The sequence below is a fragment of the Ambystoma mexicanum genome, chromosome 9, assembly GCF_040938575.1.
Source record: "Ambystoma mexicanum isolate Mex_15411 chromosome 9, UKY_AmexF1_1, whole genome shotgun sequence".
Classification (NCBI taxonomy): Eukaryota; Metazoa; Chordata; class Amphibia; order Caudata; family Ambystomatidae; genus Ambystoma; species Ambystoma mexicanum.
Window position 1 is genome coordinate 89,727,699 of NC_090931.1, and position 72,089 is coordinate 89,799,787.

General features: G+C 44.5%; 1 protein-coding gene across 1 annotated transcript; it reads right to left on the reverse strand.

The window, feature by feature from the left end:
• Nucleotides 1–2,379: 2,379 nt before the first annotated feature.
• On the reverse strand, nt 2,380–55,164 carry LOC138487690 (nicotinamide N-methyltransferase-like). The gene is made up of 3 exons (XM_069614215.1): nt 54,981–55,164; nt 50,416–50,623; nt 2,380–5,226 (listed from the first exon to the last, which is right to left on the reverse strand). Exons 1-3 carry the CDS (start codon nt 55,126–55,128, stop codon nt 4,791–4,793), a joined length of 792 nt encoding a protein of 263 aa, XP_069470316.1. The 5' UTR covers nt 55,129–55,164; the 3' UTR covers nt 2,380–4,790.
• Between the last annotated feature and the right edge of the window lie 16,925 nt (nt 55,165–72,089).

The following is a 72,089-nucleotide window of genomic DNA, read 5'->3' on the forward strand; positions in this document are numbered from 1 at the left end:
GGGACATATCCCATGAGGGACATAATGGAAGAGGTGCTCAGGAACATTGGTGACCATTCATAAGACAGGGATATGCTACTGCCATGTTACACCAGGACCAAGTATATACCACTAGATCCCATGAGGGACATGATGGAAGAGGTGCCCAGGAACATTGGTGACCATGCATAAGACAGGGATATGCTGCAGCCGTGTTACCCGAGGACCAAGTATGCACCACTAGATCCCATGAGGGACATGATGGAAGAGGTGCCCAGGAACATTGGTGATCATTCATAAGACAGGGAATTGCTGCTGCCGTGTTACCTGAGGACCTTAATACCAAGTAAGCACCACTAGATCCCATGAGGGACATGATGGAAGAGGTGCCCAGGAACATTGGTGATCATTCATAAGACAGGGAATTGCTGCTGCCGTGTTACCTGAGGACCTTAATACCAAGTAAGCACCACTAGATCCCATGAGGGACATGATGGAAGAGGTGCTCAGGAACATTGGTGACCATTCAAAAGACAGGGATATGCTGCAGCCGTGTTACCTGGGGAGCTTAATACCAAGTATGCACCACTAGACCCCATGAGGGACATGTTATATTATGTTACGTTATTTTGCATTTATATAGCGCCTTATATACCATTGGTATGGTCTGAAGGCGCTGGTAGGTTGAACACCCTTGGGAACCGAAGTTCGGGTCAGAAGAGAGAGTCGAGAGAGTCGAAAGGTGCGTGTGCGCACCAGGTATGTGTGCTGCTGGTGCAGAATTCGTGTAGTAGCTGCTTCTTAGCGGTAGGTGTGGTGGTTGAGAGATCAGGAGCATGTGTTCGCTCTGGCAGGATTTATCCAGACTGAGTGTGGCTGCGTTAGGCCTGAGGCGAACGCCTGGATGGGGGGGTGTAACCAGCAGTGTTTACATAGAGTGATGGGGAGTGAGCGGGAGATGTTGATATGAGAACAGTTATACCGAATGGTGTCATAGTATCTCTGTGTTCTAGTTGAGTGGTGGTATAAAGAAGAGAGTAAGCGTGGGGTGTGGTATGATGGGATATATGCGGTTTCAAATGTTCCCTGCATTCCAAGGCATATTATGTATGTTACACAATTCTATGCGATCAAGTCCATTCTATGCACTTTTATTCATTTCAGGCGTTCGAGATCAGGAGTTTCACTCATCCACTCTGTACGCTCATCCGCTCTGTACGCTCATCCGCTCTGTACTCACATCCGCTCTGTGCACTCATCTAATCTACACACTCATCCAATCTACACACTCATCCTACCTATACACTCATCCTATCTATACTCTCATCCAATCTACACACTCATCTAGTCTACACACTCATCCGCTCTACTCACTCATCCGTTCCACACACTCATCTGCTCCACATACTCGTCCGCTCTATGTACTCATCTGCTCTACGTACTCATCCGTTCTACTTACTCATCCGCTCTACTTACTCTTCCGCTCTTCGTGCTCATCCGCTCCACGAGCTCATCAGCTCTATACACTCGTCTGCTCTACACACTCATCCGCTCCACACACTCATCCGCTCCACACACTCATCCCCTCTCACACACTCATCCCCTCTCACACGCTCATCCCCTCTCACGCGCTCACCCCCTCTCACACACTCATCCACTCTCACACACTCATCTCCTCCTCACACTCATTCCCTCCTCACACTCATCCCCTCCTCACACTCATCCGCTCTACACACTCATCCGGTCTACACACTCATCCAATCTACACATTCATCTGGTCCTCATACTCATTCTAATCTACACACTCATCCGGTCCTCCCACTCATCGGGGTCAACATACTACTTGTCCGCTTGATATACTACTCATGCGCTCTACATACTCATCCACTCCACACGCTCATCCGCTCCACACAGTCATCCGCTCCAGACATTCATCCGCTCCAGACACTCATCCGCTCCACACACTCATCCGCTCCACACACACATCCGCTCCACACATGATGGAAGAGGTGCCCAGGAACATTGGTGATCATTCATAAGACAGGGATATGCTGCAGCCGTGTTACCTGGGGACCTTAATACCAAATATGCACCATGAGGGACATTATGGGCTTGTTTAAAAAGGTGGGACATCTACAAAGGACATACCAAAACGCTTCAAAGGTGGCCTCCATGATGGAAGGTTCGGGCTCAGGGCAGCTAATGTTGGTGTTCCTGTTGATCCCCCGCTGAGGACAACATTTAGGAAATGATATTACAGCCATGCTGATTATAGCTTGTTAATTATGTACAGTTGGTGTCTGACCATGACCTGGTGACCTTGAAACATTGCCAAGCATTTGAAAATCATTTCTCGTAAAATCGCTTTCTGTGACACTTTACAGTCAATAACTGATAAGGTTCTGGTTATGGTAGTATGTTTATTTTGTTAATTGCTGGGGATGAACACACGGATTTGCATGTTATTTCTTATATTAAAGCACACTCCTTTTTGTATGCATCTGATTGAACTACTTCATTTATTTTTCTACAACACAGAAGCTGCATATTAGTGTTTTTTTTAAATCTAAACAGATTCTACATTGATATATGTCAGCAACTGGAAGATCTGTCACATTACATTAAGCAAACCTCCAGGTCATAAAGGGAATGTCTCGGGAGGATAACTCAGGGGCAACACAGAACAACACAGGTTCGATCCCTGGGTCCACACGATTAAGCATGTTATAAATAATCAATTAAAATAATAATTATAATGAAGTTGAGGGCATGTTCCAAGCAATACAATACCTTTCATCAGAGTTCTGTAGCATTATAAATGGACTTTGCCTTCGGCCTCATGCCTTTATTAGGTCACAGAACTCCTCAGTGGCTTGTGATATCCTTATGACTTGCGAAAGGGGGTAGTTTATACACTATATTATGGATGGGCCCAATTCGACCGACAAATGCACTTTCATTGTTTGCACCAGCGCAAATGTTCTCGTAGTGCTAACACCATTCCATGTTACACATTCCATACATGTACTATTGCTAATATACTTTGTCCTGGTAACATGCATTGAAAGTACATATTTTTTGCCCAAGGGAAATTGTTGCACGAGTGCTTACACCATGAAACATCACACTTGCCATGGTGCCTTTTTTTTTAATATGGCCCTAAAGTTTTTGCACTTGTGCAACTTTGCCTTGGAGCTAATACGGTGCAACTTTGCAATTGCACTGGTGCAAAGGTTTTGCAATTTGCCCCCTGGCGTGGGTTACAGAGTCCACCACCAGATGCTGGCTAACAAGATTTAGATTTGCAGTCCTTCCATTTGGACAAACTCTGGCTTTATGGGGAGGAAATAAAGATGAAATGTCCATTTGCCCATTTTGTCCGTTGTCAAAAGTAACAGAAATCAATTTTTTTCTCATATGCCCCAATTATGTACAAATTTGGACCATGACCCAGAGCTTTAAGTGGGCCAGAGCCAGCCGGGGCCGAGCCCTGGCAGGCTCCGAAATCTCCTTTTGAGGCGGGGCCCTGCGGAGCGTCAGTCTTCAGAAAAAAATGCCTTTCATCCATAAATGTGGCACCACACCTGTGAGGCATCCCTTCAAGCAAGAGATGCCTGTGGGCATTTGCAGGAATTTCAGTCTTTAGGGAAAAGGTCTATGCTTCCAGCGGTCTCACACTTTCAGCCTTAATGGTGACACTGCCCATCCCCAGCTGGCGAGGGGCAGCGCCACCATTAAGGCTGAATAGGCGAGGCGATGTCCCCTGCGATGCAAGCCTATAGAAAATAAATACAGAGATCAGCACCCTCTGCGTCACTAGGGAGAGGGTGCTGATCTCTACATACGGTTGTCTGGCAGAGGTGCCTGTAGCCCATTGAGTCAGGGCATCAAGGGGCGTGGCCTAATGAGCCAATAGGCGACCCCACCTTTAGGCCACGCCCCCTTGATGAGCCCTGGCTCATTTTGCAGTGCCACTTAAGGCACTGCTGCAACCCTTCTTCCATTACTGATGTGACACGGAATTGGACAGTGCATGATGGTGTTCACATATCATTGGACAGTGCATGATGGTGCTCACATATCATTGGACAGTGCATGATGGTGCTCACATATCGTAAACAAATAAAAACCCATCAGTGGCAAGGGCACTTGAATCTTATATGTTACATGAAGACAGCTCTCAGAATCAGAGCCAAAGAGAATTCTCTTTTTTAGCATTTCAAAATTTTGTATTTTCTGACTGAAGGTTTATTTTATTATATCGTTGTGGCATCGTTAATTCATTTTTATTGTGTGTTTATATATTTACCACTACTTAGACATTTCTCTTTTTGTTAAATTTGGTTGTTTTATTTACTTTTCTGGTGTTTTTTTGTGCCAAACAAAAGTATTTTCTTGTGCATTAACTACATGTTTGTACTAGCCTTTGTAATACGTTTTAGTAATAGCATGCGATGACTGTTGATTTATGCATACAATTATTTAGGCTTGTGTGAGTCTTGGGCCAGAGAATACACATTCAAAAGCAAACAAAACATAATCATACTTTTCAAGAATAGAAAGCAGTTATACATTACTAGCATTACTACACCACCAACACCCATTCATTGCAGGTGCAGGGTTTGCTTTGCTGCCATTTCAGGATCTATGAGGTTTCCTCGAATTTGTACAACTTTTCTGTATTTTACCACTTTTTGTACCACGACAAACATGCATCCATGGTTTGGTGGTACAACAAAATGGTAAACAAGATGGCCCAAAAAAACCTGCAAAGTTGTAGTAGGAAAAAGTGAGGAATACCTTGTTTCAGTTTAGCACACATCCCTTTCTTTAGAGGCAAAAATGAACATAATAGTATCAAAATCAATGTGAGATAACTTGCTGGTCTTTCGTTCATTCAACTCAGTATCATTTATAATGAAGCCTGAATCACTCAAAACCTTCTTAACAAACTCTGCGTCAGTGCAGAGGAGTGGAAACTTAAAGTCCTCATGCATGAAAAAGGTTGCGTTAATGAACACATGCATTAGCAGGTGACCCCCGACTTTCAACAGCAATGACATATTTCTCACACTGGCGATGAAGGCGTCATCTCCCTGGCACAGACGATTTAGGATATAGGGGCAGAACACGCAATCGGCCTGAGGCAGGGGCTTGGGTGCTTTTAGGCCTTTTTCAGTGACTTCGCCTTTTAGAACTTGCGTGATGAGTCCTCTTGATTTCTCCTCCTTCTCACTCCACTTTTTCCTAAAAAGAATACATGAAGCATTATTTGGAGTGTAGACATTTCCACTAAATGTATTCCTCTTGGTTCATGTTCTGCTTCTGCATAAACCCCCATCTATGCAGATCACGCTGTTATTTCCCTGCTAGTTTCTTGCTTTATAAATCCCATACATACATTCATATATACAGTGATAATTTGCCCACTAGCTTGTGATCGTTTCAGGTTAGTGCTGTTGATACGCATACTTTGTACATTTATCATATCAATACTATATATACTCAAATCTAAGGATATCTGTGCAATGGGGACTGCGCATGTGTACATGTGCGCGCACGCGCACACACACACACACACACACACACACACACACACACACACACACACACAGACACAGCCCCTCTGCACAGTTCGAAAGCCTTAATCACAATGCAGAGAAACATAAAGTGGGAATCAGTTGCAGTGTGTATCTCAGTAATGGATTCCTGAAGCTCCAGCCAGCCCCTCTTGGACATAGAGCCCCAACAGGAGAAAGAAAGTAAGACATATACAATTAGAGAGACAAGACACTGATACAGAGAGAGAGAACGAGAGAGGGTGGGAGAGAGAGAGAGAGAGAGAGAGAGATAGCCTGATACTGACAAATTCTATCCGAGACACTGACATAGAGAGAAACAGAGTGAAAGAGAATGACACTTGCACTAATCCTGACAGTGACTAGGACATTGAGACAGAGAGTGTCAGACGAACATGTTTCATTATGTAACTACTAGAAATAGCAATATTTCAAAATGGCAACAGATATATTATATGCAAAAATATAAGGAGATGAGAAAAGTGTACTCAAATGTGCCAGCTCAAAGTTGAGAGTATAAGTTGGTGACTCACATTAACTTCCAGTAAACAAATTTAGATTAAGTTCATTTTCAAAAAAGAGAAAACTTAATTCAATATAGATGATGCTCTCCAAATGTGTTTAATTTAGTTGTTAATTAAAAAAACAAAACACTATGTATATCTGGGTGTTATCATCACACCTAGTAGCTTTCAAGTTGGTCATTCTCAAGTCTTGAAATAGTCAAAATTCTGTGTTCTAAAAATACAATATAGAATACTTTCAATACTTGTGTTCCACTTAATTACATTCTCTTTTGTAAAGTTCTCGACACGTGTTTCCACATTGATTATATCAATAGTTCATCAGGAGAGGGAATGATATCTGACAGAATAGGATAGAAGAAGAGAGAGGGGTGCAAGGTTATTACAGTTTTCTTGAGTCTTAAGATCATGTTGTTGTCAAATTTGATTATAAGTATACAGTAGTGTCATTTTCATTATTCTGACTCACCCTGGATTGATTTGTAATTCAGATGAAGATACCTTAGGTTTTTCCAGTTACTTTTTATTTATAACTTCAATATTGCTTTCCAAATGTTAGTTTTTGTCTAATTCAAGGTTAGGACAACTGCTGGGAAGAGAAAACTATGCATGATTTCTATTGAAATGTTTAAAGAGTTAAGAGCTTGGAAAAAAGCATTATTTTTAGCAGAGCTACTGGATCAAATTCTTGTTTGCTTACCGTTTGTTTTCAAAAAGTCCTGGGTGAAGCTGAAAAGGTCCTTATCGCTGTGATAAGCAGTGGGACAAGTAGCCGGGCTGGTTGCGCGGCATTTGTGTCTTCAGATGGGCTTTTTATAGTCTAAGTGATGTGCGGTGACGTCATCACATAGTGCACAACGTTATCTAACACGACGTAGTGACGTCATCGCGTTTTCAATGGATTTGGCAGGCATTTTGGAGCAACCCGCTCAAAATTAAGTACTTCTGGTTTAGATGTATGTTTACCCTTTTGGAGATATTTAAGTGTATTTTTCTTACATAAACCCAACTTTTAAGGTCTTACTGATTTAAATTTAGGAATTAGTTTATAGTACTTGGATTCTCTTTTAGTTTACGATTTAACGCTCTGTTTCTAAATAAGCTTGCTATTTTGGTTTAAGGTCTTTCTGATCAAATTAAGCTAAGTTTAGAAAGGTTTGATTTGTAGATTAATTACTAACTTTCTGTAAGAGGTTACATTTGATGCATAGGTCATAGAGAAAGTATAGTGAGAAAAGTGGAAGAAAAGTCAATTTGTGACATAATAGAAAAACTGTCCAATATATGTGTACAAATAACATTTAGTTATTTCTGATAATAAACAAAAAAGGAAGATTTTTTTCATACAAACTAAGTCATTTTCATTCTTATACTACAAAGCAAACATTTATGTGCTAAAGATTGGTTGTGCTTACATCTGATGGTGCATTCCTATTTCAAGAATGAAAAATGACTACAACAAATTATACATTTCTGTATCACAATTCAGACCTGAAACGCATGTGTCCATGATACAAATCCATTTACATTTCTGTTTGCGTAACAGTTCCTCCTTCTTACGCCCTCTAGGGGGTAAAGAAACTTTCTCCAAGCCAAAGATTTTTAGGTTTGAACTTTCAAAAGTTGGGTGATCTTCAATGATATGAACCGATATGGGGGATCTGAGGTCCTTGTTTCAGATGGCTCTTATGTGTTCAAAGATTCTCACCTTTAGTTTTCTTGTGGTGCTACCAATATACAGTTTACCACAAATGCATTCCATTCCATAAACAACATATGTTGAATTGCAGTTTATTAGATGGTTGATTTGTTTTGTTTTGACATTTGGAAGGTGGATTTCCTTTTTTCCTTGATATAGGATAGGGCATAGTTTGCAGTGCCCACATTTAAAAGTGCCCTTGATAGAGGTATGAAAAAGGGTTTTTCTTGCACTTGGTATTGGGCTGAGAAAGCTTAGTCTAATCAGGTGTTTAATGGATGGTGCTCTCCGAAAACAAATACTTGGAGAGTTGTCCAAATGTTTCTGTAGGCTTGAGTCTGTGAGGAGAACATTCCAATGTTCGGATAATATCCATTTAATTTTCTTGGCTTCAGTGCTGTAGGTGGTAATGAACTGGGTTTTGTGTCTAGCGGTATACGTTTTCAGTTTATCAATGAGTACAGATTCTCTTGAAACTTGCTCTGCTTTATTGATAGCTGCTTTTATATTTCTTGAGTAAAACAAAAAGAGGCTGCCCAAAAGAGGGGAGGACTGGAGGGCGGGAGAAGCTATAACAAGGGGGTTGTCCTACCCTCTATGAATCAAAGGAGTGCACAAAATACATCAAGTGCACACTGGTTTTTAAACGCTTTTGGGTGCCCATGCAACTGTGGCAACCGTTGTTGAAAACAACATACTTGCTGCTGACAAACACATATCTCAAACTTGTAAGAAAGTATCAGCTTTTATTAGTTTTAGCTGATGCTTTTTCTTTTTTTGCAAAGTATTTACGTTTTTGTATATACATAACAGTACATAATGACCGTTGTGGTAAACAAATGCATAGTTATGTTGGAAATTCAGTGTAACATATTTACAGATGACATAAGGTGTAAAACATCCACTTATACATTTTAACAGTCAACTTGCTTGTAAGTAGAAAATCCCATGTGATTAGGTACAGAAAACACTGGATGAAAGTGTAAATGGAGGAGACATTGATAGTGGGTCTCCTATGCCGGGCTAAAGTCTGACATTATATTTCTTGATCCATAGCTTCTCTGTTTAAATTTTAGGAAAGTTTTCTGGAGATTGTTTTGCAAGGTGAGAGGTGTGCTGCAATTCCGTTTTATCCTGAGGATCTCCCCATATGGGATATTTTGAATGGTGTGTCTTGGATGATGTGATGTGGTAAAGAGACTATTGCCAGCCGATGGTTTTGTGAAGAGTTTCGTTTGAATTTGTGTATTTTCCACAAATAGTTCTAAATGCAAGAATTCTATATTAGTGACACTGACTGATTTTGTAATGGAAAGGTTGTATTCGTTATTGTTTAGATGAGTGACATAAGTATCCAGTTGTTGGGTGTCGCCTTCCCAAATTTTCAAAATGTCATCAATAAAACGACATAGCAAAAACAAAGAGGTGATGGCTGGAAGGTTTAGACTTAATCTTAACCACTGGCAATGCTCTGGGCAACCCTCCAGACCACCGTTCTTCGCCTGCCAAGCCATTACAGAAGGGAAAGACCATATGCAAATCAGGCTTGGCCCCACCCCAAAAGGGGCAGTCCAGCCCAAACTGCTAGGCCACATCCCTTCTGCACGAGACCACAAGCATCCCCAAACATGTTTCGCCCTTGTTGGGGCTCATCAGTGAGGAGTAGCTTGAGTCTCTAGGCCCAGCAGGCACGGGACCCACGTCTGGGCATACCCGTCCCACTCGGGGTGACATAGCAAAAACAAACAGGTGATGGCTGGAAGGTTTAGACTTAATCTTAACCACTGGCAATGCTCTGGGCAACCCTCCAGACTACCGTTCTTCGCCTGCCAAGCCATTACAGAAGGGAAAAACCATATGCAAATCAGGCTTGGCCCCACCCCAAAAGGGGCAGTCCAGCCCGAACTGCTAGGCCACATCCCTTCTGCACGAGACCACAAGCATCCCCAAACATGTTTCGCCCTTGTTGGGGCTCATCAGTGAGGAGTAGCTTGAGTCTCTAGGCCCAGCAGGCACGGGACCCACGTCTGGGCATACCCGTCCCACTCGGGGTGACATAGCAAAAACAAAGAGGTGATGGCTGGAAGGTTTAGACTTAATAAAATGACCCCAGAACTTGACATTATTACGGAAAAGTAGATGTTTCCAGGCATGCTGTAGTTCGAAGAAACCCATGAAAAGATGTGCATAGGATGGGTCAAAACCTTTATGAGACAATTTAGCTTGAAATTCAATGAAAACATATACGAGCTGGCGCCAAGTGAGAGCTTTGTTGGTTGCAACATCTTTTTTCTCTCAGATATATTATATGCCCCTGCATTGCCAAGATATATCGTGACAGGGTCAGGGGCTTGACCCTGTTAGAGGGGAACAGGGCTACTCTCAGCCTGGGGAAGAAGAACTACCAGGATTTTTACCAGTGCCAGTCTTGCCAGTCATGCCCCAGAAGTCAGGTGAGAGAGTCATGAAGGCCCCAGTCTCTGCTCCCCCACCATGTGCCTTGTTGAATGAATATGGTACCACTGTCACTGCTTCGATACTGGCCAAGTTCTTCTTCTCTCATTTTAGAACTATTGATACTGGCATCATGCCCAGTGGCCACCAGAAACTGTAGCAACCTGGAGAGATAAACTGGCAGTGCCAAAAACGTCCCTGAAGAACTGGTGTTCAAGGAGACGCGTTCTGTGCAGAATCAATTATGCTAATGACTGCATTTGAAGGCAAAGCAGAGTAAACACTGAATTCCCCTTACCCCAGTACCAGATTTGAATGCCATGCAAGAAAAGGGGTAGGGCCTAAAAGGTCTTATAAAGACTTACTGTGTGAAAACCCATTCCACTGGCACAGAGCAGACAGAGATTGGCCCCTATCGTCAGGTGCGGTGCCTGACCAATGGATTTGAGTGAGAAGGATAGAAACATGAAGGGAGTAGTATAAGAGCCTGGTGCAAAAACATTCCTCAATTCTGGAAAATATTGTAAAAAAATGTGTGAAGTTAGTAGTGATCATTTAATTACCCCTAAACCATTACACAATGCATCTCTGATTGCCAGTGCACCTACTCTATGCAATGAAATCCTGGAATCTACAAAAGTAGAAATACTATTGGGCAGTGATGATGACGAAGAGGCTGTGTTTCCATTTTCTAGGAGAGCAAGAAGAAAATGCAAAAAAGCTATGTCACTGAGAATCTCATCTAAAGTGGCATCTATAATTGTCAGAGATGATGCTGTTCCAAATGAGGACAAGAAAAAAAAATGCCAATTTATTTTTCAAAAAGCACAGAGAAAGGGTGCAAAGAAAGACAAGCAGGGATCTTTTTAAGAGGGGGCAATTTGACAAGTTGGCTACTGACTAATAGAGAGGAGAGGCGATGTGTGGATCAGCATCAAGCAGTGGCTTATGACGTATTGTACTCAACAAAAGAGAACAGTTCGCAGGAGGACACTGTATCCATGCTTTATCAAATAAAAGTGGTCAATGAACTGGTTAATGGGAAAATGCAGTGTTGGACTGCCACTCAAGTTCTTAATGCAACTATGCAGGTACTGGGCAAGTAATATATCAGGTTCAGAAAAAGGAAGTAAAAGTCTTATCCCCCACACAATTGGCCATATCAAGTCTCTTTGCTAGCCTTGATTTGGCCATTAATTGTAGTTGCTTGCTTTCTCATTTTTGGTAATTTGCCCACTTTGTGGGTAATAACAAACATTAGACTTTGAGTATGTGGAACAGGTTACGTCATGCGAAGCTAAAGTATCAAGAGTTCATTGTAATACTGAGTCTCTCTTACAGTGGGGCTGTGATCTAGATTGTGCCCGTCCCCAGAAAATATCTAATAACATGGAAAGTCGGGGTGTGTCTGGAAAGGTGATCATGAAAGAGGTTTGTGTGACAAATCCTCCATCTGTACTATCTGTACGAGATCCCTCAGTGAAATCCCTCTGGGAATGGCTTTGTTCAAACCATTATCTGATCTTATAATTACATCATGGAGTACTAGGGTTCATAACCATTTATTTAGTTAGGACAGCTCTTTTGGTCTCCTAATGCCTGCAGATATAATCTTGTTTCAGGAGTCTTGGATGCAGGAGGTACCCATATTGGATGGGTACTCCTGCTATATTAAATCAGCAAGAAAGGGAGAACAGGTTTGTCCATTTTGGGTCTTGATCACAATGGTATTAGTAGTGAATACACATGATCCTGCTGGCAGTATGTCTACACAAAATATTCAGTATTGTATTCCTGACATATTGTCTGATCGATTGTCACTGCATTCGAATGTTGATATTATCCTTTGCAGAGATCTAAACAACATTGCTTGCTGTCAGGGTTCGATCCTCAGGTGGGCTTAAAGAAAGGATCATTTGTACATAATTCACTGAATTATGAAAAAGTCACTTGAATAGACCGAGTTTTTAAAAGATCTAGAGGTCTATAGGTTGAATGGGCGCATCAGAGGGGATGTGCCAGCTGCATTTACATGGCGTAATGGTGCGGTATTCTCTACCATCGACTATATCTATGTGAGTGAAAGCATAATTCAGTTGGTAATAGACCTCAATTTGGTGATCATGAATACCTATAGTGATCATGCTATATTATCCCTTTATTGCAATCTCTTTGAGGTGAGGTGTAAAAGATATGATTAAGTTGCTGCCATTGAGGTGCATTTAGTGGGAATCGACTAGGTTGGACAGATTGGAATTTGAAAAGGATTAAGACTTTCATGTGGCAAGTTAAAGTTGACTATAAAGATCGATCCACTGCCAATGATATTGTAGAATGTAGAACATCCATTGTCTATGAAATGCTACCTATGGGAAATGGTATATGTCTGAATACAAATCTTTGCCCTGGAAGAGTGTATGATAAAAACGTAGCTATTGTTAAAAGAGATATGAGATGAGAAATCAGAGGTATTGAGAGGGATAATTACATAAAAGAAGAACAAATAATTAATATCCAAATTGGCTGAAGTGCTATAAAGCATCATCTGTTAATGTGGCTCGGCAAGCGATGGTTAAGGTTTTAGTGGCAGGTGACAGTAAAAAACTGTGGACATCCTACAAATCCATCACACAAAAAAGCCAAATTGATTTGGTGTGATATATCAGTGGACCTATTTGGTTGGATTTTTTTTATGAAGAAGTTTGCAGGTAATGATGAAATTGTTATAAAACAAGGCAGCATTGGGTTTGTATTCAATTGTTCCTCTATTGTGGAGATAATGACACATTTGAAACACTAAAGAGCTTCGGACCCAGAGGTGATATGTAATATAATCCTGAAGTCGAATGCCTTGTTGTGGACAGATATTTTGTGTGACCTATTTAACAAGGCAGCGGCTCATGGTTTGGTCGAGGACTCTTGAAGGATGTCCCATCGGGTCCCAGTTTACAAAAAAGCTAATCCAAACAATCCTGTAAATTACAGGTTGTTGGCTTTTACTGATGTGGCATGTAAGATTGTTTCAATGTTTATACTGAAAGAAATTAATAGGTGGTGTAGAAAAATCACAATTTGAATTGTTGCTAGACTGGCTTTTGGAAGGGGCTCTCCACTGGTGTAAACATTTGTGATATCAACTCCTTGATGGAGCAAAGTAAAGTAAAAGATGCCTTACCTCTATATGTTTTATTTGTGGACTTTACATCTGCTGTTACTATAGATCGGAGTATGTTACGGTTCAATTTGGAGACAATTGGAGACAATGGAGACAATGGGCCTGCCACATGACCTATTGTATGCATGTCAACTGTTGTACTGTGACAATAAGGAATTGTTTAATGCAGTTCCTATCAGGAGAGGAGTCAGACAAGGATGTGCTCTGGCTCCCCTCCTATTTAATCTTTATGTAACAGACCATGGTAGTGCTTTGACATTAGTTAAGAATGCTCCTCCAAGCTTGGGTATTAGGAAAGTTGGTTGGCTAGGTTACGCTGATAACTCTGCGATCCTAGACAGTACCTACATTGGTTAATTTGAATAAAACCCAGTATATGTTATTTGGCAAAAAATGCTGTAGAGACATAAGAATTGGTCTTAAGTTGGGTATTATTTGGAGGAAGAGCCTGGGCCTAATGGGATCAACAACAATAGAAGCAGTTGAGTTGGGGTTCATTTCCCCATAACCACCCTGATAAAGATAAATTGGGGAAAGCAATATATAAAGATAATGTATGCCCCAATGGTTCCCTGTTAAATATGTTATGTTACTTGGCATTCATATAGCGCTTTATATATCATTGGTATGATGTGAAAGCGCTGATAGGTTAAACGCCCTTGTCACTTCAGTTCTGGTCAGTAGAGCAGAGAGATGGTGTCATAGGATGCGTGGGTGCAGATGTAAATGCCGGAAGATAGCTGCATCCTAGCATTAGGTGAGGTGTTGAGGATATCGGTTGGATGTGTGCAGTCTGGTGGGTGGACATCCAGGCTGGGTTTGGCCATGTTAGGCCTGAGGGACGCTTATGTGAGCAGCTTAGACGGAATGGCAGTGGAGAGCTGCGTGTTATTAAGGTGATGAGGTGTTCATGGGGTAGTGTTTGTATGTGAACAGCAATGCCGAATTTCTCAGGGGTATAGCTGTGTTCTAGTTGAGTGATGGTGTATAGTAGAGAGTAGGCGTAGTGATGTGATATGATATGTTGGCACTTCCTTAGAGCGTCAAGACCATGCACGTGAACAGGAGGGCAGGGAGCATGTCAACACACAGTTAAACAGTGACAGGGCAGAGTTTACGATGACAGGAGGGGGCATATGGATATACAGCGTGTGGATCAAGAAAGCAGGTTATGCAGAGACACATGGGCATGGTGGGAACATATAGTGATGAGACGGTTGGGTAATGCTGGTTGGGTAAAGCCTATTACAGGAACCGGATGGTATTGGTATAGGGCATACATACATACAGTGACAGGGTCTTGGCTTATAACGGTAGGAGGGGACAGGACATATGGATATACAACAATCACATGGGAACATGAAAGCAGGGTACACAGAGGCACATACTAGAGGGTAGGTTAATTCCATCCATTCCTTCGGTCTATCCAGCTATTACATCAGTGAATCTGACCACATCTTCATCCATTCATTCCGTCCATCCACACCATTGACACATGCAGCCAATTTCTTCATTTCTTCTTTCTCTCCATCCATCAATCCCACTAATCTATCCATCCATTTCATCCATTTTTTCGTCCATGCATTCAGTCCATCCATCCCATCCATGAATCCATTTGTTTCTTCTATTCCTTCATCCATTCATTCCATCCGTTTGTTCCGTCAGTCCGAAGTCCTCCTTCATTCCCCTTCCATCGATTCCAGCCATCCACTCCATCAATTTCTGTCGGTCCGATGTCCTCGATCACTTCCATTCCATCCACTCCATTCACCCCATCCACTCCATCCATCCCATCCACTCCATCCATCGCTCCACTCCATTCACCTCATCCACTCCATCATCTCATCCACTCCATCCATGCATCCACTGCATCCATCCATGTGTTTCTTCCATTTCTTCACCCATTCATTCCAGCTGTTCGTTCCATCAGTCAGATGCCCTCCATCACTTCAATTCCATCGATTCCAGCCATTCACTCCATCAAATTCCACCCACTCCATTCACCTCATCCACTCCATCCGTCCCATCCAATCCGTTGTTCCAACCATGCATCTATCTGTTTCTTCAATTTCTTCATCCAATCATTCTTTCCCTTCGGTCAATCAGTCCAATGTCCTCCATCACTTCGATTCCAGCCATCCACTCTACCAGATTCCGCCCACTCCATCCACTCCATTCAACCTATTCACTGCGTCAACTCCATCCATCCCATCCTTGCATCCATTTGTTTCTTCCATTACTTCATCCATTCATTCCATCCGTTCATTCCATCAGTCCGATATCCTCCATCACGTCCATTCCAGCCATCCACTCCATCAAATTCCACCCACTCAATTTACTTTATTCACCCCGTCCACTAAATCCATACCATCCACTCTATCCATCCCATCCGTGCATCCATTTGTTTCTTCCATTTCTTCATCCATTCATATTGTGAGGCTTGCCATTATTAATCATAAAAGTGATGCCCTATGAAAATTGAAATAACTTAATGAGGATTTTTATGTGATAATTGGGTCAGTGGGTCAATGATTGGCTGGGGTTTTGGTCATCTTGGCCTATCGGAGAGCCGTCAGGCTTGGCCGGCTCTCCTCCCAAGGCCCACTCCTGGCCCCTGCCCGCTCCCTGTCCGCTGCCGGTTTGGTGTACCCTTCCTATGCACCCTGAGGACAGTGCTCTAACTTTTTCCTTGGAACCCTGTACTTTTGACACTATCACCTCTTCAACCATGGGTTAGTCACCCCTGCCTCGTCATTCTAGACCCCTGACTTTTCCAGCTTCACCCCATCTCACACTTTCCCCACGCTCACAGCTTGTGACTGATGGCATTTAGTAACATTTGATTTTGTTTTGAACCTAGATGTTATTAAAATTTGCTTCTGTTTTGAACTTAGCTGTTAGTAAACTTTGCTGCTGTTTTGAACTTAACTGTGCCCAGTGGGTGCCCTGTGCTACCCCTTCTTACTTTTCCCCACATCCTGTCTACCTCCCGCCCTCCATCCACTACTCTCTCTTTTCTTCCGCCTCCTCCACAACACTGATGGCACTCTCTGTCTCTCCAATTTTTTCTAACTGTTTCTCCATTGACTATCCTACCCTTCTCACTAGGTCTGGGAGGAAGAAGTTCAAAAAGCATATCTTTGCCTCTAAGCCTGGCCTCCCTATCGCTGACACTTACTCCAGCGCTTCCTCCAGACAGACCCTCATCGAAATACTCTTTGTTGTTCTTTTGCCTGACCTTTGGACTCCTCATATGGTCTCTGTGCTCTCTCCTTTCTCTTCCTCACCCATTAATGGTGGTACCCATTGGGAGGCACTCCAGGACCCTTCCATTCCTCTAAGGTCATAATTCATATCTACTTTAATGGCACTGTCATTGTCCGAGGTCCTCAGGTCAACCTTCTCCTCTTTGACAGATGCTAACCAAGCCTCATCAATATCCTTTCTTCCCTGCTGTCCCGTCTTGCCCTTCTTCAGCTTCCTTGCCCCCCCTTAGCTACCTTGCCCTCTCCTCCTTCCTCTTCTGCCCCCCTCTGGCTCCTTCTACACCTCCGCAGGGCATACCTCTGTTTGTACCCCTCTCCGGAAGACCTTCAAGGATGGCAACCTTCTTCATATTGCCACTCTCAATTCTGGATCAGCTGTCAAACACTCCTCTGACATCTGCCACCTCCTGGAAGCACTTGACCTCAATGTCCTCGGTCTCACAGAGACATGGTTCACAGCCAGCTTTGTCGGAAGATTTGACATTCTTCTCTCTGATGGCTCCAAGGTCATCTCCATTCCCAGAACTAACCGTTCTGGTGTTGGTGTAGCCCTGATCTTTCCGGAGTGGATTCCTGCCTCTGTCATTCCTATGCAAGCCTACTCCTCTTTTGAATGCCTTGTCTGCAGGCTTTCTCTCTCTCCTGGCCACTATCTTACTGTGGCCTCTATCTATCGGCCACCTGGCCAGATCTCCACCTTCCTCTCTGAGTGGGTGGACCTCTCCTCCTCTCTTCTGGCCTTGACCACTCAACTCCACCTTCTTGGAGATTTCAACATCCAGCTGGATGCTTCCTGTCCATCTTTCACGACCTGTGTGACTCTCTCTCTCTTTCTATTCTCCCCCCTGGCCTGACTCACTCTGCAGGCCACACTCTGGATGTTCTGATATCATCTGACCACCCCCTCTCTATCCCTTTGACCACTCCTATCTCCTGGAGTGATGACTCTCTCCTTTCCACTCATCTCTCCCTCGTATCCCTCAGGCAAACCCAACTACAATATTGCCACCTACCTTCTTGGTCATCCGACCCATGAAGCGTGTGTCTGCTGAGGCTTTCGATATCACTTTCTCTACCCCTCCTCCTCCTCCTCATGCTGACTCAAATCCTGACACAGCCCTTTCCACACTCTATTCCTCTATCTCCGATACTCTTGATATCCTTGCCCCTGTCATGAGAATCCGCTTGAAGTCCAAAGCCAAGTGCAACTCTGGTTATGACTCTGACCGAGCCACCCTTAAACGCAAGTGTAGGGTGGCTGGGAGGAAATGGCGGGTTTCTTGTGCTTCCTCTGACAAATGGCCTTCCGCCTGCTCCAAAGGCAATACTGGCTCCTTGTCCGCACAAAAAAGAGAGCCCATATCCAAGCCTGCATCTCTACGACAACTCGGGCAAACTCTTTAAAATCTGCAAGGAGCTGGCCAACTCCACTGCAGTCTCTACCTCTTCTGTCGCCTCACAGACCATTTGCATGGCATGGCCTCTCATTTCATCTCAAAAACCCAGGACAACCTGTACATCATCTCATCCTTTCCTCCTCCCCCCTTCTTTCTCTGATACCTCTGGTCACCCTGCAGCTGCCTCTCCCCCCTCCTTCTCCTCTTTTCCTCTGTTCTCCCCCGACGAGATTTCCAGACAAGTCCAATCTATGAAGGCCTCATCAAAACAGGTTCTCCCCTGTTCGTCCAAAACCATCAAGGACCACATTGACACCCTTGCTCCAGCTCTGGCTGACTTCTGTAACCATTTCTTTGTCTCTGGAGCCTTCCTCTCTTCCCTGAAGCACTGTCTTGTGCGCCCTCTTCTCAAAACACCCACAGCCAACCCCTCTTGCCCGGCTAACTATTGCCTCATTTCTATCACTCCTTTCCTAGGCAAACTCTTGGAAAAGCTGGCCATCTCCCAGATTAATTTTCACACTGACTCTGTAGGTTGTCTCCATGAGCACCAGTCTGGCTTCAGAGCTGTCAGAAGCATGGAAACTGCTCTCCTGAACATCCGTGAAGGCCTTTTCCCCAACCTTGACCCTAACGTCCCTTCTGTCTTCATCTTACTCGATCTCTCTTCTGCCTTTGACATGGTCAGCCATGCATCCTGCTCAACCGTCTCAGTGATAACCTGGGTATCACTGCTCAGGTCCTAGCCTGGCTGACCTCTTTCCTCTCTGATCGGCCCTCCCAGGTCCAACTTGGGTCCTTCCATTCCTCCATTTCATTCTCTACTTGTGGTTTTCCCCAGGGGTCTAACCCCTCTCCATGGCTGTTCAACTAATATCTGCCACCCGTTTCCCACCAAATTGCCACTCTCTGCTTCAACTTTCAGTGCTATGCGGATGACACTCAGCTTGTTTTCAGGCTTCCCTCTGTCAACTCTTCTCTCTCCCTCATCTCTGACTGTCTGCCACCCAGGAGTAGTGTGCCATCAATGATCTCTGCCTTAATGCCAGTAAGACAGAGATTCTCCTCATTGGCACACCTGCACCCTCCTTTCCTGTCACTCTCTGGCTGGCCTCCCTTGAACCACTCCCTGCTCCCACCTGTGATGCTAAGAACCTCGTAGTCATCTTCGACTCCACACTCTCCTTTTCTCCTCACATCTCTGACGTCTCTAGGAAGTCAAACTACTACTGCACATCCTCTGACATATACTTCCTTTCCTCTCCCTTTTCCCAGAAGCTCACTGTCTCTAGTGTTTTGGTTCTCTGTAGGCTAGACTACTTTAACAGCCTCTTTCTAAATCTGCCTGCTTCTACTCTCTGCCATCTGCAACTTATCCAGAACAGGACTGCAAGACTTCTCCTAGGCCTCAAGCCCTGGGATTGTATCTCTCCAGCCCTGAAATCTCTTCATTGGCTCACACTGGCTGCAAGGGTTGAATTCAAGACCCTCTGCTTTGTCCACAAGGCTTTGTGGGCCTGGGTCCATAATACCTTCAACTTTCCCTTTGTAAATATTTTCCCACTCGAGCTGTTCACTTCTCCACTTTCAACTCCCTCAGGGTCAGTCGCTTCTCCAAGCAACGAGTTGAGGGTCGATCACCTTTCCGTGGCCTGGGCCTTCCTTTGGAACAGCCTCCCTAGCACTCTGAAACTTGAGGAGAACCATCTCCGGTTCCGGAAGCACCTCAAAACCTTCCGCTTTGCTTCTACCTTTTCACTTCCTCTAACCTGCTGATCTGTCTGCTTGGCACCCTGCACCTGGCTAACCTCTGATTTCAGGCCCAGGTCCCCGCCCACCCAGCCACACAACCGCACTGCCTCCTGGCAACCCTTGCACTTGGGTCTGTATCTGTAACCCAACAGTCCCTTACCTGCACTTATCAGACACCCCTTGTCTGTGCTTTAAACTTCACACTTTCCAGACTGCTGGCTGCTCTGCCTGTTGTTGTTGCTTTATCTCTTGCTGAGCACTTTCCACCTCTCCCTTCTCCCTCGCATTATCCTCCTTCCCTCTCCCCTGCATTTGCACGTTCTCAATGTCACTGGGCCTAGTAAGATCCTTGTTTTGTCCTCCCCTGTTACCCTCCCTTCCCTCGTTGCGCTCTGAAACACGTGTGTGAGCATGATCAATAATTGGGTGGACCCCAGAGGGGAGGATGGCATTGGATATGTAGTGAAATATTTTACTGTATGTTCTGAAAGATGGGACTGGGTAAAAAGTAATGACAAAGTTGGTAAAATGAAATCATATACGATGTTTACCCAGATGTGTTTTTTTTATAAAAGGCCTCAGGGCTACATAAGGATTTCTCCCTCAACAAACTTAAGAAGAACATTTATGTTCCTAAGATTAAATAAGCTTGAGGTACTGGATGTTAAAAGGTGCTTAGCATTCCAAAGGATGAACGCATCTGTCGATTATGTCTTGATAGCCAACAGATTGAAACAACAAAGCATATATTGACTTCATGCAGTGCTGTAACAAAGACATATGTGCAATATTATAGTAAACATGTGGAAGAATTTGGAAGTATCCAGAACTGTCAATTTTGGTTGCAATGTCAATCTGGATATAGTATAGGCTAAATAATTTCGTTACACAGGTGTGGAAAATTGCTAAGAAACTTGCTGCTATGTAATTTGAGGTTGTGATTAATTTGAGTATTGGGAGAATGTTTGTGTTGAATGTTTTTATACAATACTTGTTATGTATTTGTGTATGTATAGGTAAATAGATGGTTTTAGAATGAAATAATATTTGATAACACTATGTAGTTGATATATATATATATACATATATATATATATATATATTACATGGACACGTTAGCGTCCATGCAGTTATGGTTAAGTTGGTGATTCCATAGGAAGAGCATTTTTTGGGTGGCTTATAACTTCGCTCTCTCTGGACGAATCCTCACCAAACTTTGCATAAAAAAGTATAGGCCCACTCTGAATGTTTTTGCAAAGTTTGGAGAGGTTTGCTCCAGGGGGGGCAAAGTTATAGGGGGGTCCCAAAACTTGTGTTTTTTCCCATAGACATAATGGGAAAAAACTTTGTGCACGCCTACAGGCCAAACCGCTGGACGGATTTACACCAAATTTGCGGCAGGAGCGGTGTAAATCAGTCCAGTAGTTTTTTTTTTAAATTACCAAAATGTAAGGCAAAAAAATTTGTGATATCTCCGTTCGCTTCACGGACGGACTTCCGGTTCGCTCCGCGGACAGTGCCCTGATTGGCCGAGCGGCTTGCGTGATGTCCGCGGACATTCCGACGTGTTCACTGATTGGACGACGTGGAGCGTGTCAGATTTTTGATGGCGCCCGACATCTTGCATTCGCGGACGACCACGGACAGCAAGGTGAAACTTGGTTTAAAAATTGTATTTAGTGGAGTGTGTTGGTGTGTAAGAGTGTTTGGGGAGGGTGGGGGAGTATGAGATAGGTGCAATGTTGTATTTTTTTATGTGCTAGACGCTTTTGTTGTGTTCGATTTGTCTGCGGACAACACGGCTGTTCTGAAATGTTCGTAAATAAACAGAATGGATTCGGTGTCAAGTTGAAAGTGTTCTAAGAAGACGCGTGGGATCCTGGAATGTTCGCAGGGGGTGTCCTGAAGACGTTGTCTGTATTGTTCATTGTCAAGCTGAAAGTGTTCTAAGAACACTCGCGGTGTCCTGAAATGTTCGTATCGTCCTCTGGCAAGTTGAATGTGTTCTTGGAACTTCCTTGTGTCCACGGACATTAAAATGGTTGAAATGCTTGAATCTATGGGTGTGATATGCTGCGGTGGTTGTGGCCAGAATATAGAATGTTGGGTGCATGGCCATTTGGCAATGCACCGAAGACTCTATGCCCTGGCCACAACCACCGCAGCATATCACACTCATATGCCATGCACCCAAGAGTCTATTCCCTGGCCATAAGCACCGCAGCATATCACACTCATAGTGGCTTATAACTTTGGGTCAAAAACAAATTTATAAGGAACAATGTTATAAGCCAGTATTGGTGTAATATGCTGCAATGGTTGTATTTATCATGTTATACTTACTATTTGGTTTAGTAACGGGAGTCCATGTTTTTCTTGTTCATTTCTGTGATAAAAGAAAATAGAATGTTATTATTAGTATTTTATAAAGACTTATTACATTGTACAATCACAATTTTTTTCTTTTTTTGTAACCCTCATGTTTAGTAGATGACAAACCAGAGTACTGTGCAATTTGCTCAGTTTCTGTGTTTGTTGCTAAAATCATTGGGTCTGTCTTTTCGGTTATGCTACAGTTTATTTGTTTTCAGTGTTTACTTGTTGTTTCTGGCTAATGCTTTATACATTGGATTGTTCCAGTTTGGATATTGTAACATTTTGGAGCAGTAAGATACCAGTAGGCGTATTCTAAATGTTTATTTTTTTATATAATTTCGTGGTATTGCTTTATCTATTTGGATATTTCTAAATTTTGGGACAGTTAGATACCAATTGACGTATTCTAACTGTCTATTTTTTGCTCTATTTGAGTGGTATTAATTTATCTGATTAGTTGTTGTAGCATCTTTGGGCAGTTAGATAGCTTTTGGAATATTGTGACAGTTTATATTTTTTTACTACAAGTGTACTTAAGGTTTAAGTACAGTTTAGTTATCCAATTTTGGTTTTAAGAACATTAAATAAGCATTTGTAAGATTTGCTGGTAATCTCTGCTTTAGAGTAACGGTACTATCATTACATTCAAACCATCCACATTTCTTTTTTATAAATGCAGTGTAGTGCCCTGAGTTGGTTGTGGCTCCTGAGTGGTAGATTATACCTATTGTTGTGAAGGTTTTCCTACCAAGTGATATTTGACCATGTGTGAATCCAGTCAGCTTGCAGTTCTTTTTGATACCATCTGCATTGTAACGTAGAAGCATTAGTATTACGTATTTACTATGTGTTTGTATCACTAACGTGGAGCGATTATCTGAATTGCAGGTCGAACATAATCTACCGTGGTTTGCATTTTGTACAAGTTGCTGAAATGGAATGGATTCACAATTAGTTATTGACATATACACAAAGCGCTCATTGGGGATTTGTTCTTGTGACACATTGTTGCAGAGAGTGCATGTATGTTTCCACATGTATGAAATCTGGAAGATTTCATTTATAGGTATGTTTTTGTTTTCCAGTACTAATAGTAAGTACATTAGAAATTCTTGCGGATCTTCCTGTGAGTTTATAGTGAATTTCACCATTCCAGCACAGTAGTCCAATTGTTGTCTTATTCCATAAACACTATACGTGTTGTCAGGATTGTTTGCTGCATTTCTGTGAAGTACTAACATTTGCAAATACAATGGGTCTGTACTGTGTAAGTAAATGTTCTCAACAATTTGCTGGTAATTGAAATAGAATATTCATTGCTACATTTGCGTAGCAACTTACACCAACTATATTTCAGAGTTTAAATGGACCAGGTTGTTCTGTATCTGACTGATTTTTTTGGAGTTTGTCTTCCTTCTTTGAAGAAGTACCTGGTTTACTTTCCCTAATTGATTCTTTTTTGCTTGTGGTACTTGATGAAGTATTACTTTCTTTTACTCTCTTTGGAGGTTTGATTTATTTTTCTTTTATAATATTTTACTTTTTGTGGAACATAATATGTGTTTAGATGGTGAGTGTAAAGTGAACAAAGTCTATTGTATTCTAAAATGCAAGGAATATCAGCGTTTATTTTACTTGCATCAAAGTTGATTAGAAATAGACCGTCAAGTGTACGTAAGCGTGATAGTGCTATGTAGCTCATGCCTTCTTTAAAGACTGTGTTACCAATGTCTATCATTGCTTTTTCTAGGTTAAGACCTTGTGACTTATGAATGGTGACTGCGTATGCAAGAGTTAGAGAAAATTGTAATCTGCGTACATACATGTCTTTGAAGAGAAGGAATCGAGCTTTTGAGCGTCCTATTCTTTTTACTTCTGAAAGTTTGTCAAAGAGAATATTGACAAACTGAATTTTGTTGTCACGTGGGAATGTTTGAAAGCCAACAACTGTACCCAGTGCTCCATTAACTAGTCCTTGGACCACGTCAAGGTTACATTTCAGCATTACTCTGCAATTTAAGGATAATTTTAATATCTTTTCCAAGCCTGCTGTGTTTGAGATTGATTTTTCTAAACTATTCAGTCTTGTTGTGGCTTGGTCACACATGGGCAGTGTCATTCCATGTACATCTAGTTTGTCTGTGGCGCTAATTTCCATTATTGGTTGCAATTCTTTACTTAACATTATTTCATTAAATTTGAAACAGCTTGCAAGAGTTGGCATTAAGGCCATACAATTGACATTTTTGTGGGCTAATTGTTCCATAACATCTGTAGCACATGCATTATCACCATAAAGTACATGAATGTGCCGGGTTTTCAATATTGCTTCTGCTTCTTTAGAAAGTATACCAACTCTGATACTTTTTAAGATGTTGACATAAGTGAGATCTGCAGATTGGCGCATGTTTTCTGTTAATTCTCTGTATTGGAAATGTTGCCAAAGGTTGACATTTTCAATGCTGCCAACAGTTTTATGGCAGAGTTTGTGTCCTAATGTTTTAAAAATAGGCTCACCTTTTACTGGTGTCAATTGAAGAAGATCTCCGAAAACAATAATGTGCTTTCCTGCAAAGAGCTCTCCATAGTTTGTTTTGAGTACTTCTTGTAATCTGAGGTGAATCAAAGCCAACATTAATTTGGACACCATGCTCACTTCATCTATTAGTAGCATTTTCATTTGTTTCAATACTCTGTGTAGTTCCATTAAAGCTTCTACAGAAAATTTGTAATAATCTAATTTGTTTTGGTGTTCTACTGGCAGGAGTAGTAATCGGTGTAAAGTGACACCACCTATGTTGTAGGCAGCTAAACCTGTGGGGGCAGTGACAACAGCTGACAGTTTGTTGTTTGTCAATTGTTGAAGGAACTTACTGATGATTTTGATTAGGAATGTTTTGCCAGAACCATCTTCACCACTGACATACAATAGTATAGGTTTGTAATTTTGACAGGTGCATTCTTTGTTTTCATGTTGTACACCATGTGCAATTTCGTTGTTACTTCTTGAAAAATGCTACGTTGCTCATTGTTTAGCTTTGATTGTAGCATAGTTAAGTCTTCTTTTTCTTCATACTGACACATGGTGTTTTCTACTTCTATCATAGCTAATTCTGCCTCATTTGTTATTGGTGGGTCTCCCAGTGGTTCTTGGCTTCCTGTGACAGAAGGTTGACTACTGTCAGGAGTGTCCTTATCTAGTTGGGCCTGGAGTTCTTCTTCGTGTTGCTGTTCATTTTGCAACATTCTTTTGTACTGTGCAAAGTTTACATCAGTTATACTGCTTTCATTTGCTTTGAAAGCGTCTTCATATGAGTCATAGTTATCTAGTATTTCTTCTTCTTTTCTCCATGGTTTAAAGAGTTGTAGCAGGGACATGTAATATACTTCTTTATGTTGAGGAGTCTTTAATGACAATTTGATATGATTAATTAAATTTGGTTTGGTGAGTTTTATTAAGCTGCCTTCACAGTTTGTCACTTTGTATTTACGGTTTTGTTCATCAGGTTTTATATTATTTTTGTATGTGTAGTTTTGGGCTATGTGGTACAGACTCATGGTTTCCAAAGTGGTACTCCTGTTTGGGTAGTATGTGTCCAATAAATTGTTTTTTAAAATGTCTTGGCTGTTGGGATCATGTTTGGCTATTGTTTCTATATCTTCGTATGAATTTAGAACTCTTTTTCTAGATTTAGCTGGACCAAGACTTAGCCATACTATATTTGCAGATTTACCATACAATACAGTACCAGTTAATCGATCAGCTGCTTCATAGGATCCACATTCTCTATGGGACAGCATTTTTATGCCCAAGCTGTATAATTTCTGAGACACTGTTTTATCTGATGACAGGTCATTCCAGAGGTCTTGGAGCTCTGTCTTTTCTGATTTGGTTAAGTATGCTGTGACATATCGTGCAACTGCAGTAGAATTGTCTGCAATGTACTGCACGTCTATGTTTGCATTCCATAAGTGGGCAATGATTGCATTGTAATCATTGATATATTTTTCTTCTTCTTTTCTTTTTATGCAATATGTATTTTTAGGTGACTTACCTTTAACACTATGTCTAACTGAAGACATGAGGTTGTTCACTTGACCTGTATTTGTGACTGGTCCAGGGAAACCAAATCGGCATTTGGTGTAGTATTTCCCTTTGTTTTTGTATTTGCGACGACAATATTTGCCACATTTGTGTCTTTGGAATTGTAAAGTTTTTGCATGAAGATCACTATTTGCGGATTCTGATGGAATTTCACAAGTGACATATTTTTCAATAAATTGTAAAACAGTGGCATCACTGTCTTGACCAAATTTAGGAGCATCTTTAATCCATAAAAGCATGTGGATATGTGGTGCTCCTCTGGCTTGGTATTCTTTTCTCCAAAAGAAGTGTTGCACTTCTCCAAGGAGAGGAACAGTTTTGTTACAAATAAAATGTAGCATAGCAATGAGGCGATGGTGAAAATATCTTGAAACATTAACAGGATCCTGTTAACAAAGTTCTCCAGGTGTTAGTATATCTATGTTTGTTTTGTTTTCGTTTGATATGCGTAGGAAAGCATGTAAATCTTCGCATGCATATTCTGCACAACTTAATGTAACAAACCAAGTGGGTGGGCCAAGGTTTCCGATCATACAACGTACATCTCCATGACGTCAAAACCAGTACTCTTTAGTACCACGCATATTTGCTAATAGATTTGTAAGATTTGCTTGTAAAACCTCATCTTTTTGTTGAACTTTTTGTAATAATTGTGTAGCTGTCATATTTTGAAAGTGTGATCCTGATTTTAATATGTGTGCAACTCCGTAACATAAAGTTGCTAGTTCACTTTCAAAGAGTAGGTGGAATATGTATTCCACATTTTGTCGAAATCTGGTATCTTCAGAATACATTCGTAATGAGCGATATTCTGATGCTGATATTTGAATAGGTCTATCATCGTATCTTCCTCCTTTGCCAGTAGGAAAGAGTAGAGGAAAAGCATGTGCTTCTATACTTTTTTCCCATATGCTGATTGGTGATCCTTTTGTTTCACACATTTGGTACGTTTCCAGTGCATCTTCTATGGTGTCATTAGAGTGCAATGGATGAATTGTATAATGGTCTAAAGTGTTTGATATTGTTGCAGGATCTAGGAGCTCAAATTGACCAGCTTCTTGTGTCTCTTCAATTATTTCAGTTGTATCTTTCAAGTTTTCTTCAATATTCATTTCTTTTTAATATTCATTATACTCTTTAAGATATTGCAGGGCTTCTCTAACTTTATGTAAATCTACCAGTTGTTGCCAAATGTTTTTGTCTTTTGTAGGTACTCCATTTACCAAGATAATTAAAGATTGCTGCATTGGACGTTGCACTCCTAGAGTGTGCCCATTTTCTTTTAGATCTAATGGTAAATACACTACATTTCCATGAATACCTTTTACTAATTCAGAGGGAGGTAATTTTGCAGTTTTTGGTTGAAGGCGTATTATTGCTTGAAATGGGTGCACTGTTTGAATTATGATGCTCTCATATGAATTAAGTTGTTATAGGGGTTTTGGTAGTGGATATAATTCCAAGTTATTTGTGATAGCACGTGAAGGAGTTTGGTTGTTGTCAGGTTTTGTAGTGCAGTAACTGCAAAGTATTATGGGGTCAGTTATTTCGTATTTGTTTTCTGCTATAAGGTAGAGAGCTAATTCAAACCATTCAGAATCTTCATTGTCTTCTATTTTGTATGATAAATCTACAGTTTTTGTGTTACTTTTATAAAAAGTTCTGCGGCAACATACACACACGTGGTTTGGTACTTCAGCTGAAGTACTTTTAAATTTTAGTATTTCTTTTTTGTATGTGTGCAGTAAACGGTTGCCATGCGTAGAATTGTTGCTAATTTGGTTTATAGCTATTTCATTCTGTAAGTGGCTTTCACTTCCAAAATATTTTTTCTGGATATAGTCGATTTCTTCTAGTAGGTCATCTGCTGTACCATGTAGAAGAATGTTATTTAAATTGGCTAGTGCTAAAGCAGGACTTTTAGTATAGTACTAGATTTCTTATACCTGCATGATGCGTTGATATCCTTTTGATATCATGGAAGGGTGTTTTGCAAGTAGGTCCTGTAATGCAGGCCAATGAATGTCCTTGTAGTCCTGTGTATTTGCATACTGGACAAGCATCCATATTTTGCAGTAGTTTAATTTTGATTTTGTCTTTGCTTTTCACATATTGATTGAGGAATTGGCGTAAAGACTTGAGCATGGCCACTTGTACACTAGATGTTCTGATTCAGTTGAATGGAGGGGTAAATCTACGTTTTCAGGGCATATTTTTGTAAGGAGTGCTTCTTGTTCCATTATGGTATTATTAACTTTTTCATAACCTCGACCACTGCTATGTATGGCAATTGTATTTGTTTGCTTTTGTTTGTAGGCTTCTTCATTAAAGTATGGTTCTGTGCTTGTAGTGTGACTCCATTCACCTCCACAGATATTTAAGAAGTTATTTCTGTTGACATTTCGTTTATTGAGAAGTCAATTTGGTAATTTAGTTATTAGTTTTGTTAGTGGTTTCAATCTGTTTAACACTAAAATAAATAACTTTCTTTTGAGAAGAAGTGCACTGTCTATCAACGCTTCTAAGATTACTTTCCTACGATAGGTTTGAAGTGTCGAAACTGGTTTCTCTCCTGTTTTTATAAGATTTTGAAGGACTTTGTGACGGAACATTTTGGCTAAAATACTGGCTAAAATACTTGGCTAAAATACTTTTCTTGGTAGCCTTACTTTGTACTATATCAAGATTTATAGAAATAGTGATTTTCTGTTAATTGTTTTTTGGGTTGTTTTACTTTTTGATAGAGGAGTCAAAGTTTTTGTACTAGAAACTTCTTCTGTTTCACTACATTACTGTATTAGCTGTTGTGTTTCAAGTTTTTTTACAAATTCTGTTATAGATGGATGTTTATGTTGGAGACTTTTCTTTTCATTTGCTCTACTTCTGCGTTCCTTTCTACGGAGTTGCTTTTTGTTAGGCATGCTTTAGGGTCTGTTGAAAAAAATACAGAAGGTATGGGTTGGGGTGTTCTGCAATGCACGTGTGTTGTGTGCATGAGTGTTTGAGTGAGATGATAAATATGTATGTAATGGTGTGTGATTGTGCATTGGGAAGTAGAACTACTAGGGATGGATATTCTTGAATTAATGTGTTACTAAACTGGGGTTCAGAGGACAGATAAAAGTAAGCCAGTGGTGTGGAGAAGTATAAATATTATATCTAAAGCTATACAATTAAAACAGTTGTTTCTTCTACAACATCTAAATTCTAGTGGCTGAGTTGGGTAATTTGTGTGGTGAAAAATAGGAATTTGTGGGCCATTCTGCCAGTAAATCATTGTTTAAGACGGGGGGATTTTTGGTCAGAATGGTGCAGAATCTCTATTTTTAGGCACAGAAGTAGCATGAATTAACCTTAGAGTGTGTTTGAGTAATAATTCAAATATTATGGTAACAATCTACTTACTTTTTTTTCTAATATGAGCAGTTTGCTTCTTAGTTGTTCTTTGTAATTCAAATTTGGCTGCTTATTTTCAGGAGAATGGTCTTCATTGCAATTGTAAAAGAAAGAAATTAGTAATTCGGTTTGTATATAGCACTGTTTTTAATTTAGACATAGATTTTTTAAATTGAAATGCTCAGCGTCTTCCTCAAAACCATTAAAACTATCTTATGACTAACTGTAGGAAAGAAAATATCTTTACTATGGCTTGTCAAAATCATAATGTACCACTGTATACCACTATTCCTGTAACTAAGCTTTTCCACGTAATAGTTATTCCATGTGATAGCCTGCTTTTCCATGTAAGAGGGAGTCAATGTCATAGCCTGCTTGTCCTATATAAATGTAAGTAATTATATAAACTAAAAAAATTAAAACCAAGTATGTGTTTGTACAAATATTATTCTTTGAGATTTGATGATAGAGTGTGCATGTAATTTTGTTAGATCATATGTAGTCTATTTATTTTATTTAAAAAATGTTAGTTAAACATTATTTGCGTGTGTGTGTGTGTACGAAGAAATTAAACGGTATAAAGGTTTGTAAGACACAGTTCATTTTAGGAGAATGAAAAAATGATCGTAGATTCATTTTACAGATTATACAAGGTAAAAGTCGGTTAGAAAATGTGTTCATGTACTGTATAGAAAATATGCATACCTGTAGTTTGTGTTCATGCATATGGATATGGACGAAGCTGCAAGTAGAAATCTTGGAGACTTGTCTAGTATTTCTCGTAGATCGTGCTTGCCAATGGTATGAGACTTGTAGTCCGAGAGATTCACCGTACATTTGCAGTGCTGATCTATGATGATGCAGTTACATGTAGAGGTCTTGGATTTGATTGGTGGATGGTCATGTGATTTCTTAGCTACATCCAATGAGGGAATGGCACAGAGAGTGAAGTGGAAATGGTAGAAGGGCTGTCCATGTTACGAGATGTTCGCGGACATGGCGGTAGTTCTAGGACACTGCATATTACATCCGGGGAATTTGGGGTGGGGAGGCATGCAAATGAGATTGAATGTAGCAAGGGATTGGTCAGTAAAGTTTAGTGAGTGTGTTGTGCTAGAAGAGGTTTTTATCAGATATTCTTTTTGTTGAGAGAAGAACAGATAGCTATGGCTGAGTGTTTTAAAAAACAGATTGTGTGGATTTTGGGAGACTCGTGGATACATTGGTTGAAGGTGCATGCAGAAAACTGTGGAGTATCTCTAGATCTTGGATTCCCACATGTGGAAGTGAACTGGCATGGAGTGCGTGAAATGAAGTGGCTGGACTTGCTACCTCGCTGTGCAACTTTGAAGATAGAGGAACATCCAGACATAATTGTAATTCATTGTGGAGGGAACAGTTTAAGACATGTGTCTGGAATTTCTTTGCAATTTGCAATGAAAGAAGGACTTCAGAAGATCATGGACATGTTTCCAAACTCCAAAGTAATTTTTTCACGGATTGCGCAGAGACAAATGTGGCTTTGTTCTTTCTCATTAGGTCCACAAATGGAGAAAGCAAGGCGTAATGTCAATAAGGCTGTTTGTGCCTTCCTAAGAGATTTTGGCATGTCCTCTTTTCACAATGAAAATATTATGTTTCATAGTACATACATTTTTCGCAGAGATGGAGTCCATCTTACCTATGCTGGCAATCAGATTTTTCTGAGAAATATACAAAATGCATTGCAACCTTTTTTAGAAATGCAGCATCCATTTCGAAGTAGGTGTTAAGTATTTATAATTTTTGACATACAAACACCTCCCAAAGGCTCTTTTCAGAGCCACCACTTCCTCCCAGAGAAAAATGCAATGGTTACAATAGGGTAGCATCCCAATTTTTTTTATGTTCGCGAACTGTCCGCAGACTTTCAAGAAATAGAAAGGGCCCTGCATTATTTATCTTTACTTCTGTTTTTTAACTGTGAAAGGCGGCTCTGAAAAGAGCCTTATTTTTTTTGATTTTTGTTATTTTGTATTTTTTTTGTTTTTTTACACACGACACACTAGGAGAGGAGGGGAAAGGAGGGTAAATGGGGGGACACCAACCACAGGGATAAGAAAGGGCGAGCTGAGAGAGGAAGATGTAGAGTGGGTTTTATTTGGGTAGTGTGCAGGTCTTCTCGTGCTCTGAGACGATAGTCTCAAAAGCACTGCGAAGCCGTTCCCCCTTGCAGAGTACTGTGTTACAGTACATACATACAACTGTGACCCTCGAACGGTAAGGGTCATCAGAATTCTGTATGGCCTGTGAGGCAGCTTGAGGAAGACACTGTCCCACAGAGGTGTTCCTTGTGGTGACAGGATCAGAAACGGAGGATGAAGTAGAGCAATCAACCTACTACTCTCTTCGCAAGGTACAACCTTGCGAATGGCCCCAGTGTGGAATGAGTTCAGGTGTCGCTTCATGGTCGTAGTCCCAAAGCTATACGAACCATGCCTCCCATGACTGAGTACCATTTTGCACTCATTGCAGGTGACATGGTTCGCACGAGCCTTAGGACCATTTCCATGAACGGTAAACAACCGCCACACACAAGAATCACGCCGAGGGCGGGTAGTAGTGTTTTCCTCTACCTCATTCTCGTCATCCTCTTCTTCCTCCTCTGTATCCTCACTCCTGTTCCCCTCTTCAGGCACTTGTTAAGGTGGTGGTGGTGGAGGGGGTGGGGGTGGTGCTGAGGCAGATTCAGCACCAGGTGGCAGCAGTGGAGCAACAGAAGCCATCAGGTTGAAGATGGAAATCTGCAGGTTGCAGCAAAAATCTCTGTACTCTGTAGAATAGCCAGAAACACAATGAGAATGAGCTCTAGGACGTGGTCTTTTATAGGGGTGCTTGTGCGCGGTTCACGAACATGCGCGCCGTCCGCAAGACAGATCGAACATGAAAAAAGGTTCAAAAAGTCACAAAAACTATGTGGAAATTTAGGATTAGTATGTGGGATTTGTGGTATGTTGAGTTTTTAATGAGAAATATTGTGGATTACTTGGAAATGTACTTTTAAAGTGTTCAGGGACACAAACAATGTCCGCATTCAGAACACACGATCAGCATGGGCACGGTCACATGATTGTTTCATGAGCATGTCGCTAAGGTAGCAGCCGTCCGCAGGACACCCAATGTATGAACATTGTTTTGCGCATGCGTGTTGATGTTCTACGGACAGTGTTTGCGTCCTGAACTAATTAAAAGTGCGTCACACGTAAAACGAACAGTTACAGACAGCCGTTTGTTCTTAGCACAGTTTAATTTACGTATGCACAATACGGACAGACAGCGTCTCAAGCACACCTCCATTTTTGTTTATATACAAACAATTCAGGACACCACGAGTGTTCTTAGAACAGTTTCAACTTGCTAGTGAACACTACGAACAGGCATAGCATTCTTAAGGACACCTCCATTTTCGTTTATTTACGAACATTTCAGGACACTACGAGTGTTCTTAGAATATTTTCAACTTGCATGAGAACATTACGGACAGATATAGTGTCCTCAGGACACTTACATTTTCGTTTATTTACGAACATTTCCGAACAACCGCGCTGTCTGTGGACACCTAAATTGGTTTTACCACAAAGAACTGAAAGCAATTACAACACAATATAAAAAAGTAACTTTATTTAACAAATATATCGCGCATGCTATTTTTCCCACTGCGGGTGCCCCTGTGTATTGCACCCGTTTTCAATGTCATAGTAGCCTGCCTGTCCCACGTGTATGCGTTTTTCATGTTACTGGGTGCCACCGCGTACTGCGGAAGGTTAATTCCATGCACGTAGGCTGCAGGAGTTGCGTGTTCGGTTTTACTGCAGTTTTGGGGTGCCTGAGCATTGCATGACCTGTCACTACATCACTGGGGTCACATACAGCCTTGCAGGTGAAGGGGTGCTGTTAACATCTTGCATCCCACCCCCTTCATCCCAATTGCCCAGGACAATTGTGGTGTACGCCTCCCATTGGCACTCCTCCATCTGTGCCGGCACTACTCCATCTGTGCCATGGTTGGGAGGCCACCAAAGGTGAGGATCCCCTCAGCTGGGCGTCCTCATCGTGGCGGGCGTGGTCAGGGACGTGGCCGGGGTGACCAGGGAGTAGGGGGACTCTAGGTTGTTAAGGGTGGCCACAGAGGGGGAAGAGGCACGGGTGCGCCACTTGTGCATGATGTTGTGCCATGTGTCGGTGCAGTCATGCCACCACCCCCTGTGGTTCCGGCAGATGCAGCTTCTGCATCTGGCACTGTTGCCCGTGTGACCCGGCAGCCCGTTTCATCGACTGCCACAGGCCCAAGGGTAGTGGTAGCTGCAGGTGCAGCTGTGGACACCACCACCCAGGATCAGGGTCTGCTAGCGCAGGCTGTGTTAGCACTTGAAGAGTCTTTGGAAGATTTTCAACAGGGCAGGAGGGAAACCCTAGGTGCAGGCAGGGCTGCCCTGACCGAGACACGTGTCCCTGGGGCAGTAATGTCATCTGCTGCCCCAACCAGCCGGGTGTTGGCAAGTGCAGGGGCAGATGCAGCCAACAACACCCCGGTTGTGAGTCTGCCAACCAGGATAGTCGCAGTCAATAACCCTGGCACAGCAGATGTTGCTGTACAGGGTCCATTAGAGGGCACCCAGCTGCCACTGACGCAAGTCAGGCCTTTGGTCGTCCCTCCACCTGCCACTCCCTTGGCTCAATCCACCAGTGCCACTGGCCATACTGATCAGGGCAGCATTTGCCAGTCAGGGTCTGCGCCACAATCCAAGAGGAGGAAGGTTGCACCTGCAGCACAGGCTGGGAACCCACACACAGCCACGACCTCCTGCATGTCGAAGAAGAAGCCTTTCTGCAACCAGGAACTGGACTTCCTCGTGGACTACGTGCGGGACCACAGCCGTGACAAGCTAGTGGGGCCTAATTGTCAGACTACGGCTGCCCACCGTGATACCCACTGGAAGCAAGTTGTGGAACATGTGATTGCATTCGGCCAAGAGGTGCGCACGGCGCAAGAGTGCAAGAAGTGTTGGAATGACCTCAAACGCAGCGCTAAGGCAAAGCGTGCCTCAAATTAAAACATGATTCTGGTGACTGGCAGTGGGCCTGCACCTGAGGAGGAAGACCTCACTCCGCACGAGTCACTCATTGCGGAGTTCATACCACCTGAATCGGTTCAAGGCATGGGAGAGATGCCAGACTTTGATGCCCAGTCCAGTGAGTGTTGCTGCGTGTTTACTGAGGACATGTGTCTTTTACTTGTGTGATGTGTTGTGCATGACTGCCACTACATGTCACATGGACATGGTTTTGATGTGCAAGTAATGCAATGCTTCTCTGATGCATGTCTGCTTTGCTGGATGGTGGACATGTGGAGCGGACGGGACCGCATCACCACTATTGCACCCTACCCACATGCTGGTCACCAGGATGCCCCTCCCATCCATGTTCCAGCTCAGTGGACCTTCTGCATGTAGCCTGGGGTGACCTTGCTCTCAGCCCTGCGACTATGTCATAGCATGACTGACGTGCATGTGTCCTCTGCCTGCATGAGGGTACTCCACGTAGGCATGCTCCCTTGCCCCTCCACCCCCCCCCTCTGCACGCCAATTCCACCTTTGCACTGGTCTGCTTCAATTTTGCCGTTGAGTACTTGCCTGTTTATGCGTCCTGTATACATGCTAACTTCCACCAGCCAATCTGCCAGACATATGCTGTGGGGTACATCCTTTGTACTTGATGCAGGGTGTCTCACTTGGACTGTGCAGAGGTCAGAAGCCCCGCAGGGACATGAGTGCCCATGCATGCTCCATGTGGATTCCATGCATGCCCCTATGTGTCCTTGCCTGGGTGATCATTGTAGCACTTGTCCAGGGTGACCTACATTGCATGGCATTTCATCAGCCTTCCCATGGCCACTGTGGCTCAGTCCTGCGTCACACACATGTTTACGGTGTGACAGTCTGTGTGGCTCACAGGCCTCAGCCTGTTTCATGGCCAATGACTCTGTCCAACTGGTGTAGTGTCTTCTTCACACGTGGGTGTACTCCGGAGGTTTCACCATGTGTCCTGCTTACTGTCCCATCATCATCTGCTGTGTTGTCACTTGAATCACATGATGCAAGTGATGCTAGGCAACACTGTCTGTCAATACACAGGTCTATGGTCATCCTTTTGATACCATGCAAGGCATCCCTGCATTTGCACTTGGGGGAGGAGTGGTTTGCGTGTAGCCATGCTACCCATTGCATACTCATTGCACGTGATGGCTGAAGTTGACCTTGTACTGCCTTCACATTTTCTGATACATATCATGAAGTACTTGTACATATGGATAGTGAGTAACGTACAAAAGTGTTGCACTGCATTGACCCACTTCAGAGCGATGTAACACCCTTCTACATGCCTAATGACAGAAGCAATGTCAAGTTGACCCAGCATGCATGGCCGGTTCTCTTTTGTGTTTGACATGTCTGCTTCATGTGTCTGGTGTCTGGTGTCTGTGTGATGTGTATGTGTGTGTGCGTTGTGTGCTTCTATCATGTGCAGTGACATTTTTTCTCTCTACTTTTCAGATGTCAACGTAATGGAGCCAGAGGATGGTGTTGTCATGCCAGGCACAGGGTTGTTATCACTACAGCAACCCAGCACAAGTGGGGGTCGTGGGGTAGTAGGCCACGAAAACCCACATGTGCTACAGTCCATCTTGTCTCTGCCTGGCAATGTGTCCAGCCCTGATGATCACTCTGACGTCCATGTCGAGTTGGATGAGCATCAGGTCCATATGTCAGGGGTGAGTGATTGTAACGCTCACCTGATTCCCACGGAGGCGCAGGTCTGGCTTCGAGTGCTGATGCTTCTTCAATGGTGAAGCGCAGGACTCTGAAGATGGACAGGAAGGCCCTCTACTCTGGCTTCTCCGGCTCGCAGGAATATTCCCCTTAGGGTCAGGAAAGATGAGCTCTCCATCCTGCTTCTGATGCAGGGGCGCGTTGAAACCCAGTTACTTCACTGGATTGAGGATTGATGGGCGTTCAGGTAAGCTTGACTATTCAGGTAAGGCTCTGTAAAAGTTCTGTTGCAAGTTCAAAAGTCCAAGCTTAATAATAATGTTCATTGGCTTTTTGCAGCAAGCGCTAATGCTTATGTCTTTTTTCCCCTTAGGGGCCGGGGTTCGGAATGCCGGAGTTATGGCGCCGACCCGAAGTAAAACGTGCAGTTCCAGTTCCAGTAAATGACAGGTTAGTTCTGGATGAGCGCTCGGGAACTGTCTTTGCATGCGCTCATTCAATGTCTTTTTCCCCATAGGGGCCGGGGTCCGGAAAATGCCTGGAAGCGGCAAGACCCGAAATGAAATGGGAATGACCCAACAGGTAAATCTTATTCCCTTCCTTCTCTCACCTCTTATTCTTGTCTTTATCTCTAGGCTCTGGGAAGTGGCTGTGTATCCGGATGATCGCTGCTGAAGATGGTGGAACCCAGGAAAGGTGAGTGAAATGCAGCGCTGCAGCGATCGTAACGAAATGCTTTTAAAAATAATGTCTTTCCTTTCAGGATCGTCGGTGATGTCTCCGTGGTGCAGATTTAGCTGGTAAGGTCTCTTGTCTCCCTTTGCAGGTGACCCAGGATGCTGACAGGCGTGGCTGAAGTCCAGATGCAGGAGCTGACACGGTGAGCGTCCAGCTGCGAGGAGCAGAACAACGCGAAGCGTGAGTTGCTGATCGGGTGTGGTTTAAATAGCTTTGGAAGAAGTCCCAAGTGTGTATCCTTCCTCCGATCAGGTATGTATCCTTCCCCGACCACACCCGGGTGGAAAGTAGTCCCACAGGTAAAGTAGTTCCATTCAGGCCTCAAGAGGGCCTGGATGTGGCAGCATGGTCTGCATCAGCTAAGTGCACATTAAAACACTTGAACATATGTCTAGCTTTATGAGCCTGGCACCTAAGGCGCAAAGACAGAGGTCTAACATGAGCCTGGCGCCTAGGGCGCCAGGACTGCATCCAAAGGGCCCCAGCTTGGGCCCGCTGGCACTCCCCCTGGGTGAAATGATGCCTGCCTCTGAGGTTGCTGGGTCGGACCTGGCTCCTTGGAGGTAGGCATCATGACAGTACCCCCCCTCAAGGCCCCTCCCAAGGTTCTTCCCTCCGGGGGTTTGGGCTTGTTCGGAAATCTCTGGTGAAACCTTTGTACTAATCGGGGTGCGTGGACATGGTTACTAGGCTCCCACGATCTCTCCTGAGGTCCATATCCCTTCCAGTCAACAAGATAGAAGAGTTTCGACTTTACCACCTTGGAGTCTAAAATGTCTTTAACTTCGAATTCTAATTCCCCTTCAATTTGAACTAGATCTGGAGGCTTGGACAATCGGGTTCCTGGTTGTACTGGCTTCAAAAGTGATGCATGAAAAACTGGATGAATACGCATGTTGGACGGTAGATCCAGTTTAAAGGCCACTGGGTTGATTATAGCTTTGATGGGATAAGGTCCTATGAATCTGGGATTGAAGGTTCGCGAGCCCTTGAGGGGTAAATGTTTAGTTGCTAGCCATACCTGGTCTCCTACTTGGTAAGGAGGAGTTTTACTTCGGTGCAAATCAGCGTTTTCTTTATACTTTTTCTTGGCTTGCTGTAAATGAGTTGCAGCTTCTTTGAAGGCTCGGGTTATTGTGGAATGCAGATGATTTACTGCGGGCATTTCCAGGGTCAGAGGTGGATCTAGGTCAGAGGTCCGAGGATGGTGACCATAAAAAGTATAAAAGGGGGTTTGTCCGGTTCCAGAATGCACTGAATTGTTGTATGCATATTCTGCGATCCAAAGGATGTCTTTCCAATTTAACTCGGATTGGTGTAACACGCACCGAAGATATTGCTCGAGAGTCTGATTGGTTCTCTCGGTTTGTCCGTCGGTCTGGGGGTGATGGCTGGTGGATAACCGCACATCTATTTGTGCTAGTTGGCAACACTTCTTCCAAAAATGTGAGATAAATTGGCTTCACGATCCGAGACTAATATGGAAGGGAAACCATGTATGCGAACTATATTCTCCAGGAATTCCTTGGCCAAGGTGGAAGCTGAAGGCAAACCCTTTAAAGGGATAAAGTGGGCCATTTTGGAGAATAGGTCCACAATTACAAGGATTGTGTTGTAACCAGCACACGGAGGCAGATCTGTTATAAAGTCCATTGACAGGGTGTGCCATGGTGCTGGTGGAATATCCAAGGGTTGAAGTAGGCCGGCTGGCCTTTTCTTTTGAGCCTTGTTTTGGGCGCAAATTCCACAAGACAGTACAAAAGACTTTATGTCTTTTCTCCAAGAAGGCCACCAGAAGTGGCGTTTGATTTTTTCCTCCGTTTTAGCGATACCAGGGTGTACTTCCATTAAAGATTCATGATGATGGGCAATAACAAGTTCTTGCAATTCTTTACTTGGCAGAAACAACCGCTCCTGGAAGTAGGGTAAGTCATCCTTAACGGTGTAATGAGGACCCTTTTGACTCCATTCCAGTAAGGTTGAAGAGTCTAGAAGTTGTTTTACTTGCGTTTGGATATCCTCAATAGTTTGCAATGAAGTTAAGCCTAAGATTCTTTGCTCAGGTATGATGGGCACAGGTTCTAAGCTCGAATTAGGTTCTTCCATGCCAATCCGGGATAAGGAGTCCGCTTTTCCATTCTTGCAGCCAGGGCGATAGGTAATTACAAAATCAAATTCCGCAAAGAATAGAGCCCATCGGAGTTATCGTGACGATTGAGCTTTGGCCGTCTTTAAATACTGTAAGTTTCTGTGGTCCGTAATTACGGTGATGGTGTGTCTTGCCCCAAGAAGGTAGTGACGCCAAGCCTTGAAAGCAGATTTGATGGCCAGTAACTCTTTATCGGTAATTGCGTAGTTGATTTCAGGAGGAGAACATTTTCTGGACCAAAAGGCCACTGGATGTAGTTGGTTAGTTTTTGGGTCTCTTTGCGACAGGACAGCTCCCATGGCCGAACTGGATTCATCGGTTTCCACTATGTACGGGAGATCTGGGTGCGGGTGCTTCAATACAGGTGCAGAGGTGAATTTGGTTTTCAGGTCCTGGAAGGCTTGTTCGGCCTCAAGAGTCCATTCGAAGCGTTTGTTTTTCTTTAGGAGAGCGGTGATGGGTTGGACTGTTCGGGAAAATTCCGGGATGAATCTTCGATAGAAATTGGCAAAGCCGAGCATGCTCTGAACTCCCTTCATCGAGCTTGGAGATGGCCATTTGAGGATGGCGTCCACCTTTCGTGAGTCCATTCGGACTCCTTGAGGTGTCAGGATGAATCCGAGAAACTCAACTTCTGTGGTATGAAAAACACATTTTTCGAGTTTTGCAAATAGTCTATGCTGGCGCAGTTTCTCAAGAACTGCCCTAACATGTTTTCTGTGATCAGATTCTGAAGAAGAGTACACCAGGATGTCGTCAATGTAGACAATGACACAGACATCGATAAGTTCCCGAAGAACATCATTCATAAAGTACTGAAAGGCGGCAGGTGCATTGCACAAACCGAAGGGCATCACCTGATATTCGAAGAGCCCAAACGTGGTGCGGAATGCAGTCTTCCATTCGTCGCCTTCTTTTATGCGCACCAGGTGATAATCTCCTCGGAGTTCTAACTTGGTGTACACACAAGCGTCTTTCACCTGGTCGATAAGCTCAGGGATCAAGGGCAGAAGATAACAATTCTTAATCGTTATTTGATTTAGGGCGCGATAGTCTATACACGTTCTAAGGTCGCCTTCTTTTTTCGGCACGAAGAACAGAGCTGAAGAGACAGGAGACTTGGATGGGCAAATAAAGCCATTGGCTAGGTACTGATCTAAATATTGACGCAAATGCAGGTTCTCAGGTTCCGTAAGAGCATAAATCCTACTACAAGGTAGTTGAGCATTGGGTACCAGATCGATTTGGCAATCATAAGACCGCTGGGGAGGTAACGTGTTAGCCTGTTCTTTCTGAAAAACGGCTTGGAATTCTTGGTATTCTGACAGTAGCTGTACAGGGGTGGAAGTTGCTGAGACTAGACCCATAGCTGGATTTCTTGGATAACAAGTTGGTTCACAATCAGGAAAACTTATCTTCTTTGCTCGACAGTCTATTCTGGGATTATGTGTTTCTAACCAAGGAATTCCAAGAATTACTTGAAATTGTGGGGCCTTGATCACATCAAACACGATTGCTTCCCGATGTCCATCCTGACCCACCAGTGTCACTTCAACAGTGGAATGCGTTACTAGCCCTGAGGCTATTTCGGTTCCATCTACTGTAGTAATGACATCTTGGGTTACTTTCGGGCGGAGAGGGAGCTTAATCCTGGAAGCCAATTCACGGTCCATGTAATTTCCAATAGCTCCACTGTCGATGTATGCTTTTATAGCATGCAACTGCTGAGGCTGTTTTGGATCCACGAGCACCATTGGCATGACAAAATGCGAGGTCAAAGAGTTAGTTTTCAAGCTCGGCAAGCGGACCCCTACGCTTGCCGGGCTAGGTCGTTTCCCGAATCAGGTGTCACTAATTCGTTATCAGTAGCTCCAACCACCTTCTTAAGTGGTTTAACTGGACAATTTCGAAGAAAGTGACTGGAAGTCCCGCAATACAGACAAAGTTGCATTTGCCGCCTTCTCTCTCGTTATTTCTGCGTTGATGGTCCTTTAACACCACCGATTTGCATAGGTTCAGATACGTCAGTACTCTTGGAGTTAGCGTGGGTTTTGATCAGTGCTCGGTTTTCATACTTGAACCGATCTGCTTTTCTATTTTGAAGTCTGTGATCAAGTTGAACCATCAAGTCAATGTAGTCTGCGCAGACCTGGGGTGGGTTTACTATCTGAGCTAGAACATCCTTAAGCTCTCCGCGCAGGCCTCGATGAAACAATGTGATCCTTTTGCTTTCTGGCCATCCAGTTTCCACAACCAGTCTGTTAAAGGTGGCTATGTAGGACAGAAGATCCTGATTACCTTGTCGTAAGGATAGCAGTTCGTTTTCAAGGGCCTGTCCTTGAGAGTGTCGAGCGAACAATCTTTCCATGCTGGCCTGGAAGCCCTGAAAATTCTGGAGAATGGGATCATCCTGATTTACCAATGGAATAGACCAATCGGCAGCACTGCCACTGAGGTAAGATAGTATAAAGGCTACCTTGGTCTGGTCGTTAGGGAAAGCTCCGGGTCTGCATAGAAAGTGTAAACGACATTGGTTCATAAAGACGGCATATTTCTTGGGATCCCCCGCAAAACGTTCAGGCGGGGCCAAAGGCATGTGTCCAGGTAGATTAATTTGTACCGGGTTACTCAAACCCATTGATGTGGAAATGTCTCCGGAATTAGGTAAAGGAGTGTGCCCTGCCTGGGCCTGTAATAACCTTTTGGCTAGGTCATCTGTTCTTTCCTTGGATAAGATCAGTTCTCTTTTGAGAGCGTTAGTCTCCTGGCGGGCTGAGTGCACCTCTGCCCGTAATTCCCCCAAAAGCTGGGCCAGCTGGTCAGTCTCGGAAGTCTCCATAGCGCCCGGGTGGGAAATTGTGGGTAGGCTTCGCGTTCTGTAACGCTCACCTGATTCCCACGGAGGCGCAGGTCTGGCTTCGAGTGCTGATGCTTCTTCAATGGTGAAGCGCAGGACTCTGAAGATGGACAGGAAGGCCCTCTACTCTGGCTTCTCCGACTCGCAGGAATATTCCCCTTAGGGTCAGGAAAGATGAGCTCTCCATCCTGCTTCTGATGCAGGGGCGCGTTGAAACCCAGTTACTTCACTGGATTGAGGATTGATGGGCGTTCAGGTAAGCTTGACTATTCAGGTAAGGCTCTGTAAAAGTTCTGTTGCAAGTTCAAAAGTCCAAGCTTAATAATAATGTTCATTGGCTTTTTGCAGCAAGCGCTAATGCTTATGTCTTTTTTCCCCTTAGGGGCCGGGGTTCGGAATGCTGGAGTTATGGCGCCGACCCGAAGTAAAACGTGCAGTTCCAGTTCCAGTAAATGGCAGGTTAGTTCTGGATGAGCGCTCGGGAACTGTCTTTGCATGCGCTCATTCAATGTCTTTGTCTTTTTTCCCCATAGGGGCCGGGGTCCGGAAAATGCCTGGAAGCGGCAAGACCCGAAATGAAATGGGAATGACCCAACAGGTAAGTCTTATTCCCTTCCTTCTCTCACCTCTTATTCTTGTCTTTATCTCTAGGCTCTGGGAAGTGGCTGTGTATCCGGATGATCGCTGCTGAAGATGGTGGAACCCAGGAAAGGTGAGTGAAATGCAGCGCTGCAGCGATCGTAACGAAATGCTTTTAAAAATAATGTCTTTCCTTTCAGGATCGTCGGTGATGTCTCCGTGGTGCAGATTTAGCTGGTAAGGTCTCTTGTCTCCCTTTGCAGGTGACCCAGGATGCTGACAGGCGTGGCTGAAGTCCAGATGCAGGAGCTGACACGGTGAGCGTCCAGCTGCGAGGAGCAGAACAACGCGAAGCGTGAGTTGCTGATCGGGTGTGGTTTAAATAGCTTTGGAAGAAGTCCCAAGTGTGTATCCTTCCTCCGATCAGGTATGTATCCTTCCCCGACCACACCCGGGTGGAAAGTAGTCCCACAGGTAAAGTAGTTCCATTCAGGCCTCAAGAGGGCCTGGATGTGGCAGCATGGTCTGCATCAGGTAAGTGCACATTAAAACACTTGAACATATGTCTAGCTTTATGAGCCTGGCACCTAAGGCGCAAAGACAGAGGTCTAACATGAGCTTGGCGCCTAAGGCGCCAGGACTGCATCCAAAGGGCCCCAGCTTGGGCCCGCTGGCACTCCCCCTGGGGGAAATGATGCCTGCCTCTGAGGTTGCTGGGTCGGACCTGGCTCCTTGGAGGTAGGCATCATGACAGTGATTCTGATGTGGGCACTCCTCTGTCTGCGACACCTGCACTGAGGGGTCAGACAGTCTTGAAACCTCTGCCTTTGGTGGATCGGGACGCAGGATCACCCTCCACACCAGTCACTGATGTGCTTGGGCCATCACGTCGACAGGGGCATGTAGTCGTGCAGCCGCGGGTGGTGCCAACACAATGAGGACACCCAGTCCTTGGGTCCCGCAGGTGTCAAGCCCAGCAATGCGGTCACCGCGTGCAACCGCTGTATACTGAGTGGGAGCAAGACATGACTGCCAATTCTGAATGCCAGGGGGCAGCAATGGAGAACATCGCTGTGAGCATGGAGCGTGTTGCCCAATCCATGCTCCCCCCTGCTAGGCAGGTGCTTCTCCAGCAGCGGGCGGCACGGTCCACGGCCCGCTCGCTCAGGCTGGGTATGGCGGCCTCAGACAGGGCACGCCAGGCTGAAATGGTGTCTTTGCGTCGAGCAATTGCTGCTCACGCAGAGGCATACATGGAGGCCCTGAGGGAGGAGTATGCTTCCCTCAGATCCACTCTGGGTGTCCTTCTGATGTCCCAGAGGGAGCGGTCAGAGGAGAAGTTTGTGCAGCTTGAGCATACCATCTCGGCTGAGCTACATGCTTGCCGGGAGGTGCATCAGTTGTTGAGCCAGGCCTTGCAGGAGGAACTCCGTGTTAACCATGTTACCTTGCAAGTGGAAGCACGCGTATCACGTGAGGTCCTGCATGCAGACCTACGTGTCATCGCCACACAGAACATGCTGCCGACAAGGGGCAAGCTGCAGCTAGGTGTGGTCAGGCTCCTGTGCCATGTCCTCCTTTCCAGGAAGAGCCAGACTCGGACGACGAGGTATCTCCCACATAGGTCAGGCTGTGCAGGCGTTGAGCCCATGGAGTTTTTTTTTTTTCCTCAACATCATCGCATGTGGGTATTGAACAGCACCCTGTACCTCCCCCCTCCTGGGTGCCTCCCCCGGTTGTATGTGGCCATTTTTGATTTTTCTTTTAGTTTAGTTAGTTAAGTTTCTATTTGATAGTTAGTTTAATTAGGTAAGTGTAATTAGTTAATATAGTTTAAACTTGCTTGTCTATTGTGCTTTCATGTGACGGTGTAGTGCTTTGTGGCTTTTGAAAGCATCCACTGTCTGTTCCAGCTGGGCGCTTGTCTTGTGTATGTGTTTGCAGCTTGGGTCCTGACTCACATATGCCACTCCTGCTTCCCTTATCCATGGGTTCGCAAGGATGGTTCGGTGTAACAGCCTATTACAGAAGGGCTTTGGACTGTCATATCTGTGGCATGTCTGCTGCTGTCCTACTTGTGTTAACACCCCTAGTGGGGATAATAGGGGTGTTGTTGACCACTGTTCTTATTTTGCTAGATGGGGGGGTTTCATGATTCATGTGTACATTAATTGCTACACATTGTGTAGTATGTTTCTTATCTTTACTGTACATGTGCTTGTTGCAATTCATGCTGTAGATAGTGGGCCTCATTACGACCCTGGCGCTAAGGGGTCTGCGCCAGCGTTAGCTGCGCCGACCCCTTACCGCCAACTACGAGTTCCCATAGCGCCATGGTCATTTTTCCGCCAGCTTTTTGCGGGCGTAAAAATCCATGGCGCTATGGGACCTTGGTGTTAATTACGCCACCGTAATTTACGGTGGCGTAATTAACTCCTTCCCCACTCCCATTGAGCCCTATGGGGCCGAAATGGGAATGGGGAAGGGTAAATGGGTCAATGGGGACTTACCGCCCCGCCGACCTCGGAATGGGGCGGTAAGTCCGCCATCCGCCATGGCGTAAAGGGACTTTGCGCCATGGCGGAAAAGTCCGCCGATGGCGGAAAAAATCCGCCAGGGTCGTAATGAGGGCCAGTGTCTACCACACTTTGCCTGTGAAAGTTGCACTGATGGTGTAATTTCTGACGTACGTCTCTGACATGGTCCAGTCATGAAATGCCTGAAGAGACACACACAGGTGATTTCAAAGCATTAATCATGTGTTTCATGCCCTTTCTGCAGGGGGATGAGCCTCCAGACCACCTTTGCCAACAGACATGGCCCATTGGACGTCTGGAAGCTGGACACATTTAGTGGTGCCGACATGAGCATGTGTGCGCAAGCAGAGCCACAGGGATTGCGCTCATACATCCAAAAAAAGCTGATGTGTTTCAAGGGACTCCAGGCAAGGTGAGCAGCACAGGGGGGCCACACAGCAGCCAACCTTCCACCAGGCCAGTTGCACATGCATGCTTAGTAGCTGCACTGACGGTGAGCTTGGACAAATATTGGTGTTGAAGCACACAATATAGCTGAGATGCGTTGGTGGACTAATGGCTAGTTGATGGGAAAGTTGTCTGGGGCACCTGCAGGGGCAGTGGCACATACACTCCGGTCGACCATGGTCCATTGAGGCAGTTGTATTAGCCATGTAGCGTTCCAAGACATGGAAAGAAGTAGCTCACAGGGACAGACAGCGAGGGACAGACTCGTGTGCAGTGCATTTTATTTCGCAGGAGGCCAGCGCTCACCCCAGACATAAGTTTCTCTTTGAGTTCCATTTGAGTAATTTGGTACTATGTGCATGATGAACAAGTTTGGTCTGATTGTGTATGTGTTAATGTGAGTAGTACATTTTTGTGCATTCCCTACTGTCCCTTGTCAATCCTACTCCCCTCTCCTGCCCGTCTTTCCAGTTATCCAGATTACCAATGCCTGTCCCGACTACATATCCCTGACCCTCCTTCCCCACCAGGGTCGCAGAGGCCTGTGTAAGTTTGACCTTGCAGGCACCCAGAGCACGGTGGGGGTGGTTGGTTCGTGCCACTCCTGCGCCTGTACACAGGAGCTGTGACAGTACACACCAGTTTGTGGTGCATCATTGTATATCATGTACCAAGCATGCTACACATCCTGTTGTGACATTGTTTTACTGTGCTACCTTGGTTGTTCCATCATTGGGCTAGTACTTGTGCTATGTGATGAACTCCTGCTTGAAGTCATCTACTGGAGACTCTTCTGGTGTATTTTGCTGCCTGCAGGCTTTTTGCTTGGCTTGTGTGTTTGCCTACTTTGAGTTCTCTTTGATTTGGTAGTTTTGCATGTCAAGGTGGACTCTGAGGGTGCTGGACACTTTGTACACGCAAGGTGGAAGATGGAGACAAAGGGGAAGGGTGATCCTGTGGCCAGGTAGGCTTCAAGGAAGAAGGCTGCATAACCCAGGCACTGTTAATCAGTGGGTCATGGTGATTTGTGAGGGGGGGTATTTTGTTGTTGACAGTTGCCTTGCCCTACAGTGTGATGAGCACCCTGACATTGTAATTGTGGTATCCTATGTACATGATGTATTCTGCTGATCAATGCCTGTTCATGTGTTGTGTTTACCTTTCAGGTGTGAGGGCATAGTTGTGGTTTGACATGCTGGGGTGTACACATGGTCAATGTTCACATGTGATGTGTAGAGGACACTGATGGACACTTGATTGCACATGCATGTATTGAGTGCATGTCCCTACTGACACACACACTCACACTATGATCCACAACATGTACAACCACCCTTCCATGTCCACATGTACACTCAGTTTGCCTTCTGGGGCCCACTGTGTCCCTGCAGCACATGATCTATGACCATTTGTGGATCCTGTACATGCATAAGTTGCTTTTTGATGTAGTTTGCCATTTTGATGTGATGCTCAGGGTGTGCGTCACGCACAATGGCTGGTCACTATGCTGTGTGCTGAGTAGTGTGTTGCAGGAGATGGACACATCACACGGATTCTGCAGTGTTGATTTTGCAATGCACAATGCGCATGTAAACAGGCATTCATTGTTAAGTTTCAACTACAACTGTTGGAATGCATTTGGGAATTACTTATTTTGGGTGGGAGGTTGTTGGTCAGTCATTTCATCTGATTCCATGTCAGGCATCATTGTCTGATGCCACTTTACATTTTTCACATGTCACTGCGTACATTATTGGTACTGTGTTGGTGTTTTGCTATTGCTTGCCATGTCATGTTGTGGTTTGGGAGGGTTTGGGTGACATACCAGTGATAGTCATGGCCTGTTTTGCAGGTCTGTGTGATTCACACCTTGCATGTGTGCCTTTTGGTCAAACAGGATTGGTTGGTTTGAGTACCTATGGATGCACACAATGTGGCACTTCCATGGCAACATTCTCAGGGTGATAAGGTTGTGACAGTTGACTGTCTCTGTGTCATCATCGATTGTCAGCTGGTATGTGCCAGGCATGTGTGCAGTCCGCAGGGGTGGGAGTTTAGGTGAAAAATGTGGCCACAAGCCGGGTCCGGGCTGCCTCACCACGTGCCTTATCCCCTCCCATGGGTAGCGCCTGTGCCTGTGGTTGGGGATGTGGGGGCATCACCATGTCCACCGGTACGCCCTGCCGTGTTGCAACATTGTGCAGGACACATGTTGCCACAATGATCCTGCACACTACTGGGGGTGCATAGAGTAGCTGCCCGCCAGAGCGGTCAAGAGAGCGAAGCGTGACTTGAGCACTCCGAATGTGCGCTCCACTATGGCCCTGGTTGCAATATGGGCCATGTTGTATCTTACCTGGGGTGGTGTGGTGGGGTTCCGGATTGGCGTCATCATGAAGTTGCTCAGAGGGTAGGCACTGTCCCCTGGAGAGGTGATAATGGCTGTGATTATTGGGGTTTGTGCATTTGTGTGTGTGACATGCATGCATGTGCACGGGCATTTGTACTCACCTAGGAGCCATGTGTCACCATGCTACCCAGCTTCAAGGGCCCGGCTCAGGGCGGACATTCTGTATATGAAACTGTCATGGGTGGAGCCAGGGTAGTTTGCATAGACAGAGGTGATGATTCCCTTTGCATCGCATGCCACCTGTACATTGATGGAATGCCAGTGCTTGCGGTTTCGGTAGATGTGCTCAGTGGCCCTAGGTGGACGTAGCCGGTCAAGTGGCACAGCGAGTAGAGCGCTCACTTTGACATCAGTGCAGAGCCTGCGAACGCAGGTTCGAATCCCGGCAGCGCCAAACTCAGCGTTTCATCCTTCCGAGGTCGATAAATGAGCACCACACACCGTGGGTAATAATAAGCAGCGCTCAGATACCTGAGGGTTCGCAGCGCTATATAAATGCCAAATTATTATTATTATTATTTATTATTATGGGTGCAATCTATGGCACCGAGCATTTTGGGAATGTGTGCCACCCTGTAAAAGTCCTGGACAACGGCCTGCCTTTCTGCGGGTGTTCTAGGCATGTGTAAGTGCCTGCGGACTGAGGGGCGCGCTGTCATGATTGCCAAGACATGGTGTAGGCAGCGTGACTGCGTGGCCTGTGAGACCCCCACTCCCCACTATGGCAGTAGTCCGCTGAAATGACCCAGTTGCCAAAAAATGCAGGACATTGAGCACCTTCTCCAAGGGGTTCAATGCTTGGGAGCAGAGGGTGGGGGATATAAGGTCATTTTCCCACTCCCTGACCAGGATGATACGAGGTGGAAACCTATACCTGCCATAGACCTGGTCGTCAGGCATCCCAAAAAGGATTGTCCGGGGGGAAAAAATGCGGGCCCTGGCTATTCTACTCCTCCTGCAGTGTCCCACGATCAGTGCTGCGACAAATGGGGCATTCATCGTAGCTGTATATACGTGTTTGTTGTTTGCGCGCACTCTTATACTGTGCACGGGGACGCTTCCGCCTGCCTTCATGTGGCGGATGCGTTGACGCCTATGCGTGTCTTTAGCCGTGCGCGGGTTTGGCGTATTCGAATCCATGAATACGGGTTGTTCGCATGCGTGTGGGCGTTCTGTGTAGTTCCCTGCAATACTTCCCCAGTTACGCCTTCTTTTTCACGCATTGTTCCCTATTCCGCGTGTTACGCCCTGTGTCCCGACCACTTTTTGGTGTGTGCACGGACGTTGTGCGCTTGCCCTGGCGCGTCACGTACGGCGTTCAGGATGTTGCAATGACGTGTGTGCCCGTGTAGATCAACAATGTATGAAAGATCAAATAATTTAAACAGCAGAAATTGTTTAAATGTATGCAGGCAGACACTTTGTCTTAAGGCGATATTTACCTTTTTGTAGCTGTCTAGTTGTGTGTCTTTAACTACTGCTTGTGTGTCTCCCCAAAGTAATGAAAATTGCTAAAATAATATGTAGCTATTATGTGACAAATGAAGACTTCAAATGGAAGTCAGCAAGACTGACTGACAGAGACTGGCACTGACAGAGAGAGACTGATACTGACAGAGTGACAATCACAGAGACTGACAGCGAACGTTATGGGCAACAATCGATTTATATTTACATGACACAAGTAATTAAAGGACTTAACAGAAAACAGGCACACGCATCAAGCAAAAATGGTAGAGCAAAATAAAATATGTTATGCCAAGCCTCAGACATCTGGGACTCCATCTTTTGAAAAGACAGCAGTGACAAGCAATTGCAACTAAGAAACACACTCACAATGTTACGTTTTTGAAAATATACGATACACAAGGGTTATGCATCACAAAGGCAGGGTGTGTATTCATACACATTTGCCACTATACCTACCAATAGTTTTTCTACTGCTAGGTGTCACTATAGCACCACCTATGAGTTTGAACCCAAAATAATGAAGTGTGCTGGACTATAAGGGACTTGGTATATGTCATGGGTCTGCAACCTTTGAATCTATAGATGTTTTGAACTACAACTCCCATCATCCCTAACCAGCATAGTGAATAGGCAGATATCATGGGAACTGTAGTCCAGAATATTGGGAGAGCCAAAGGTTGGAAGCCCCTGGTGTAGAGGCAAAATGTGGACGGGTCATACCTCTCTTGTTCACTTTCATAAGCAGACTCCATGGAGCGCTTCCAGCTGAATGCTGTTGGATGCTTCTTGATCCATTTTTTTGTATGTTGCACTTCACAGTCCAGGAAATCAATGATAATGATCTCCTTAAAGGTGTCACATGCAGAGAAAAGAAGATGTGAATGCACATATAGTCCATAGGCAATCATGAGGTCCCCCTTCACAAGGCCTGTGGAGAAAAGACATCACACTATTAGGGGTCATGCTAAGATCACTTGGGCTCATTACACTTCAACACTCGACAAGGACCTTACCATCAGGCATTCCCGATAAGGAAGGCGGGGTATCTAGACTAAGATGCATAGGTAATGGGCAAATCACCCTCCATCCCAAGTATTACGCTGCTGGCTCAATAACGGATGAGGGACAGATGCATTCATTACCTGTCTACCAGAGGGGAACCATTCTGTAAACTGTGGGGACCCCCCTCACAGCTTCTGGTCCAGACTCGACCATAATAATTCCATGTATCGCTTGTACCTTGAAGGGCATTGAACCCATTAACACTGATCTCCCCAGGAACTGGTGCTTGATGAATTGATGAAAATGTAGGACTGTACTATGCGATTTGGCGGTGGAACAAAAAGAGTAAATGCCCTCTAAGTGCCATATTCATTATGCAAATCCAGTAACCCCCATGCTAAGCACACAAACCAACATTTCTACAGGTGCTGCCATGGGCCACATTTGCAAAATTCATGAACAGAGATAATCCACTGACCCATTATGCATCACAAACCAGCATTTGTGCCTGGATTATTACCCTGTGTACATACTTTGGCATCACACACCATAATCTAATCTTGCAGGATATCTTTTGCATAATTCATGAGCAAGTCATTCCAAGGGTCAGGCATGAGCCAGACATTTTTTCTGGGTGCTGGAAATGTGTCATTAATGCTGGGCTTCTGTTAGGCAGAATTATATGCAGAACCCTTTGCAACACTACACTCAATTAGGACTACACGTGGCAGCACAAATTCACCTTTGGTGCCAGCCTGTACTACACAGTTATAGTGGTAGTAGTAGAGGAGCAGCCAGACCTATCTCAAGAGTAAGTGAGCAGTATCAAATAGTTACACAAAGGACAGCAGTTATTATGTTTCAATCAAACACTGACGCAAGGTTAAAAAGAATATACATTTATTTACTTTTCAGTTGTATAACATTTCACTAAAATGAAGCAGTTCAAAAATCACACTCTTAATACACCACACCACTCCCAATAGTTGACAGACAAGTTAAGCTCACAAAATGAAGTGAGAGCAAAATGGCACTCTATTAATTAAAAAGGGAGGGAAAGACAAAGTTAGGCAGAAAGAAGCAGTACCAGCAGGTTAGTAGTAAGGGCAATCTAGGAAGAGGAACTACAATGATGGGATCAAGTAATATAGGCTAAAGCCAAAGTCAATAGGACAAATGGCTTTTGCTCAAGAACACACAGTTCAGGGTAGTTCACGGTTAAGCCTTTGCCAAGAGTTCAGAACGAAGTTGGTCGGTAGAAAAGTTAGCTTAAAGAGAGGAGAAGGACAAGCCCTCAGATTGGCGAAAGGTTTCACACCATTCTACCACGGCTGGACGAAACAAACAACCGGATGTTGAACAGTACCTTAAATGGAGAAGAAGCTGTGGCTGTCGCTGTGGCGGACGTTCCTGGTAGTTCCAGCAGGCTCACGGTTCCTGAAGCGACTATCGGACTGACACAAAATAGGAAGACTGGAGGGTCCTGCACTACCCAGGGAAGAAACCAGCAGCAGAGTAAAGCAAAGAATAAAAGGTGTGCTCCTTAAAACCCAAGCAGGGTCCGACCTTCCGGGCTATCCGGCCCACTGTAGCTCTGTACAACGAATTCGACCAGAAGAGGCGGTCCTGGCTTGGAGTTTGGGTGAACTGGTTGGTCCCACCAGCTCAAGGGAAGAAGATTCTTGGAAGATCCTCTCTGTCGTTGGAGTCTGAAGATTTGGACCTGCAGCAGGGCTTCACCGGTGGTTCAGTCGTTGTAGGGGTCCTCTTCTGTCAGCTACTCTTTGGTTCTCTCGTTCCAGTGGCAACTCTGCTCTTCCAGACCCAGAGATCTGCTTTTTATGCAGTTTTCCCCCATTCACACAGCCTGGCTGTCAATCACACAGCAGGGTGGCTGTCGTGGCGGGAACAGTCACCCAGCCAATCAAACAGGAGTGTGAATTGGGTTACCAAGGGAACCCATGCAGGGGTCCTAAAACCCCTCCCCCACATCCTGCCTGTCCAGACTTTCAGGCGCCTAAAGGAGGGCTTTTGTGCAGAAGCCTGCAAAAAGACAGTGAACAAAGGAACCAAACTTGGTTTGGCGCGTAGAGGCGAACGCGAGAAACACTTTTCCAAAAAGAAATGGCGACTATCCCTAGCCGGAGCAATATTAAAAACAATATGGTCAAGCGGATTTAAGTTTGAGGCTACCAAGATAGCCTAAAACAATACCATGGTTATTTAAGATAACCGCAGTAGAAAAAATAGGGTAGTTACCACTGCCACCAGCCAAGTCTTAATGGAAAGGGAGCAAAACAATGCTCCAAGAGAAACAGACAAAAAGGGATAAGTAGTAACCCTTTCCAGTACTCCATGTAAGATGGTTTGTACTGGGTCTGTGGTTTTAAAAGAGACTAGTAAAGTTAATGGTAACTACATGTTCTGGGGGACAGTAGTCAGCCCCAGAAAAAGGAATCTTGAGTGGGAAGTCTAAAAGACAACCCTGTGTCACTGCACTGAAGGTGCTGTGTAACACACAGTAAGCAGATGATGCCTGTGGACTAGGTGAGGCTCCACAGTCTATGAACACAAAGATGTTAAACACATGCAGCAAAACACATGTAAGAGTGGGAAAAAGGGTTCTCACTCTTACAAGGAGAAACAAATAAATCCTAGAAATCCAGCAAAGCTGCTGAGGGACTCACTAGGTAAGGGAAATTAGCCATATGAGAATTCTCCCTAACAGCTTCTACCTGGTGTTTCTGTAATGTACAGTCACTCACTCAGTTATTCACTTAGTCATTCCACAGTATGTGTCTGTGTTTGACTGAGTGTGAAATTTCAGGTAAATGTGTGGGTGCAAGTGTGTCCCACCTCATTTGCTCACTTCACTCATTTCCCCCACTCACCCTGCTCATGTAGATTGTGGGCCTCATCATCGCCTTGGCGGTATCCTAGCAGTAATTGCACCAGGATAGCACCAACGCTATTAGCGCCGGACCCCAAGTAATGGTAAGGAAGTAATTCCCCATTTTGCAGAGAGTCCATAGGACTCTATTAAGATTTTTGGTGCTATTACCGCCAGTGGTAATAGCACCAGCGGTAATAGCACAAAAAACAGGCAGAAAGCTAGAGATTTGCCTCCAGGTCACAGATGGAGGTAAATATCAATTTTTCCGCCCAAATTCGGGATTGGGCACAGCAGTAATTTGCCACTCCTCCCAGCCCTTGATGAGGTCCTGTGTGTACTCTAATACTCAGATACCCACATTAAATGATGAGCTTGTATAAAATTGATTGTGTGGGTGTCTGTGTGCGTTCGTGTTTATGTGTGTGTGAGAGAGAGACATCACTCGCTCACTCACTTGACTCCCTCGTGCATGTCACCTTTATCCAAGTAATCAATCCTAAACACAGAACAATACCTCCATAATTATTATACATGTTTGAGAGAAATCGACTTTGGCTGATAAAGGACTAGCTAAAGTTGCATTTTATTTAGATGTTCGCATTATGTCATTTTTCCCAGGCTTTACTCGAAATCTTTGAAACAAAAACATGTTCAAATCCGTACACCAGGTGTCTCGGCCTGTGCCCTGATTCTGCAGAATATGCAGACAGGGATAGCGGGAGGCTGGAGATGCCTTTTAATTGACGTGTTTCTCTTCCAAAGAAAATCAATATTTTTGGTTTGGGGAAAGGGTAAAAGAAAGAAAAAAAAATATATATATTTTTTTGGTTTGGGATTTACCGTTTCTCTAACACTTTTAAACACATAGGGACTTACTACAAGTATGGCCGTTGGTGAGAAAAGCAGTGATAATTCCGTTACCACCACTTTTTTGGCAGTAACAGAATTTCTGTCATTTTTACAGCATCGCTGAACTACAAGTTTGACCTTGAAGTGGAGTATTTTCCTTTGGCAACATGCTGGTGGTATATCCGCCACTTTAAGTCTATCGGCAGAATGACCACTGAGGAATTACTGGCAAAATCCCAATGGAGTTCTACGGACTCCAGAAAACGTGGATTTACACTGCCAGACCACAACTTGTCATTCCTTGGTAAACCCACAGGACCAATTGGCGGTAATGGTGAGTATATTAGCAAGTCATCAGATTTATCACCAAATTCCCCCCAAATTCCTAATGAGACCCAAAGAAAGTTCATGAATATAATTGATTTCAGATCTAATGGCCGTACCCTAGAATAGTTCACCCCCTGCAGTAAGACCTAGTTTTTGTAGACCTCCCATTGGCCCACTCCCAGAATTCCCAGACACAGGAATGCACTGTACCTACCGGACGTGAAGACTCTCTCAACTTGCTTCATGGGCTGCACCACCGAATCAGGCAAACAACCAGATTCAACTGTAAAGAATTCATGCAGATATTTTTGTAAATCAAAATGCTCTTTGTAGAGAGAAAGCCAGGATCTGGTACTTGCCATGCTGACTCTGTAGACTGCCTGGGACTATACTCTTGCTCTGGCTGCAGTCTGCACCGAAGCACACTCTGGGATCTACATTTATTCCATCTCTAAGGGTGTTAAGTGGTTATCACGTGGGTGCGTGTGTGTGTGCCTGTGTGTACACAGCGCTTTCCTTTTGCTTGCCTTGTTCCCTTTGAAAGCTGCTCTCTTTTTGATTTTTTTTCTTTCAATCCTTTTGTTGAATTTGCTTTCGGCACTATATGCCCTGCTGGGCATAATTATGCATCTCAAAAATGAGTGTAAAATATAATAGTCACAATCCAAATATATAAAAACACATGCGATCAAATTAAATGAATGAAGTCAACATAGTAATGAGCGGCAAGAAAAGAGAATTAGAGCGCAAGGCCACTATAATGTGCCTAATCATTTTCCATATTAACATGTTTTTTTGTCAGTTGCAAGCGCTTTTTTGCATTATTTGATCTTTTCAGTCAAGACTCAGCATTATGCCTCTGTTCTGCAAAGTATTCTTTGCCATGCCTGGAATGAAAAATATGCTCTGCTATTGAAAATGCAAAGCCATATCAGTGTATTCATCGAGACCTACGCGGAGAGTCAAAGTTACATTGAACAATGTCTTGTAAATATATAAAGCATTTCAAATGTTACATTTAGGTTACTTTGGGCCTCATTACGAGTCCGGCGGTAATCGAGCCGGAAAAACCGGCAGGTTACTGCCGGACTCGTATTACCATTCAGCCTCCATGATTACCGGAATCATCGGGGCATTACAACACCGGTGACCCGGTAATTTCGGAGGCGGAATTCGGTAAATCCCCATTCCTATGGAGTCCCATAGCACGCCATGGGAATGGGGAAGTGGAAACACTGGCACCATGCTGTAATGATGCTGGTGTTCCCACGTCCGCCTACAGGCGGGTGGTGTTAGACCTGTCGGGAGTGACATCTCCCACCTGCAGAACTCGAGATCAGCTGGTCCGGAAAGAACGGTGGTGGCGGATTTACCACCACCGTTCTTTCCGGCGCGGCTGACTCATAATGAGGCCCTTTGTGTTATTTTGTGGTACATTTGTAGAATTGCATGTGTGCAGAAACATAACAATGAAACATTGTCACACGGAAGGCCCCTTCACACTCAGCTGAAGCAGGCAATCAAAATTTGCATATGAAGTTTAGCTATATGAATGGTGCTCATGATAGGAAATCATAATACGTATGAAATGCACACATAATGGTATACATGTATGGGAAGTATTTATTTGAATTTAGTAAAAGATATGAAATATATGAGGTGGGATTGTTCTGTGTATCATGGGTCTCTGCATTGTGGATTAATCAGAAGGGTGTTTTTGCCATCATGGCAAAGGTTTGCAAAGGCTTCATTAGCAGTTGGGGAAAAGGATTTTCAAGTTGGTCAATGGGGTAGCTGCGGTCAGTTTGCAGATGGCTCAAGTGCTGGAGGGGAAGGGAAAATATAATCTCTGGTGAGCTGGAGAGCTCATTGTAACAGATAGGCATCTTGTTAATTCAGGAGGTTGTTTGAAGCAGGTGGCTTCTCCTGGGGTACTTGCAGAGACCAGTAGTAATACATTTTAAGAGAATGATTGTCTCGTCAGAGAGTGGGCAGAGCTCATGTGAATAGAGAAAGGTCAACCACATAGAAGTCATAAATTTCAGACACCGGACAGGTCTGAGCAATGTAATTAGCAAACACGAATAGGTCAAAAGAGAATCTATGTGTCTTTCTCTTGTCTTCATGTGCTTAGGTAATTTTGGGATAGGTCTGTGTGCGTTATTGATACAAATTCTGTTGTTGTGTACCTAAGAGGCAAGGCTGCCACCAAATATGGAGAGGTCTTTGGGAAGGGGTGTGTTGAAAATGTAAACCTTGTAATTATGCTTTTTTAGGAGATTGTGTTATACGGACTATGTCCAATGAAGTGTGTGGGTTTTAGATTTCTCTGTACAGGACAACCAATCATGTTTGGGGGCATGACTTTGTAATGCTATCTGGGGGAGTGTATTAACTGTTGCAAATTATATATAATGTGTGTTCTTTGTGAGGTTCAAGGCGACGACGGTTAGTTGGTTAGTTGGACTCATAGATGTCATCTAAGCCCCCTCCCGGCCATTGTACAATAAACTTGCTTTATGGACAAAGGGCGCACTTACTAACTTTAGGGATGGAGCTAATGGTCCAAGCCTACAATAGAAGAAGGAAGACAATATGCAGGCAGAAGAAAAGGCAACAGGTGATACATGTTAAATGCAAATGTTTTGACTCTGTTTAACTTATGTGTATATTTGCTTCTCCAATGCATAGAAGCCTTTCCTTCGTCACAGTCAGTGGTGGGCAACCTGTGGCCCTGAAGTCATTTTGGCCTACAACTACAATCATTCCTTTCTTGCTTAATTAATGGTAAGAGATAATGCAAGCTGTACACCAAAATATCTGGGAGGCCACAACTTGCCCACTTAGAGTCCGGTGAAGAGTCCAGTCTTACTCAGAACTCTGGTGGAGTGGTTGTATTTTATTTTTCTGTTCACAAGCGTTGGACACTGATAGCAGCTAAACTAATGCTCCTTTAACTGCAGGAGGAGTCTATATCTACTGAAAGTGGCATGTAGCACCAGTGCGTGGAGTCCATTGATGAGTCCAGTCTTACCCAGAACTCTGGTGGAGTGGCTGTGTTTTATTTTTTCTGTTCACCAGCATTGGATACTGATACCAGCAAACCTACTGCTCCTTTAACTGCAGGAGGAGTCTACATCTACTGAAAGCGGCGCATGGAGTCTGGTGAAGAGTGCAGACTTACACAGTCATACCTGGGAATACCGGCATACCAGAGCGGAGCCACGCGGCTCATGAAAACTAGAGCAGGAGAAGTTGTCGACCCCTTCCTGCAGCGGAGCTCAGCACACAGGTCCTTGCACTCAACAGCAACAACAACTCAGTTTAGGTGGAGCTTCTGATAACACAGATATCAACATTGTTTCCGAGGTGAGTGTGGTACTCTCCAAGGAAAGTTTGCTGTGTGATGTGAACGTGAATGTGAACATGACTAGTGACACGAGGATAATCGTTTGAATACCCTCAGCCCCAACCCCTGTCGCTGTTCCCTTGTCTCAATTCAGTGACACTAGACTTGATATTACGGACACCAAGATTTTGGAAGAAGGAATGCTTTTAGAACTAGCTAAAATAGACACTGACAGTGTTGGGGGTGCCCATGGGGAGACAAGAGAAGCCGAGGAGGTGGAGTGCGTGATCAACATTTGCTCCCCAATTACTGCAGATGTGACATTGTCAGCACACTGATGGGGTAATTCATAGAATTCAGCGCAGAAGTAGTGCACACAGGTAGCGCAGAGAGGGAGCGTGCGCTAGCATGCACCAGCTGTGTACACCAAACATCATTCTGGTCCACCGTGTATTCATGGATTTCCCAAACCATTTGGAGCCGTGGCGCAGCGAACATCCCGCAGTGCCAGTTACGCCCCTTGCGCAAGGAAAAGCCATAGAAATCCCCAATACGGCGCAAATACACATACCCCGCTCCCGCCAGCAGCATCACGTGAGAAGCTCACTCGCGTACCCTGGAATACACATACCCTGCTCGCGCCACTGAAATCGTGTGTAAAGCTCACTCGCGTACCCCGGAATACATGTACCCCACTCCCGCCAGCGAAATCATGTGGACAGCTCACTCGCGTACCCCCAGATTCACACACCAGTGTGGTAAGGAGCCACATTCACCCCTTGCAGGCAGCCCACACCACAGGCCCCCACCACACCCGTGGTCATGCCCTGCAAGCAGCCCATCACCCCTGACCATACCCGGCAGGCAGCCCACACCACAGGGGCTACCCCTACACCCCTGACCATGCCAGCAGCCAGCCCATCACCCCTGACCATACCCGGCAGGCAGCCCACACAACAGAGGACAACCCTACACCCGTGGGCATGCCCCACAGGCAGCCCATCCACCCTGACCATGACCCGCAGGCAGCCCATCCACCCTGACCATGCCCTGCAGACAGCCCAAACCACAGGGGACCACCATACACCCCTGGGCATGCCGGGCAGCCAGACCATCACCCCTGGTCATGCCCCGCAGGCAGCCCATCCACCCTGACCATGCCCTGCAGGCAGCCCACATGGAACCATGCACTTGTAAGCCCCAACACAAGTCCCCCCACCAGTGATGGGCACCTGCCAGCAGGCCCCAACTCATGTTCCCCCACCAGTGATGGGCATCTGCCAGCAGGCCCTGACTCATGTCCCCCCCACCAGTGACAGGCACGTGCCAGCAGGCCCCGACACAAGTCCCTCCACCCCACCCCCATTGACGGCATCCTGCCAGCAGACCCCGACTCATGTCCCCCCAAACACCACGTCATAACAATACAGACCCATGCCCCTAATGCCAACCCAAATCCCACCCCCCCACCCCTAGTACAAACACGCAACCATCCACTGCACCCACAAATTACCCATGCCATGAGAGTCTGAAAAGAACCAGCATGCCCATGAATAAATGTCCTACAGAGCCACACAGTGGCAACACATGACTGAGCCAATGCTCATAGAGACATGCACAAAACCAATGAGAGTAGACCACATCAATAATGAAGATTTGTGAAATGTATTAAAAAGAAAACAAAATGACAAAATGAAAACCACACATGCAAATGAAGAAATTATGAATGCAATATCAAAATGAAAGTAAAATCCAAGGAAAAATTAAAATCCAAGACATGAAAAATGAAAAGTGGTCCATCGCCAAAGTCCATAGAAATAAATCCAAAATTGAAAACCGTAAAAAACCATTACTCCATCGTATGACGTAAAAAAGAAAGTATGTACATGTCCGGAACTATACACAATGTAAGTCACAAGGGTCCATGATCCCAAAAATAAAGGAAACCTATCAAAAATACTATCAAAAACAGAACTATATACAAAAAGGAGGAGCACGGTCTGTGGACTCCAAATCATAAGTTAAAATAAAGGAAACCTATGCCTAAATAACTATGTACAAAGGCGGCGGGCTAGTCCGACGGCTCACTCACTGATGTTTCGGGCCACGGCATCATCGAACTCCATGTCAATGTTCCAGAGGCGGGCCTGTTCCCTGGCCTCGAGGTCTCGCAGTGATGCAGCCATAGCATCCACCAACTCCCTGCGAGTTTCCTCGAGGCACTCAGCCCGCCTCAAAGCCCGGTTCATGGAGTTCTCCGCCATGGCCATCCTGAGCCATGCCCTCTCTGCCCGCCGCCGCTCTGCTCTATCTGCTGGCCCAACTGCTGCTACACGGAAGACACTCCCAGTCCCGGGTGCTCCTGCCCCTCGGCCGATGCCTGTCCCTGGGATGTTGATGGCCCTGAGCCATGATGCCTCCCATGCTGAGCCTGCTGCTGCCTCCAATGCAACTGCCTCTGGCACCACAACGGCATCCTGGCTGATGGATTCCCCCGGCGCCGTCGTGCACATGCACTGCTTGTTGATGGCTGCACGTCCTCCATTTGCTGGGGTCCAGTTGGTGGGGTGGCCACCCCTGCTGGTCCTCTGACTCCCGACTGTGGCAGGGATGTGTCCTCTACCTGCCTGCCCGCTGGCTCAGGGCAGCTCCACAGGGGGCCCAGGTGATACTTGGGTGGGAAGATGGAACAGAGGATGACTGGCACATAGGGGGTTCATTTGAGGAGGGGGTCGCAAGAAGATCCAGCACACTGAGGAACACAGTGCTGATGACCCGTCCTAGTAGGTCAATGCGCCCATACAGGAATTCAAAATGACGTGCATTGTCCTGATGAGAACCCTGCACGTCATCCCAAATTCCATGTGCGTGCAATGCCAACCCATCTAGGACAGGCTCAACCCAGTCACGGATTGTGATGATCGCAGGGAGAGGAAGGCCAGTTGTTGTTTGCGCATCCCCTCCCTGAAATCGGGTCTGGACGAAGGCAGCACTGCTGGTGCCAGATGGTGCAGTCACAGGATCGGGGACAGGATTACACACAGGCACCTCAGCTGTGGCCTGTGCTGCCTCCTATCCCTGCCCCTGGACTTCACCACTAGGACCAGTGGAATCCCTCCTTCCTGGCCCCGTGCGTGGGGCTGTCACAGCCTCCTCCTGAACCAAACCCCCCACCAACCTGGATGACTCTGTGCGTCTTCCTCATAGGCCCCTGTGGGGGCTCAGCTGCCCCTCCTGCTGCCGAGGAGACCACCTTCAACCTTCACCTCTTGCACCTTCCCATGGCAGCTGCGGCCATGGACGCGACACCAGACTCCTCACTCCCAAAAGATATGATTACCAGGGGGGGGGAGCTGGGCCTTGCATCTCCGGCTGGCAGTGGCATCTCTGCCGCAGTGTACCACTGCACCGTCTCCGCCCTCTTCATCAGTCGACGCTGCAGACAGGGATAGATAGAACACAGGCATCAGGGTACTGTACAATGGTCTGATACACACATGACAGTTGTACATGAGTGGCAGTGTCAAACTTCACAGATGGCATCACACTCCCCAACACTCATATCATTTGAACCCACACACATGCACAAATTCACTGGAATCGTGCAGCATGCATCAGCATCCATACACACACAACTTTATGAACATCCAAAGGTTGGCATGACATCACAAGCAACATGGGGAGTTCCGAACACATGCATACACGCCACCAAACAGACATGCATCTGTACATCTCCACCACCTGTCACAGTGCAATCATCAGCAACTATGTCACATCTGCCAATCGGGTACCTACATGTCTGTGTCACATGCATCCATGGCGTCTCACAGTCACACCTCCCCAAACAGACACACACACATGTACACATGTACTCTGTGCACGTACATGAAGGCGTGACGAGCATCCATGTGTCACACCCCAAACATGGCTAAGTACATACATAGGGATGCAAAAATGTGTGCATCTTCACATGCAGTTATGCATCATGCTTTGGAACACATACGCGTTTTATGTGCATCACACATGACTGGACTCACATGCAGCACGGTCATGTCCCTGCACATACACATCCATACATTGGCCATGTCAGACATATGTCCACGCTGCACACTCCTGGCACACCTCAACATGCATGGCGTCCAATGAGTACGCATGTACACATACCGCTCGACTCCAGACGGGTCTGCCTCTCGAGGACCTGGAGGTGAAGCGCTGGTCAAATGCGTTCCAGGACCCTCATCTGGTCGGTGGTAAGCATGACCCGGCACCCCACTGCATCTGCTGCGTCCAAGAGGCGCCTGGCCTTCCTGAGGGACCTGAAGTCCTCCCAGCGCTTATGGAAGTGTTTCAGGTTGCCACCCCCTCCGCGTTGATGGCACCGACGATGTCCAACCAGATCCTCTCCCGTCCATCCTTGTTCGGCGCGTGCTCGTCCGGAGAGGGCATCATAATGTACCAGGACTTGCTCCACCAGGATGCCAACTTCTCTTGCAGTGAAGCTGCCAGCCCTCTGCCTCTCTGCATGGGGTCGCCACTGGTCCCAGATGGAGTTTGGCCCGCCATGGCAACCCCTGCGGCAGGTGTGGGTGGTCAACTAGGTCCTGGGACTGGGCTGGGCTGTGAAGTGATGGAACAGCAGTCGGGAGTCTTCTGCTCCATCAGGGGTGGTTGCAGCAACTGGACCCCTGCAGATGGGTGATGTGCAGGCACCAAGTAGCAGGTCAAATGGTCAGCAGGCAGGCAGGCAGCAGCAGATGCTTGTGGGAGGCTGCTCGGGGATCTGGGGGGCAGGAAAATGGCCTTCTGGGCAGGAGCGTGGTCTTCTGTGTGTTGTCGAGTGGCCAGCTTGATGCAGAGTGAATCCGCATGTGAAAATCAGCACGTTTGCATGAAAATCGAGGAAAGGCCCTTAGCGCGTAAGCGCGTAAGTGTGGTGGCACACGTAAGCGTTGCTGTGCACAGGGGTTAAAGGTCCCCGTATGACGCCATTTTCTTGTACGTGCTTTTTCTGGTGAGCCAGCGTGTGATTCTTGTACTTCTTGTCGGTTGACATGCGATTACTTCACAACTGTTGCAGTGCGTACTCCTTGTTTACTGAGGCAGAGCTCAATTCTTCTTTTGGCAGGTGTGTTGCCAACGCACACATGCGTGTCTTTTTTCCATTCATTTTCTAGGCAGACGGTAAGTTGCGCACATATTTTTCCACTGTGGTTGCCCCGTGTGTCGCGTACCCATTCAGAGGTCATTGTAGCCTGCGTGTACCGCACATACACATTTTTTGTGTTTCTGGGTGCCACAGCGTCCTTAATTCCATGCACGTGGGCTACCGAGGGGTCGCGTGCACATTTGTTTTTGTTTTTGGGGTGCCTGAACGTTGCGTGACCCATCATTTTTCCCAGGGGTCGCAGCCAGCCTTGCAAGAGCACAGTGCTAGGCCATAAAGACCGCATATGGAAACTAAGGCACAATAACCATATACTAAAATGACACATCAGACGCGAGGTTCTGGTTTATTTCAAAGTATTCTCAGTCGGCCGACTGGGTCTCACCGCCTCACAACGTGTGTTCCCAAACACTGTGAGATGCAAGAGAGAGCGAACAGTGCTCAAGAAGCAATATATATACATTAGACATATCTTTTGCTAAAGCAATTCGACCCGCCCTCATACATGTAATACAGGCTAGGGTTCAGTGATTGACAATTATGACAATTATGACATGTTATGACAAGTCTTCATTCAGCCTAAACATAGTTATTTTAGCAAAGGCAGCAGAGAAAGCTTTCTATTATTAGGAACATGGAGCTCTGGCTTGGCAAGGATATCATGTTCCTGGCATGGAAACATTCCTTACTACGTTATGTGTGTGTTTCGGCTCATGAAAGTGCTGAAGCAGAAAATACCACTCTGCGAAGGAGCACAGCTAGGAGAATATTATTCATGTTTTAACTGCCTTTTACAACAGCGCTTGCAAGACAACCCAGCAACTGGCCTACTGATTAGATGCGGCTTCTGCTCGACTTCAGGGACTTAGTGAGAGAGAAAAGCAATGTATTTCTGCACAGTTTGACATTCCTGTCTGTGTTAGTATTTCAGCGTTCAAGCGGTGTGCGAGTTTAAAGCATAGAATACACTTGCAAAGTGTTTTGACAGAAAAGAAAAGAAGCAAATGGCTGACATTTCACAAAATGCATGCCCTTTGGTTACATTGACATTTCTAGGATTGCAATATTTGTCACATGATGCGATTGGCTTCTGGCCAACATATTAAACATACCATTCGACTATAGGGTTGCTTTTCTGGTCTAACAAACCCTCCTTTTGTCCTTAATAGCATCATCCATACATCGCATCTTCATCGGACCACGTGTCCAATTCCGAACTACCCATGTCGCTATAATCGTCATCAGAAATATGAATTGCCATAAATTCTTTAATTAGTTCATATTCGTGTTGTGCACCTTCACTTAACATGGAAGGAGGTTTTGTTCTAATTGTATGTACACACTCATTTGTAATTTGGGAGCAGAGGACTGGCAGGCATTGTAGCAGAATATGAGGATTCCAAATATCATAACCAACATTGCAATTAGTTTCCATCCCCATAATCGTAGCAGTTCCCAAAACCATGAATTTATATTCAGATTCCAACCACCTACGGGAACATGAATTTCAGAACTTAGAACATGCAATTTCTTAATTGCTTCAAATATTGTGGGGGAGGAGTCACTCACGAATACACAGCACGCTGACCCCGCCAATTTGCATACTCCTCCACGATCAGCCAAAATTATTTCAAGCACCATTCTATTCTGCAGTGCAATTAACCTGACTGCTTTTTGTTCCAGTGTCAAATTATAGAGTATATCGTGGCGGTGGCGTAATTAACCCCTTCCCCACTCCCATTATGCCCTATGGGGCAAAATGGGAATGGGGAAGGGAAAATGGGAAAATGGGGATTTACCGCCCCGCCAAGGTTGGAATGGGGCGGTAAATCCGCCAACCACCATGGCGTAAACGTAGTTTACGCCATGGTGGTAAAGTCACGGCCCAGGCGGTAACTTACCGCCTGGGTCGTAATGAGGCCCCATGAGTTTATTGCTTGTCCCCAAAATGGTATAAATGATTTCGCTATATCACCAACAATCTGTCCTGTGGTATCATCTCATCGTGGGCGAGATCTAGATAATTTTGCTATTTCAGAAGTTTTGGAAAGAAATACACCACGTAAAAGTATACCTAAATAACAGGTCCCTTCCCAAGTTCTAGGTAACCATGGATAGGCCTGATCTCCACATATAAAATAGACAGACCGTCCTATATATAATGGTTTTTCTTCTTGTTCAAGCACAGCAATATTCATGCATCTAGTGAATGTTCCCACTGGGTAGGAACCTTTTTTCCTCAAGCAAAATGGGACAGAATGTGACTATGATTAATAGTATAGGAGGGAGGCACAGCATTGTTATTTCCTACCGGAGCAATTTTAAAGGTGATTAGGGACGGGTAAGGCCCAGAGAGCCTATCTACTGGACTTGTTGTTACCGGTTTTATTTTGCTTCTGCTTGTAAATATGGAACAACCCAACGGTTCCAGTACCAATCTTTCAAATTCATTTATGTTTCTTCCATCAAACTGACCAGTGACACTATCATTCAATTTTCCAAAAAATAGCGCTCTTAATTATGCATAGTGGCATAGATGTAAGTGGCAAAGGATGTACATACCAACCCATTCCTCTTTCTCTGTGCTGGGGTAAATGGGATGTACATACCAACCCATTCCTCTTTCCCTGTGCTGGGGTAAATGGGAACAGACCCAATAATTGGACCTATTCAGGATAGCATGGGTCATATTCATAATCAACAATAATGTATTGTTATCATACCCTTTTCTTTGTTTCACTTCTTGTGAAGGGAGAGTATAAGAGAGCACATGTACTGGGCTGCTCATGGTAGGAACATTGGTAGCAGTCAGGAGGGAGTTTAAGGGATGCACAGTTTCTAGATACCATAATATTGGGATCAATGTAATCAAAATGCAAAGCAGTATCATAATCATTAGCATATCATTCTTTCAAAACCTAGTCTTTCTTGGAGTAGGTCTAATCTCTATCTCTATATCATCAACAGTATAGGAGCAGGAGCAAATATAGGCATTGTGTGTAATGTTTATTTCAGGAAAAGTTTTTCCTTGTCCGTCGGGGAAAGTTCTCCAGAGCAACACACGTTAGCAACAAACGTTCAGGCCAGTCCATGCTAGTCTGCTTATAGATGATAGCAAGCTGATGTATATTTGCACAAAGCTCCAAAAAGGCAGGACCAAGTATCAATTTTATAGTGTCGGTACCATTTGCCCCCGCTTGTCCGTGTTAGGTTGCAATGGTCCTTCGCTTTCAATGGTAGCACCGGGAAACCGCGTGTCAGAGCTTTCAACTTGATACAGCTCATACGCTCCTTTTCCCAAGGCCTCCTTTCCCAGCTTCATCCATGAGCTAGGAACAAAGGCGAAACAAAAGATGATCACTTCGATTTTGTGAACGTAGATTGTACCTTACAGCTCCAGGTACAGTATGATCGATGAACAATGCACTCTCATTCCCAGATGCAGGATCAGTGCCAACTTGTGATGCACTGCGTGATGATGATGAGGCAGCAGTCGGACAAAGTTGAGGCAACTTTGGCCTTTCGATCTGCGTTGCAATCTCCCCAGGTCCTTTCTCTGGCTTAGGAAGTACTTCTGACAGGGAAATGGCGATGATATCTTTGTGATCAAGTGCATCTGTCTTTCTTTCAACGTCAGGATCATCAATCTCTTTCTCATGTGGCAAAGGAAACAGAAATCTTTTTGTGTGTGTTGCGTGGATACAGTGCTTGCGGCCATTCACTCGGACTGCAGTCTGCATAGCCAGTAGCATCTGGAAGGGTCCGGTCCAGTGCGGAGCAAGTGAAGATTTTCTTTCAACATATTTCACCAAAGTCCAGTCTCTAGTTTGCAGACAATGTCCTGGGCCGGTATATCTGACAGGAAGAGCCTCCGGCACTTGCTGATGAATCAAACACAAGTTTTGAGTCAACCGTTGGCAATAATCAATAAGTAATGGGTATTCAATATCCCTCAACCTCTTTGGTCGAGGCACATTCCATACATTTGCTTGTCTCCCCATCAAGATCTCGTAAGGGGAGAGACCAGTCCTCACCCGTACAGCTGTTCGCATGCAAAGTAAAGCTAGGGATAGTGCAACGGGCCATTTTAAATTGCTCCCTGCACATATTTTACTTAGCTTGTTTTTCAAGATACCGTTTTGACGTTCTACCAAACCGGCACTCATCGGGTGTCTGGCCGAATGGAATCCTTTATCAATTTGGAGATCTGCGCAAATTTGCAATATCACGACCACAATAAAGTGTGGGCCATTGTCTGACCATATGACACGGGGTAGCCCGAATCAGGGAAAATATTCTTTTAGCATGGCTATAGCTGTGGACATAGCTGTACAATCTTTCAGGGTATAGGGCTCTACCCATTTGTTGAATGCGCAGACCACCACAAGGATATACTTTTGGTTTTGCACCTCTCCATTTCTACGAAATCAAAATGGATGACTTCAAATGGCATAGACGGTGGGCCAAAACTACCTACTTGTTTCACTGTTCCCTTTCCAATGTTATATTGTAAACAAGTCATGCAATTCTGAACCAATCTTTCAGCAGTTTTTCTAATGTGTGGATTCTGCCATACAGAATACAGGTGTTGAATCATTTTTCTAGCGCATATGTGTGTCGGACTGTGGGCCATAGTGACCATGGCCATCACATAGGCATTTGGCAACATCCATCTGTTATTTTGCTTGTCCACCCAACAACCCCCAGAATCTAATTCTGCTGGACCCTCAGACCAGTTTTTTATTTCATCTACAGTAGCTTCTTCTTGCATTTCCTTAACTGTTGAAATTCCGTTTTCTATCATGCAGGGTACTTCTTCTATTCTTTCGACATACATTTTTGTGTGTAAATCAGTGGCAGTTTGTTTTGCAATTGTGTCTGCAAATGCATTTCCCTTTCCAACATTACATGTTACTTTTTTATGTGCTTCACATTTCATTATCGCTAATCGCTTGGGAAGCGTAAGTGCTGACAACAGTTTCACTATCAAAGTGCCATGTTGGATTTTGGTTCCGTGTGATGTCAGGAAACCCCTTTCAGCCTATAATCGACCAAAATTGTGTACCACCCCAAAGGCATACTTACTGTCAGTATGTATGTTTACATTGAGGTTTGCAGAAATTTTACATGCTCTTGTTAATGCTATTATTTCTACAGCTTGTGCTGAGTTATATGGGATTTGTTTGCTTTCTATAATAGTTTTCAGAGTGGTGATGGCATAAGCAGCAGTTGATGTGCCATCTGATAATTTAAAACAAGAACCGTCACAAAAAGTTCTCCATCTGGCTCTTTCTGTGGGGTGTCAGTTAGGACAATTCTTCCTTTTGTCTCTTGCTCAGTAACCATTAAGCAATCATGGGGGAATTGTTTTTCACCCCCTTTCCTATTTGGAGGAGGCATTAACTCGGCCAGATTTAAAGTGCAACATCACTTAATTTGTATATGCGGTGCAAATAGAACAATTTCATACCTTGTTAATCTGGCTGATGTGAGATGTTGCGTCTGCGTTCTATTTAAAAGAATGTCCACTGAATTAGGTACCATTACGGTTAAAGCGTGACCCAAAACCATTCCCTCGGTTTGTTTTACTGACGCAGCAGCTGCAGCAACAGCTCGCAAACAACGCAGCAAAGCACATGCAACAGGATCCAACGTGGAAGAGAAGTAGCCGCATGGTCTATTTCTCCCCCTGTGTTCCTGAGTCAAAACAGCCAAAGCACATCCATTGTTTTTATGCACAAATAACTTAAAACTCTTGTCGTAATTTGGCGTGCCCAAAACTGGAGCTGAACACAATGCAGCTTTGAGCAGGTCAAATGCTTCTTGACATTCCATGTTCCATGGCAAAGGTAAGGTAACATTCTTCCTTGTCAATGCCACTATCGGTTTTACGATCATTGAAAAGTTAGCAATCCACTGCCTACAATATGAAGCCATGCCAATTAAAGCCCTGACTTCTTTCTGTGTATTTGGAATAGGCATATCAGAGATGCTTTCTATTCTTTCTGGTGTCAATCGTCTTTCCTCCTTCAAAAGGAGGTAGCCCAAGTAGGCCACTTCCTTTCGACAATACTGCATTTATTTATTGAAGCTTTATGTCCATGCGCTGCTAAATGTGTCAATAATGCAACTGTACTTTCTTTACAAATTTCTTCTGTGTGTGCTGCTATTAACAAATCCTCTATGTATTATAGTAATATGCAACTTGTTGGCAGTTCAAGCATATCTAGTTGTTCTTTCAAAGCTCTACTGTAAATACTTGGACTCTCAGTGTAGCCCTGTGGAATTTGTGTGAATGTAAATGAACGTCCTCCTAGTGTAAAAGCAAACCCATATCTACTATCTGGATGCACTGGAATACTAAAAATTGCATTTTTAAAATCAATTATACTAAAATATGATGCAGAGGCTGGAATTATAGTCAAAATTGTAGTCACATCCGGGACTAATGGAAATTGCGGATCAACCACTTTATTCACTCTGCGTAAATCAATTATAAAACGGTAAGGTATATCATTACCTCCTTTCTTGGAAACCGGAAGAATCGGACTATTGCAAATACTACCAGAAGTTTCTTCAATTACGTTTCTTTTAATTAAATCTGATACAATGCATTTCAATGCTTTTTCTCCCTCAGCCGAAATGTTATATTGCGGAATACGCCGCAATGTTATTCCTTCTTTCAAAACAATCTTTAATGGCTCTACTTTCAAAAACCAACATCATTGTCGTTCACTGCCCATATACAAGCCGGTACTTTACTCAATTAAGTCGGTAGTGGCTTAGATACAAATTGTGATACAGGAGTCTTTTGTGGTGACATTTTCAAATACACACCATCAGGAGAACAATAAATGACCGCATTCAATTTCTTCAACAAATTTAATCCAAACAAATCTTCGCCGCAATTTTTTGTCAAAAGAAATGGCCAAGACTCTGTGAATGGACCTAGTGTTTTAGGTACTGGTTGTGACACTGGACTAATTATTGGCGTACCTGAGAACCCTACTGAGACATTTCTTTGCCCTGACAGTGGTATTTCTGGAACATGCCAATGGTCAATTGAACATTTTTGTGCACCTGTGTCCACTAAAAAAATGTGCTCCCTATTCCCAACCTTCATTTCTACGTAGGGCCCTTTCTGGTCTACGGGAATAGATTCTGGTTCCAACCCCTGTCTCGGGCTGTCCTAGTAGAACAGTACATTGTCAGATGTAAAGTCGTCACAGTAATATGCATTGGACTGATTGTGATAAACATTCCAACCATTTGTATTGTTTCATTGTTGATTTTGATTACCCTGGTTATCCTGAAATTGTGGTGCTCTTTGGTTTCTATTCTGTCCTTGTGTTCCCGGACAACCTCTATTCTGTCTTCTAGGAAAAGTCCCAATTGGACTCTGGACGGTGCATTCCCACCACCTCTATTATTGTTTGCTACTTGCTGTAAAAATACTCTTGTTTTCAAATTCCCTTTGTCCCTTAGTTCCTTATCCTTTTCTGAATTTACTCTGTTCTCATAATATTGGGCCATATGTAATATTTCACTTTGTGTTTTTGCTTGCCATGCACTTTCAGATGTCATTATTAAACTTTGGATTTTTGGTAACAACCCTTGCACAAATGTATCAACAAATAATCTCTTCCCGGGTTCAGTACTTCGATCTTGACCACTAAAATCTGCAAATACTTCTTCAAACCGATTAAAATAATCTGTTGCGCCTTCCTCTTTGCCCTGTAAACAAGCAGTTAATTTATCCCAAACTATTCTCTTTTCGGGCACTACAGTTTTTAATGTCTCTACTTTTCGTGATGGCAGAGCCAACATTACTTGCGGTGGCTTTTCATCAGATTTTCTCTCACCATCAATTCTAATCAAATTCTCCCATGTTTCGCCTAATATCGGTGTGTCATTTATATTTCTAACCTGTTTCCATAGGCCTACAGGAAGTATCACGGGAAACAGTAAATCAATGTCACTCAATGTAAAAACAGATGAATTAAAAACAGATACAATTTCCTTATAGAATCCTGCCAGATTTTTCCTAATATCAGGGATCGTCTGCTTTATAGTATTTATCTCTTGCCTAGAAAAAGGGACATGTACAAACTGTGCGATATAATGAGCTCTATCGCTTGCGCTGGAGCTCCTTGCAAACTAGGCAATTCTACACTTGTTCGTCTACTAAGCAACAAATCGAGTGAAAAAGCAGTCGTTCCAGTTTCAGACGAAAATGTTGTTTTATAAATTGTCATTAAATCAGCGGGACAACATATCTTATTCTTCATACATTCATCCTGTAGGTACTCTACCATAACCTGTAATACCTTTCTCTGCATTTCTGGTGTATATTGACTAAACGTATCATGCACTTAAATTGGGGAAATGGCAGCATCTGTAATCCATTTAAGAGCATCTCACGTACAAATTTGCATCTCTTCACTAACAGGTTTCAACGGTGGTAAAAACCATTTCTGAACATACGACATATGCAGTTTATTTTTTTCAATAATTCTTTATGCAATCGATCAAGTTCTCGCTTAAACACAAATATTCGGCCTACGTGTTCTCGTACTTACGTCGCATTATCTCGCAAATTCGAAAGGACAACCAAATCACGCAACTCTTGCGGTACCACTGTATCGGTCAAATCACTCCATATTTTCACAAGATGATTCCCCATACATTCTAACAATACCTGCTGTTCACCAAGGCCTCTATGATCAGATATGGAACTTTCCACAGCCACTACATTGTCATCCTCCATATACGTTTCGGCCCATTCTTTCAGTTCTTCTTTCCTTCCTTTG

What these genes read in the sequence shown, in the direction of transcription:
- LOC138487690 (XM_069614215.1), bottom strand. Translation starts at nt 55,128, where the DNA reads ATGGCAAGTACCAGATCCTGGCTTTCTCTCTACAAAGAGCATTTTGAT. An exon ending in TGAGAGAGTCTTCACGTCCG is followed by an intron (nt 50,624 to 54,980) that starts GTAGGTACAGTG and finishes TTTTCTCCACAG; the next exon opens with GCCTTGTGAAGGGGGACCTC. An exon ending in TATGAAAGTGAACAAGAGAG is followed by an intron (nt 5,227 to 50,415) that starts GTATGACCCGTC and finishes TATTCTTTTTAG; the next exon opens with GAAAAAGTGGAGTGAGAAGG.